At 52.1% G+C, this 60,664-nt stretch overlaps 4 protein-coding genes across 16 annotated transcripts; 2 read left to right on the forward strand and 2 right to left on the reverse strand.

Annotated features, from left to right (window-relative positions):
• Window positions 1–9,532: 9,532 nt before the first annotated feature.
• MFSD11 (major facilitator superfamily domain containing 11) lies at window positions 9,533–34,107 on the reverse strand. Of its 9 annotated transcripts, none has more exons than XR_012765967.1 (15): window positions 31,731–33,389; window positions 31,340–31,510; window positions 29,768–29,823; window positions 28,647–28,754; window positions 28,200–28,279; window positions 28,012–28,108; window positions 25,805–25,863; window positions 23,347–23,488; window positions 22,461–22,501; window positions 21,224–21,289; window positions 19,097–19,222; window positions 17,923–18,097; window positions 16,903–17,038; window positions 15,342–15,606; window positions 9,533–12,558 (listed from the first exon to the last, which is right to left on the reverse strand). XR_012765967.1 is itself a non-coding variant. In XM_075440586.1 (15 exons), exons 3-15 carry the CDS (start codon window positions 31,433–31,435, stop codon window positions 15,439–15,441), a joined length of 1,350 nt encoding a protein of 449 aa, XP_075296701.1. In that variant the 5' UTR covers window positions 31,436–31,510; window positions 31,731–31,890; window positions 33,926–34,107; the 3' UTR covers window positions 9,533–15,438. The 9 variants fall into 9 exon arrangements, 8 of the variants coding, with proteins under 8 accessions (XP_075296701.1, XP_075296703.1, XP_075296706.1 ...); XM_075440586.1 differs by adding an exon at window positions 33,926–34,107 and having other exon boundaries at window positions 9,533–15,606; window positions 31,731–31,890; XM_075440588.1 differs by lacking the exon at window positions 31,731–33,389 and adding an exon at window positions 33,926–34,107 and having other exon boundaries at window positions 9,533–15,606.
• Window positions 34,108–34,227: 120 nt separating this feature from the next.
• On the forward strand, window positions 34,228–37,903 carry LOC104338953 (serine/arginine-rich splicing factor 2). 5 transcript variants are annotated; one of them, XM_075440935.1, is made up of 4 exons: window positions 34,228–34,339; window positions 34,456–34,864; window positions 35,451–35,761; window positions 36,110–37,903. In XM_075440935.1, exons 2-3 carry the CDS (start codon window positions 34,503–34,505, stop codon window positions 35,752–35,754), a joined length of 666 nt encoding a protein of 221 aa, XP_075297050.1. In that variant the 5' UTR covers window positions 34,228–34,339; window positions 34,456–34,502; the 3' UTR covers window positions 35,755–35,761; window positions 36,110–37,903. The 5 variants fall into 5 exon arrangements, 3 of the variants coding, with proteins under 3 accessions (XP_075297050.1, XP_075297049.1, XP_075297051.1); XR_012766005.1 differs by having other exon boundaries at window positions 34,229–34,339; window positions 35,451–36,964; window positions 37,469–37,903; XR_012766004.1 differs by having other exon boundaries at window positions 34,229–34,339; window positions 35,451–36,213; window positions 36,853–37,903.
• A 789-nt stretch (window positions 37,904–38,692) lies between these two features.
• METTL23 (methyltransferase 23, arginine) lies at window positions 38,693–40,613 on the reverse strand. Its single transcript, XM_075440933.1, has 5 exons — window positions 40,461–40,613; window positions 40,282–40,386; window positions 39,584–39,821; window positions 39,307–39,391; window positions 38,693–39,033 (listed from the first exon to the last, which is right to left on the reverse strand). Exons 1-5 carry the CDS (start codon window positions 40,536–40,538, stop codon window positions 38,865–38,867), a joined length of 675 nt encoding a protein of 224 aa, XP_075297048.1. The 5' UTR covers window positions 40,539–40,613; the 3' UTR covers window positions 38,693–38,864.
• Window positions 40,614–41,023: 410 nt separating this feature from the next.
• Window positions 41,024–53,315, forward strand: JMJD6 (jumonji domain containing 6, arginine demethylase and lysine hydroxylase). The gene is made up of 7 exons (XM_075440903.1): window positions 41,024–41,243; window positions 41,873–42,261; window positions 45,181–45,467; window positions 46,789–46,924; window positions 47,047–47,185; window positions 47,822–47,949; window positions 49,618–53,315. The coding sequence occupies exons 1-7, from the start codon at window positions 41,115–41,117 to the stop codon at window positions 49,652–49,654; spliced, it is 1,245 nt and encodes a 414-aa protein (XP_075297018.1). The 5' UTR covers window positions 41,024–41,114; the 3' UTR covers window positions 49,655–53,315.
• Window positions 53,316–60,664: the final 7,349 nt, after the last annotated feature.

Raw genomic sequence — 60,664 nt, forward strand, 5'->3', positions numbered from 1 at the left:
ACAGGACAGGCGACGCCGCACACCACAGCCCTGCCTGCAAAGCTCAGCTCCCGTCTAGAGACTGGGCTGAGTCTGGAGCAAGGAGCGACGGCGGCGGGGAGCGAGCATCTGCGCGGGCGGGCGGCCGGTGGCTGGCTCCCCGTTGCAGGGACCTTTGGTAGCAGATGGAGAGTCCAACTGCATCTGCTGGGAACGGATCAGGAGGCTTATCTCTGATCTCGGCCTTCTCCCGGTTAGCCTCTTTCTCCAGCAGCTCTGCGGGGAGGTGTTGCGAGAGATTTATTAACAAGATGAAGTGCAGTGCCAGGAAAAGCTGCTTCTGCAGCAGGCACGCTCCCTCTCACGCGTGCACAGGTCCAAACCCACTCAGCGTCTTTCCTCCTCGGGGGGCTCGGGCAGCTCCGCTCCCTCCCTCGCGGGGGCTGGCGGGGGCTCATCCACGCGATGGGAAGCTGCTGTGATTCTTGCCCAGCCGTCCAACAGCCTCCAAAACGTCCTCCTCTGCCCACGACAGCACCTTAGAGGTCAGGCACCCAGGGCAGGAGAAGCTGTGGGTAGAGGACACCCCCAGCGCCGTCACCGCCTTTCCCCGAGGCCAAACCCCTCTCGCCCGCTCTTGCCGCGGGGCGCAGGACCCCAGCTCTTCCCGGGAGGCTGGGGAGCAGGCAGCACCTCCAAAGACATCCCGGTGAGGTGAAGGGCTGGTTTTGGCACCCAGGGGTTTCCAGCAGCTGGGCCTGGCGGGCAGGGCAGCCCCTCGGCTCAGCCCTGCAGAGAAGGGGGATGCTCCCTGCTTCCCTCCCGCAGCCTCCAAACACGACCGAGTGCTGCCAGCCGCATCGCCGGCCCCGGCTGCCCCGCGAGCTGCGGGGAAGCTGCGGCCAGCCAGTCCCCTCCCGGGTGCAGGGCAGCTCACCCGGGCTGCCCGAAGACGGGCATCGCGCCTGCGAGCCCTGCCTGCCCTGGCGTCTCCGGCCGCAGCCCTGACGCCCGGCTGCTCCCGCGGAGACCGCTCGCAGCCAGGGAAGAGCTCGAAGCTACATGTTCCCAGCCAGCAAGTCGGAATAATTCATTTTCAAGTGTTTTTCCTTGAACCTGATCCGCCGAGCACGCCTCACGCTACCCCAGCAGCGGGCTACTTCAGCAAGGGTCCCACGCTGCAGGCGAGGAAGCCGAGACCTGCTCCAAGGCACCAGTCCAAGGCCAGCAAAGGAGCCAGGGTCAGAAATTCAGAGCTCAAAGCTCAGCTCACCAGACTGCCTCGTCTGTGCCACACATGGACAAGGCACAAGGTGACACTGCTCAGCCTTGAAATAGATGTGACCGCAGCCACCTGCCAAGCAGCAGCTGCAGGGGAAGGAAGGCGCAAGGAAAAAAAGAGATAAAGCGATGGGGAGGCGGGCGAGAAGCAGGGAGCGTAAAGGAAAGAGAAGAAAGCCGGGAGGTAACCCGCACACTCATCACCCTGCGTCCACCGGGGCAGTTTTTGCTTGCTTTCTCTACGGGCACAAGTCTTCACTGCCGCTTTCTGCTGCCGGGGAACGGGGCTGTCCTGCTGGTGCCGGCCTCGAGCAGAGCGGTGCAGCCCCGCACGACCCACGCTGCCGGCACTGACCAGAGTCCGGTCTCTGGCTGGACTATGCATGGCATTTTGCAGAGTATTTGGCTTTGGGCAGAACAAAACCCAGTCCATACGCAGGCCTACCCTTCCTCCCAGACTCCAGGGTCTCCGCAGCCCCTCCAGTGCTGGCCACGTCCCTGCTCTGCCCAAGAGCCACATCCCCGGCTGCCCGATGCTGCCCTGCACGTCCCCGGCCAGCACCGCTTACCCTGCTCCCTTCCAAGCAAACACAACGGGTGAGAACCAAGCAGACCCCGCACCCGGATGGCTCCTGGTTTTCCTTTGCCAGCAGTTCTCACCAGCTGCGGCTTCTCTGTGCTTCTGGACTCCAGACCCTCAGCCAGCGAGAGAGCAGAAACCCCCCGTCCGCGCAGCCCACCGACACCTGCGAGCGATGCAAAGCTAAAGCGCACATCCGTCTCCCCCGACAAAGCGGCGCTGGCCCACGGCACGGCTCTGCCGCTTCACGTCAGCGCGATCGTGTCCCTCGCGCCAGCAGGCCGTACGGGCAGCACGCCCAGGAGCCGGCAGCTCGGCTCAGCAGGGCCGCGTGGAGCTCTCCGGTCCTCCTGCACCGTGGCCGTGCTGAGCAGCAGCGGCCAGCCCGGGAGAAGGGTTTTGCAGCTGACCCCAATGGCCGCGGCGAGGATCCAGCCGCAACCCGGATGCCTACGAAGGGATGCAGCAAGCGAGCACAGGGGTAGGAGAACAAGAGCCTGCCCTGAACCACCAGCAGCCTGCTGCACGTTCAATCTTACGCTTCGCTCCCAGCTCAATGAATTGGCTTTCTCGGAACGCTGGCCACGGCACACACCGTTGCTATGCCTGGGAGTGTGACAGCATCTCCAAACCAACGTCCAGGGAGAGCAGCTGAGATTAACCAAACCCCAGGTCAGACCAGAGCCATTGTGTTGCCTTTGAGCAGCCTGCTTGCTCTCCAAGAATTAACCCCTTATCTCGTAACCTTCTCTCCCTGAGGAGCGGCATCGGGCTGTCTGGTCCCCGAATGCCGTTGCAAAACCCAAGCACAAATAACCCACAGGGACAGAGACCAACAACCCTTGGTCTTCCTCCATCAGCACATGGGATACTCTCAGGGCGGAGCTGCTGGAGAGCAGCTCTGCGGAGAGGGACTGGGAGTGCTGGGGGACAACAGGGTGACCATGAGCCAGCAGCATGCCCTGGCTGCCAAGAAGGCCAAGGGGATCCTGGGGTGCATGAGGAGGAGTGTGGGCAGCAGGGCGAGGGAGGTTCTCCTGCCCCTCTGCTCTGCCCTGGGCAGGCCCTATCTGCAGTGCTGGGTCCAGTGCTGGGCTCCCCAGTTCAAGAAAGATGAGGAGCTACTGGAGAGAGTCCAGCGGAGGGCTACGAGGATGAGGAGGGGACTGGAGCATCTCTCCTGTGAGGAGAGGCTGAGGGAGCTGGGCTTGTTCAGCCTGGAGAAGAGAAGGCTGAGAGGGGACCTTAGAAATGCTGCTAAATATCTGCAGGGTGGGTGTCAGGAGGACGGGGCCAGACTCTTTGCAGTGGTGCCCAGCGACAGGACAAGGGGCAACGGGCACAAACTGACGCAGAGGAAGCTCCAGCTGAAGATGAGGAAGAACTTCTTCCCTCTGAGGGTGATGGAGCCCTGGCCCAGGCTGCCCAGGGAGGCTGTGGAGTCTCCTTCTCTGGAGATATTCCAGCCCCGCCTGGCCGCGGTGCTGTGCAGCCTGCTCTGGGTGACCCTGCTTGGGCAGGGGGTTGGGCTGGGTGACCCACAGAGGGCCCTGCCAACCCCCAACATTCTGTGATTCTGTGATTGGTGGCAAACGGGGCCCCGAGCAGCAGAGGAGCGTGGTACGTGTGCGGCTCAGACTGCACAGGAGCTGTTCCTGCATCTGCCTTCAGACCCAAGGATGAAAAATGAATTCAGCAACCCAGCCGCCGTTCGTCTCCGCTGGGTAAGGTCCCGCCTCTGCCGCCGGGATCCGAGCAGAGACACCACTTAGCCTGGCCGATTTCCTGCGGCGATGCTTCACCCGAGCGCCTGCCAGGAGAGACTCATTAATTACAGAGGCTGGAATTGTCTCTCCGCTAGATAAGGGGGAAGCGCAGCGCAGGTCAGCAGCTGGGTGTGCCCAACAGAGCAGTAAGTTCTGCCAGCGAGCGCTGCTCCAGACCAGCCCGGGCAGGGACGATACCAGTGCTGCGCGCTCAGCGGACCCCGGCCACGGGCTGCCCCGGCTCCCGGTCCAGCTTGGTGTGTGGAAAACGGTGCCTTGGGGAGCAGAGATGCTGCCACGCTCAGGACTTCATTGCCAGCTAGAGAAAGGCTTCCTCGGCTCCCCTTGGGCTCTTGGCACCCGCTGACTCCCACCCCTCATCTGCCGGCGCTTCGCAGAGGGGGTGGGGAGCTCTGCGGAGGCCCCGTGCCCCACGGTCAGCCGGTGGCCGCGGGGACAGGGCCGATGGCCACAGCACAGCCGCCACACACCCGCACCCCGCAGCGGGGCAGGGAGGGGGCACCGGCCCGGACCCTGCACGGCGCTCAGCCGGTGCCGTCGCGCTGGGAGGGTGAGGGCGTTATCGAGGCCACACAGCATGCCCCCCAGCCCGGCGTCTGATGAACCACATTAAATGCAAAAACACCGGGAAGTGCCTCCCGTGCCACACGCTGTCCTCCGAGGATCACACTCAGCGGCTCTCCATCACCTTCCTCACCAACAGGACGCAGCTGCCCCCCCACACAGAGCAGGGGGGGGTCCAGCATGAGCCTCGTCCTAGCTGGACCCCCAGACCAGCGTCCCGTCCACCAGCCCCTTACCAGCCGGCCATGGGTTTCCCACCAACACCCCAATATCTCCCCATCCCCTCCTGCGTCCCTCTCACACTCCCCCCTCTCCAAACCTCCCTCCTCCACACCCAGGAGGATTTGCCCCAAAATTCCGCCCTTCCCAGAGGGGAGGAGGGCAGCCCCACACCTCTCCCAGTTCCTCCCGGGGCTTCCCACCCGAGCTGAGCCCCAGCCCAGGACCTGCAGCCTCCGCAGCCGTGCGAGCAGGGACAGCAGCTCCTGCCGGCTCCTGCCTGGAGCGCGGAGTTACCTTTGTGTCTGGGTGCCAATGCAACTAAAGGTGCCAGTTTGCTCGTCCCAGGGGCCCAGCTCTGCTCCCAGCCCAGCAGCGACTCCCGGCCGAAGCCCCGTGACAGCAGAACAGGGCTGCTCACACGCAGAGCCTCAAAGCAAAGAGCATCACTTCCTTCCTTTCCTTTTGCTCCGTGTAAGATACGCTACAGAGCCCTCAACTGTAAAAATAAAACCACATTCTCCACCTGTGCTGTAGAGCACCGAGCACCTTCTCAATAACGGAGGACAATTACAGTTATTGACCCAGAGGTGGGTGTAGAAGAACCACCAGAAGGGCTCGTATGTGGCAGCAGCTGAATCTCCCCCGCTGACCCCCAGAGCACCATGTTCCAGCTGCTTCGGGAGGGCGCGAGAAACCCTCAGACAACACCGGGGACAACCTGCCTTCACTCCAGCCTCTCCCTCCTTTCTAGTCCTTCGAAATCGGCTTCACCCCCCTTGCACAAGGTCCAAGAGCCCTCCTGCTATTTCTGGGGTCATTAATTATGACATCGGGGTCTATCAGGGTTTACACGCCAGAAGTGCTGTGGGTACAACAGCACCACGCACGCCCTCCCACCTCTCGGTCCCCACAGCTGCCCACCCGAGCCACAGCTCTGCAGAAAGAGTCGCTGCAGAGAAGGAAGGGGGAGAAAGAAAGGGAAACAAGAAAAGAAATAAAATTCTCTTGGCTCCCAGCCCAAGCCTTTCTCTTTTTAAGATGCATTTCCAGAATCTGCTGGCTGGTGACCTCCTCGAGTTACAAGGGAGGCTGCTCGCCAGCAGCTGACCTGAGCTGGGTTTGATGGAGAGCTGGCGGTGGGAGCGAGATGGGACAGGGCGCCTTGGGGAGGCTCCGCGGCGAGGGGACGGGAGCCGGCGAGCAGAGAGCACCCCACCCTCTGCAGCTACGCCAGGGAGAGCCGGACCCCGGCTGGGCAGAGCTCGGGTTCTTCTGGTCCAGGCTGGCGAGCCCCGGGCTGCTCCCCGCCGCACGCAGCGAGCCCCTCAAGCACCCTCCTCGCCCCGTGGCCACCCCTCCCTCCCCGCCCAGGAAGGCTGCGCTCGGTTCTGGGGCAGCGTTCGACATCCCGGGGGGGGCAGGGCTGTTCCCAGCTCGGGCAGCTCCCAGGACAGCAGAGCCGTCTGGGGCTCCGCAGACGGGGTTAGCTGGGAGCGACCAACGGCTGACCCCAGCTCCGCCGCCGAGGTTGCCTGTCGCCTTGGGCCTACCACGTCACCTGCCGCTCCAAAATTCTCCTGTTTTGCAATATTTATCTCCCGCATGAAGTTTTTGGGGGGAGGAATTTATTAGTGGAGGAAAAACAGGCAGAGCATTTCACAGCAGTGCTTCGCAGTAGAAAACACCGAGCAGCCTCCGCATCCAAGCATTATCGATATCCTAAGCCTCTAATTCCACCAGAGACAAAACAAGTTCATTGGAGAGTTTCAGCCAGTGACCCGGGAACATGACCATCCTCGCTAAATACAGCCTCTTACGAACATATCGACCACCAGCCTGCGCTTCCAGCTGCTTAGAGCTCAGCAGGGTGTTCCCGCTCCTCCTCCCTCCAGCCTCAGCTCCCGCCACCGTCAGGCTTTGCCACCATCTGAAGAGACGTTGAACTTGTCACGGTGCAACGTGACGCTCTGCTCCCCTTAAAACCGAGCGACGCGTGTACAGAGGCGCGTGGAGTAAAGCCAGACCCCGCCGCGGCGTGCTGCGAGGCGGAAAGCCAGGGAAGAGGGACGCGGAGGGCGTTCTCCGTGCTCTGCAGAAGCCCGGCTCATGGTCTAGGAGCAGAACCTGAGCTGTGGTGTCCCCTGCTATCGCTACTAATCAACGCATCATCATTTCATAACTCCCACCTGCCTACATGTCAGAAATGAGCCCCTTGTTTCCCATCTCTGTATTTAAGCGCTCACCTCCGCGCCTCACCCGGCCGCGGGCAGACACGGCCTCGGGCTGCTCACAAACCGGGATCTTTCCCTTTGATGCGGCAGCGAATCCCGGCCCGCCGGGGGGTGAGCTGGTGGTGGAAAGCAGAATGAGACGCCTTTTTTTTTTCCTTTTCTTCTTTTCTTCCAGAGTTGGAACTGGCGTGTGTCAAACGGCCCCGGCAGGACCCGTTCTTGCCTGGGAACCCTTTCCCCGGCCCCATCGTGAACCCCAAGCAGTGCTTGACTTGCCTGGTGACAAAACGAGGGCTCACAGTGGGTAAAAACCCAAGGTCTGATCATCCACAGCCTTGCGACAGCCCCAGGAACGCATGGCTCAGCCCAAGCTCCGTGGGCAGCAGCCACGGCAGGTTACCCAGCAGTGGCAGCCCCGAGGCCGGGCGAGCGGCTCCGCGCCGGCAGCAGGGACGGCTCTGCCAGGCACGGCGGGAGGGCTGTCACCAGCACGGGCCCGCGGTCCCCGGGCACAGTGCGGCCATGGCGGCAGGCGAGCCATAGCCTGCAGTCCCCAGTCCGGGGGCGAGCGAGCAAGTCCCGTCAGCGAGAGCCAGGCAGGACGGACGCGGCGGAAGCCAGGTGCAGGCGACCTGAGCTCAGACACAGCTCCAGAGGAGAGCGGGGCTCCAAGCCAGGCGGCCAGGCAGGCCGTGGAGCTGGGGAAACGGCCACCAGCAGACGCGCTCGTCGCTAGCCCGCAGCCCCCGGGAACATCTCAGAGCTGCCGACAGCCACCGGCCCTTCTCCTCGGAGTCTGACAGGCGCCTGCCCTAACCGACAGCGTTACGCGGCACGCACGCACCTCCCTCGGTACAAAGGGGTCTGAACGGGGACGCACGTCCTGAACACGAAGCTTCCCGTGCTGCAGCACTTCACACCGCCCCGCGACCGAGGGTTCCTGTGTTTGCTGCAGAACATCACCAATATTTTTACTGGCTAGCAAACTTCTAAATCCCTGGGTGCCAAGAAGGCCAATGGGATCCTGGGGTGCATGAGGAGGAGTGTGGGCAGCAGGGCGAGGGAGGTTCTCCTGCCCCTCTGCTCTGCCCTGGGAAGGCCCCATCTGCAGTGCTGTGTCCAGTGCTGGGCTCCCCACTTCAAGAAAGATGAGGAGCTACTGGAGAGAGTCCAGCGCAGGGCTACGAGGATGAGGAGGGAACTGGAGCATCTCTGCTACGAGGAGAGGCTGAGGGAGCTGGGCTTGTTCAGCCTGGAGAAGAGAAGGCTGAGAGGGGACCTTAGAAATGCCTACAAATATCTGCAGGGTGGGGGACAGGAGGACGGGGCCAGGCTCTTTCCAGTGGTGCCCAGTGACAGGACAAGGGGCAACGGGCACAAACTGAAGCAGAGGAAGCTCCAGCTGAACCCGAGGAAGAACTTCTTCCCTCTGAGGGTTCCGGAGCCCTGGCCCAGGCTGCCCAGGGAGGCTGTGGAGTCTCCTTCTCTGGAGATATTCCAGCCCCGCCTGGCCGCGGTGCTGTGCAGCCTGCTCTGGGTGACCCTGCTTGGGCAGGGGGTTGGGCTGGGGGACCCACAGAGGGCCCTGCCGACCCCATAATTCTGTGATTCTGTGAAATCCAATTGCTTTCCGCACAAAGTGAAGCCCAGTGTGCACAATGCCCATTCCTTCCCCTACGGCCTTGGTTAACGTGTCTATCAAATCACAGCGGTGCTCGCGCGAAGCGTGGGCGAGCGCCGCTGCACGCCGATCCCGACGAACACCCGCAGGGACGCCGAGCACTGTCCTCTGACGCCGGCTGCGAAAGGGCAGCGCTCGGCGTGTCACCGACACGTCTGAGCATTTGCAGAATTAAGCTCTTCTGAAGTATGATTATTATAATTATTCATAAATGTCATTGAGGTCTGCCTGTGAGTATGGCTCTGCTTCACTCTGCAACGAGCCGAGGACGGCGCACGACTGTGAATGCCGGAACACTCCTTTTCAGACTCACCCACGCCGTATTTTCTCCAGCACTTCCACCCGCAGCACAAGCGCTCGTCGTACGGGCGAGGTCAGCGCTGCCCGCTGTGCCCCCGCCGCGTGCCCTGCCGCGCCCAGGGAGCGGCCGCCCAGCCCTGCGTCACCCACGCGCGGAGAGCACGGTGAGCGGAGGGACGCCCCGCTCTCACCCCGCGCCCAGCTGAGCACGGGAACGCACGGCAGCGGTCATTCCTGTTCTGCACAGGTATTTCACGGGAACAGGCATCACGGGAAGAAAGTTGGTTTAGAAATGCACTCTGCAAATTATAAACGAGTGCTGTGGAGAAATTTCGGCGAGGGAAAAGGCTGAGCACCCACCACTGTCCTCCACCCACGTTTTCCTCCACCAGGCAATGCTGCCGGCACGGGGCAGGGGGGCTCCGGCAGCTCGCGATTCTCCCCGCTGCCCCCCGCTTCCAGCCCGACGGCACAGGAGCGCAGCCCGCGGCCCCGCGCATCCCCCGCCGCTGCCGAGCAAACCCTCTCCTCCCCCAGCACCAGCCCCCTCTCCTCCCCCAGCACCAGCCCCCTCTCCTCCCCCAGCACCAGCCCCCTCTCCTCCCCCAGCACCAGCCCCCTCTCCTCCCCCAGCACCAGCCCCCTCTCCTCCCCCAGCACCACCCCCCTCTCCTCCCCCAGCACCACCCCCCTCTCCTCCCCCAGCACCACCCCCCTCTCCTCCCCCAGCACCACCCCCCTCTCCTCCCCCAGCACCACCCCCCTCTCCTCCCCCAGCACCACCCCCCTCTCCTCCCCCAGCACCAGCACCCTCTCCTCCCCCAGCACCAGCACCCCGCGCCCGAGCTGCGGAGCAGAGGCTCGGTACCACAGCTACACTTCTGCGAGCATGGAACAAACAATGATGTACGGCGGTGAGGCCCGTTTAAACAGGTCATTATCTGTGTAATTGCTTTGTTACAAGGATTAATAATCATAACAAACCCTGCAGGTCAGGCGTTACCACGAGACAAGTGGCTCTGACAATAAGCAGCCACCACTGCATTTAGTAAGGATGCTTAATTGAAGCTAATTTTACAAAATGACCTTAACAGATAGCAATTTCCCTTTAATATGACAGAAAGGATTAGTTTTGTTCCATTTAAGGCACAAACCTTCTATTTTTTTCCCCCTTCACAATCTAACTTTGAAGCGCAGACTCCTAAACGCCCTTTTCTCCAGAGATTCAGGAGGCTGCGCGCAGCGAACGCTGACCTGCGAGGTTCTTTTCTCTTTGTTCACACAAAGGATTTCAGGCAGCTGCTGACCACAGCTCCTTTCTTTCCGAAAGCAGAACACCAAGGCCCTCCAAAGCTCACACCAGCGGAACCACGGTGGGTGTGACGAGTCCACCAGTTGCTGAATCTCGAGGGAAAAACGCAGCAGGCAGCATGTGTCTGTGCTGGCCTCCGTGCTCCAGCCCCTTGCTCCCTTCCCTCGGCAGCTCCCTCGCTGCCCTCACACCCTTCCACGGCAGCCAGCGCTGCTCCCCCCGCGCCCCTTCTACACAGTGGGAGGCTGGGAGAAAATTGTAGAGACTTTTAACTGTAGAGAAATAGGACCCAAATACTCCACAAATCTGATTAGTTTTGTGGAGTCTTTCAGAAATACAACACTTAAGAGAAAAATACCATGGGAAAGGATACGGGCAGATGAACGCACAGAAACCCACCGCCCCCGAGCGCCAACACGAGACGCAGGCGCCTCCGCCAGCAGCGCCAGCGCTCTCGGCGGGCTCTCAGCCAGCACAGGGACAGCAGCCACCCCCACGTCCCCAACACTTCACTCGCCCACCGCACACCTAGAACTCGGTGGCTCAGGAGGGGCCGTTCAGCACTAACCCAAACACTTTCATTTCCCTCAGCAGGCCCCACAGGTGCCACGACGCAGCTCTGAGACCACCAGCTGAGGCTGCGTCTCCCTTCACAGAGCCCCTGCCACGACACGAGCAACCCTGACGCTTCACAAGCGCATGAACAAAAACACCGCCCGCGACTCACTTGTATTCGCACGGCTGTGACCATGAAAAGAAACGTAGTGCAGGTGGGCACGCTCACTTGAAATCAGCATTTTCATTCGGATAATCATTGCGTGAGCCTGTTCTCAGTTGTCACCAATTCTATCGCAAAGACAGCTTTTATTAATGTAAAATAAGTTTCAATCATTAATTTGACTTCTGCACAGGGTCAGAATGTAAACAAGAGAAAGGACAGCTCGGAGGAGGACAGCTGAAACCACCAAGAGAGCAGAGAAAGCAGGAAACACATCGAAAGGGAATCACTGCCAGTAGCAGCTCAATGCCGAACTCGACTGACCACAGCAGCCCCTTCACACGGCGCTGAGAAATGGTTTGATCTCTATTGCACTTGAAGGATGTTTTTTCCACTCTCTCATTAGTACTTCTCCACTTCTCCATTAGTTGGTGCCACACCAACACAACCTCTGAAGTTAAACTTTGCAAAGCATCATTCTGAATTTATCTGTGAAAACAACAGAGCCGCAGCCTTGCTTCTGAACCAGCGTGGCCGTACCAGAACGGCAAGCATCTTGTTAAGCAGCTAACAGCTCAACTTCACCTCCACCTTTAAATTCTCCTGTTTAGCATCTCTGCCAGCATGTCAGAAGACCTACCAGGGACAACAAGGTGTACCTACTGCTGCCATTCAATTGCCATAAGAGGGGCTACAAGTCTTCCAAGGAAAACAGTGGTGCGGACGAAGTCTTTGAAAACATCTCATTAGAAAAATTAGTGGCCATGATGGTAAGGTCCTGTGTCACCTAATGTACTTGTATAATTCCAGTCAAAGCTGAGTCTCATCTACTGGCATGACGTTGAACACAGCGGTTCCCACTTTTACTGGCAGCAAACTATTAATTGTTGCCTTGGAAAACAATCGGTGAGGGTCTCTTCACACAGGCCTACTCCTCAAACAGAGGCGAGCCGCGAGGCCAGCTCTGGCGCGTGAGTTACCAGCACTGGGACAGGTGGTGTCCAGGGAGCCACAGCCCCTGCTGAAGGGAACTCGGAGTTCAAAGAACGTCGCGTGGAGCTCCCTGTCTGGTTAACTGATGCCCAGACCTGCATTTATGGCTTTCTCCACTTCCAATTATTTTCCCATAAAGTGATACCAGCAAACTCCACCAGGAAGCTTTCCTTCCAGTATAGTTTAAAATGGTCACAAAAATTGAAAGAGCTATACCAGCAGCAGAATTCTTGGTTTTAATAACTGTACCTGAGGAGGCACTTCAATAACGGGTTCTTTGGTTTGGTTACACCCCCCACCCCTGTTTTTATACTCCTTATGAGTTGAGCTGCACTGCAGGAATTTATAGATTAGACTTATTTATAAAGAACATTTTATAAATGGTTCTCTTCCCTATCTCAACCTGCTAACATAGATTGTACCTAATGAAACAAACACAAGTCAAAGCACATCACTTAACCATGAACAAGGCCTACGGTTGCAGAAATTTTCTTCCCATACATTCATATATCAAAATGAAAACCAGTGGCAAGAGAAAAATATAGCTATGCTTATATGATAGGCATTAAAGACTAATTTGTAGCAGCTTCTTTGACACTCGAATGTCAAGAATATCAGTTTTCATTTAAAGACTTGGGGATGTGATATGGCAAGATATTAAGCCTTTGTAACAACCTACAAGGATGAGGGGAAAAAACCCCACAAGTGAAAGACTTCAACAAACCCAAGCAACTCAATGTGTAACTTCACTTATAAAGACAAAACGCCGTATATAAAACAAACCCAAATACCACAAGTACAGCAAAAGCCTTTCTTCAAATCTCACCGAATTTAACAGACCAGCATGACGTTGTCCAAAGGCGAAGGAAGTGAAATGAATGGGGTGCGGTCTCCGGGCTGGTAAATCCTGCTACAAAGATGAAGAGATGGTATGGTGAATGGATGGCACCATTACTGTTCCTTATATTGCTATACCCAAAATTTTGACTGAACTAACAATGGTGTAGAGCTGGGTGGATTTTTCACCTCCGGGCAAATCAAAGAAATATGAGTAAGTGAAAAGCAGTCGTGTGTCGTCATCAGCTTGACTAACTGAGCACTGTCTCTTCACATCAAATGTCAACAGCGATACTTGTACAGTTAATAGTGGAAACTAAACTGGCTATCCATGACGCAGTTTTGAAAATGTCATGATTTCTTGTAAAACTGCTCACAGAGCAAGAATACTTCACTTTAATGACCCAATAAATAGTTCTGAACAGCCTGGTAACATTATCTGATACCGAGTCAGACCAAACAGAACAGAGGGGAAACAAGAAGAAAAAAAAAAAGCAAAGCATCAGATTCACAGAGTACTGAAAATCCACAAGTCCTAGTTCATTAGTATCCCTGAAAGTCGGTCTCAAAATGCTTTTTGAAACTACATAAACTTAGCAATTCTCTTTAATTTCTCATAAAATAGTTCATATAATTCTTATATGGCAGATGAACATCACAGAAGTTCATCATTAAAAGGGATCAGTTTAAAAAGCAACCTCACGAGAGCTGTAACCTAGCTACAATTAAATGGCGTTGTTTTAAAAGCATTTATAAGTTACTCGTCACCACAAGACATGAAAATCTTTGCTCCCCCTCCCCCCCCCCCATACTGTAGACAAAATTGTTCCTTGTGAACCTTCAACGCTTTCTTCGCTCCTTGCAGGAGAAAACAGGTCCCAGGCAGAGCTTGGAGACAAAAGGCTGTAATTCCCTAACTTAAAAAAGCTCTTTATCCCTTTTGGTACTTGGGAGACAATACAAAGGCGTAGCAACAAGAAAGTTCTCATCACTGGCAGCATCCTATCATCTACAGCTTTTATGGTGCTCGGTATATAAAAATAGTATGCTTCAAATTAGAGGACAACAGGAGTGGGTAAGAGAGGCATTAGGGTGCTGCTAGTCACATTAATCACATGTATTGATGGAATGCTGAAAGCTTTTCAGTGTGTCTGACAAAGCGGAACGGCTTCGGTAACGCCTCGCTCCAGTGTGTGTTCTGCCTCATTCTCCTTCACATCGTTCATTACGTCTCCTGGGAACACACAGCGGCCTCTTCTCCTGGCTGTCCTCGCAGCTCTCTGCTTGCCAGATGTTCAGGTGCCCTCTCCTCCTCCCATTAACACCCGACTGATCTCTCAGCAAAAACCTGCAGCGAATTTACAAATCCCTTTCTATACACCTGTAAAACAATCCCCCTCTGCTGTTTGACTGTGCCCGACGAGGGCTGTGCTTCACTGGAGTTGTGCCTTACGTGCCCTTGGAGAGCACAAGTGACAGCAAATGTCACAGGACGTACCAGATGCCCTCACCAAGTTTAATCTTGCGTACACCTACATGGTCACGACACGCAGGAGCTGCTGACACAGACTGAGTCGACTTTTGTTTACTTGCCTTTAAAGGTAGGACTTTAACATTCTGACTGTGCATAAAAAAAGGTTGGCAAATGGTACTTTTCTAAAAATATCGACATGGAGCGTCTAAAAACACCTTCTCAGCGTTCTATACCTGCTCTCGGCTGCATTTTGTTTGCTGCTAGATAGAAACATAACTGCAAGTACGACAGAGTCACGTAGACAGGTCTAAGATCAAGGCAAGCGGCATTCACTGCCTGTATTATTTCACCTATAAAAGTCTTGGATTAGACCTTCGTTACTACGCTAGTAACCTTGTTCTGGCGTTTGGTGGAGTAAGATTACAGTACAGTCTTCCCAAAATACACTGAGTGAAACAACTTAGGTCAAGTGTTTGAGGTACTCTGCAGTAGAACAGACACTGCCAGATTATTCTTACAGTTCTGCACTTTGAAAAGTTCCCTTATCTTAGGCAACACTCCCAACACAGACTATGATGAAAATTTCACTGAACTCAGAAGGACCAGTTGGGAGTCTGGGAGGGAAGCCACGTCTTGTGGTCCTTCATACAGCACTACCCTGAGAAAGTTTCGACAGCTACCCCAGCACAGTTCAAACCCGAGATGCTGACCAAGAGACTCTTTTCAGTTATGCATACTTCACAGATCTCAGGATCACATCCTCAAGGAGGCTAAGGGTAACTTCTTCACATTCTTGTAAACTCTTTCATGTCCCACTACAACCCAATTCACTTTCTTCAAGAAATCCCCATGCACCTGGCAGAATTTAAGCACATGAAATAGATCGATAAACTAATGGTTGGGAAACAAGGAACCTGTGATAGAGAACAAGGTGGCAACACTGCCCACAGAAATACTTCTACATATCTAGTTGCTGAAAAAGTCAATGACATCAATTGATCTCTCAGCTGTGTAGACACCCTCTGTGACACAGTGTACCTTATGAAAATATCACTCATTCAATACAAGAATTCAAGTGTCTGCATAACTAGAATACAGGAAAAATACTTTAAGGGGAAAAAAATGAAACTGTAATTCTGTAGTGCACAGTAGAGTGAAATTGTGCAATTACATTCCAAAAGGCGTGTCTCGGAACTGACTTGTTCAATACATAGAACTCTACATTTTCTTCCATTTCTAATACCAGATTTTTAAGAACACGCATACCATGCTCAGTTGATTAAAACAAGAAAAAAGCCTCTCAAATTTGGCATTTTTTTTCTCCCATGTTTCACATTCAGTTAGACTGATGGTGATTTAATAGTAGCTTCCTCCATCTTCACCTTTGCAGCAGCTTCATCTTTTCACCTTCCCTCGTCGCTTCACAACAAACGTGTCTGTGTTCTCCCTGAAGCTGGAGCAGGCATCATGGTATCCAGATCAAATGCTGCCGTAGTCCGAGCCACGGGCACCAAGAGCTGCCGCTGCTTCCCACTCCACTGTAAAGAAGGTCATTGTTCCAAAGAAGCCCACAACCACCATGATCAGCAGCTGCCACTGCAGAAGGAAGTAGTTGCTGTAGAAATACGCAACGGCAGCACAGATGGACTGAGAGAAAAACACAATATCAAAGATGATCAGCTGAGATATCCAGGCTAGTATTACTATACGAGAATTACCAAACTGACACACACACAGTTAATATGCAACTCTCAGTAGTGTGCTTCTGTAGAAGACATATAAACTTAAAACTTCGTTACACCTCAACATATGTCTTAATACGATACACTACAGATGTAGTTTTTACTTGTTATTTAAATAGTGTTCACTGCAGGAAGTGTTTGCGGCATTGCAAGTACAGTCCTCTGGTATTTGAAAACAGTTTGTCTAGAAACGACTCTGCCAAGGCTTTAAGACAAAATCCAGGAAACTATTTTGAGTTTTACAGCGTCACAAACTATCCTACGTCAAAATAGCTAGAGGCTTTGACAAGCAGTGGTGCTTACTTGCAATTTCTCATTTTTAAAGGTAAAATATTCACTACAGCTCGTATAAAGAATCTTTATACCTCATGCCTATCTCAAATTCTTACATATCACTGAGAATGATATACAAATGGAGCCGTGCACAAAGAAAAACAAGCATCTTTTTCAATCAAGCAGCTGTCATCTTTTAAACCTCGGCTCCCAGCAGCAGGTCGCTATTGGTGTGACCACACAGGAACAGTTTCAGTGCTTTGCACCACACTTTTCTGCTGACACCTCTGATCAACAGAGATCTTGGCCTGGCAAGTTCAGTACCACGTAAGACGAACGCCTGTGAGTGAAGTGCTCTATCCAAGACACAGCAGCTGTACTCATATCACATGAAGACTTTGCAGCGAGTCTCCACACAGCATAGATGCATTTATTTTGGCATTCTGACAACTTATGGACAGATAACCATTACTTAATTTTTCTTATGTCTGCGTACTCACCTGATAACTCCCAGTGATACAGTACAACATCCATAAACTCTTCAACTACTATTTAGACAACCTGTTTCCTTTTAACCCAACCCCTCTGTCAAAGACTTCATTGAGTCGATACATTCAGTAAATGATTATTTAAATAAAATCCAAGTCTGACTAACTGTACCAGCCCTTTGACTTTAAACTACAATTCCCAACACTTCTAACTTCCCTCAAAACTTGTCAGTAATAGCCCTCTGCTTATACAATCACACGGAGCTATACAATCAAGCTACTCCTACCTAAAAAACTTTTCTCTTCTGTGATAGATCAAAAAAAATAGCCTGAAATCCTTGGCAGAAACAACAATTGTTCTCAGCTCATTCAAAAACCGAGCCCAGTATTTCAGTAACACTCCAACCATCATACTTTCAAAAGGCTGTCTCATGTAATACCTGAACAAACTTAAAGATGGCAAAGGCAGGAGCACTGTCTTCTGAGTACAGGAATCCCAAAATGCTGAGGAGCTGGGTGTTGAAGCAGCTGTCCCCCAGGCCCAACAGAAAGCTGCAGAATATGGCCACCTCTTTGCTGAAGGAGAAAGTGAATCAAATTTAACAGCCATTCGTTCAAACAGCTTACATGGCTACAAATCAGTTTGGGCAGACTTATTTGGAAAGTGAGAATGGAAGAAAGTTATCAGACCTTATTGGAAAATAACTAGGAATGCCTGGCAAGAAGAATAGCTTTAGCAGATTTTAATTTCTTGAATGCTACGACTTCTGTTACTGTTACCTGCAGTCAATTCTACACTGAATTAGAACCGCTTGAAGAACTCGTCGTGGTGCTTGGAGCCACAAAACCCACCAGACAGTGATTAAAAGATGAGACACACATGGCAAGTTCATAAAAAAAATGCAGGAATACTAGGGAAATACCAATTCCTTTTGCAGAAAAATACTCCAGTTAAATATCGGATAGTCACCAGCATAGGCACAAACGCTTATAATTGCAAGTTAGCAGCTGTGCCTGCACAAACTGACAACCCTGTATTTTCACACAAATTGGCAAAAATACACCCCAAAAGAAAGTTGCAATGATGAGATAAAAGAGCTCCCCATATTCTTCCGCTAACGGCGGTGTAAGAGACAGGCACAGTTTAACATGAACCAAATTCCTGACATCCAGTACCATGGTCGCTGCTCTCACTGTTGTGCCAGACGCCAGGAATGTCAATTCTCAATGACAAGATTGGTACCAAATAGCCTCATGCTTTTTATTCTTATGCCATTTAAGCTCCTAAATTGCGTGCACTCTGGCAGAGTACCTACCTTTAATAAAAACAGAATTCCCAAAAGCTTTGCTATGGAGTCAGCGACAATACGGAAAAGCAGCTGCAAGGAGTTTTCTATTACAGGAACAAGCTCTTTACACACGCCTCGAGTTACATCAGCCAAAGGAAAAAGTTTACATACCTTGGAATCATATAAGCAACAGCATCCGTTCCTTCCATAGGAGCAATAGGTGCATCGTTTGGCATGTTGAAAAAAATTAAGTAAAAGGCTACGAAATGGACAACGATGCCTAGCATCACAACAGGGTTCCTGCCAAAGCGACTCTTCTTACTCAGCAAACCGAAGATTCCTCCACCTGTATGAGCGGAAAAGATTGGATCATTAAATCAGAACTGAACACGTAAAGAACAGAACCAAATGTAAAATACTGGGGGGGCGGGAGGGGGAACAAACCAAAACTGAAAACTTCAGATTATAAACTTCCCCATCTTGGACAACTGGAAGATTGGCAGACATGAAAACAGTTCCCCAGAGCCCGCCATAACCTCTGGGTTGCTAGAGATGCCTGGAAAGGCAGGCAGCAGATTTCTCAGGTGGTGGCCGATGAAGGCGCTTAACCTTTCTGCAGGTATTTCCCCAGCAGCCGCTGCTCCCTCCAGTACGGCAGCAGCACCAAGGGAAGCTGGACGGCCTTGTGCTCAGCTCTTTTAATGACTAAAACATGCACCTCTCCACGGATCCAAGTCACCAGTGAACGAAGACAGTGGTGGGGTTTTGTGGGTTTTTTTGAGGGGTTGTTTGTGGTTTTTTGTTTCTTTTTTTTTTTAAAAAACACTGCAGTACTTGAGTTTACTTAAAATTTACTTAATGAGCATTACCTGTATTCAATTTTATTCACATATCAGAACTCATTTAACACCAGCTAACTTTTTTAAAGAAAGAAATCTTCAGTGTAATATTTTTTAAATAAATTTAAAATAGTTACAACATCACTTAAGAAATAATAAACATGTAAACAGAGTAACAAAGTGCTGAAAATTCCCTAATAACGTCATAGCCTGGTGTTTCTCTCATTCCAAGCCTCAGGTATTTCTTTGCACTAACCCAAAAAGAATGCAAAATCTTAGGTTTCAAAGTGATCAGTATTTCACATCCTAGTCCACATTTACAGGATGTAATGTATAATTCATAGTGCAATAAGGAACCATGTTGACAATTTCACTTCTAATATTTCATTTTTTGTTTACATAATCATTGCTGGAGGCTTGAAAGACACTATTCAGTTAATACAAAAAGCCATTTTGAGTACCTACATCTTCATCCTGTTTTGTCTGTAAGGTAAATTTAGACTCACCTAAAATTTCTCCAACACCAATAAAAATACCAGAGAGACCAATGAGGCTTTTCTCTTCGCCGCCAAACCTATTCACAGCACCAATACATGTTCCATATACTCCAGAAAAGAACGTTAATTCCAAACCTTTGAAAGAAACCAAACAAAACCGATAGATGAACTATTATAAAAGTTATTAAAAAATCTTTTATATCTAAAGGCTGTTTTTCCCTAAAGTACCTTTCAGATACATATATTTAAATGAGGTATGTGTAATAGAAGCAATTACAGAATTTTAGACTATGTAATTATGACTCTCCTATGCCAGTTTACACAAACTGTTAGAAAAAACTCACTAATGAGTGTCGCTGGCACTTAGGTTCAGTACCACTTCTGTTGACACAGTCTCTACATACAGTTTACACTTCTGCTTTTCCAGCATTTTGGAATTTCCCATGTAAGGGCCTTTCCCCCCTCCACAAGTCATGGCTTTCCTAAGAAAGATTCCCTGCACCCCCAAATACCAGAAGAGCTTCTTAACACAGACTGCTACTTTTCTATACACACTGAACTAAAACAGACAGAACAACTGCTACATGTTTAAAATTCTTTTTTCTTTCTACTGGCACTACTGCGAGGAAAGGTAACACAGCCAAGTCCAACCAGCATGACTATCAGCAACCACCAGTGTAAAAATACTAGTTCCTTAATAGAAAGGATATTTAAAACAATGCAAAGTGTTACGCCTAAACAAGAGAAACAGTTTGAACCCAGAGCTGTTTCTAATTTGCCTCCTTTGCCTTTTGCTACTGCAAAAATACGGCACCCCATATCCTGGTCTCCACACAGCAGGCGACCTCACATGGTATGGGAGCTGCACAGCCTCGACAAGGGGGGAACTTCCAGCAGTCCTCACGATCCGACCATCGATTGTAGAAACACAAGCTGGCTCTGGGTGGCCTCAGGGGACCCTGTGCCGCCCCACCTGCAGTGCCACCATGGACAGGAGCCACCCGATGGCAGCAGCTCTTCTCTCCCACGCTGGACTGATTTTTTTCCTGCTACCAGCGAGATCAAATTTCAGATTCATCATGAAAACCTGATGAACTCCCTTCCCTTGTTATCTTGCTGCACGTTCCCCTTGCTCTAAACATTTCATAGGAATTCAAGTTAGTTAATTGGGGTTAACACAACACGGGAGATGCTGTGAAGTAACTTGAAACTCAGACTAGTGGCTGGTGCAAGCTGACTTTGTAGCTGCTATGCTATTTCGCTACCAGAAGCTGACTGCAAACTCCAGCAGATGTTAGGGCACTGTTTATATTTTGTTCATGTCTAAGTCTTTCTTTTCACCTACAACAGTTAGAAACAATTTTTCATAACGGTGACTCAGAGCTGAGGTTCTCAGAAGGCATCTATTCTTCCTAAAACTGAATTTGATCACGAACAGAACTACACCTGAAGTCAAATAAGGAGTAAAAAACACCCCCAAAATCCATTAAAGGATTCCAGTAACATTTTATAGTATTTTTGTGGAAGAATCATTTTAGCATATGGCAAAAATAAACGTATCTTAATGTTACAACTCATACCCTGGTCTAGCAATGGCAGACCAGGTTTAACTACAGTGGCTAAAAAGAAAGAGAGCTCTTGCCACAGCAAATACTAGTGACAAAAATAGCTGAAAACGGCTAGACTTTTTCCTAGTAGAACCAAAACTAAAATGCAGACTGTTAGTAAGCTCCCACGCCTCAGTGGAGGGGACACTGAAAGTGTACTCTACAAAAATAATTTTTATTCATATGCAATGCAGTTGCGTTAAACAGCCTACAGCCGATTGGTAGTATAATGCCAAATCACACAAAAACCTGCTCTGTAAACTTTGCTTAATCCTCCCTTTGGGTGACCCAGAACTGTACTTTACCAAGCATGACTACATCTATCAGCATTTGCACATTTATGCGCAGCCCTCCTCCCATACAGAAACATTTCCCAGAACAAAAAAACATCTCAAGTAACTCATTCAAAGTCAACTGAACTATTCAAGTAATGTCTGGAGAGAGATGGAATCGCACTCCTGCCCCAGGGCTGACATTCCAAACAGTGCCCGACACTGCCACATGATTACACACTCCGCGTGCTCCATACCTGTGTAGGCTGTTGTAACACTGAGCAGCAGAATCTCCTTGGTGAAGCTCAGCTTTATAGATTTCTCTGTAAAGACACAATAACGGAAATTAATATAACCGATTACGCTATTAAGACAATCTACACCTTCTTTTGCTCTTTGCAAAAATAGGTCAAAATGATGCAGACTGTGACTTTATCACAGTAAACAGAGCACTAAACAAACCAACTGTGACTTGCCCTTTGAAAGAAACGCTGTTACCTAAAATCCTTTTTTGTAGGAAGTGCGAGGGGAGAAATATTAAAAAGGGGATACACAGTTTTCAATCAGCAGAGAGTTTTCTGCTCACTGTACTTTTGTACTCCCTCTCAGTTCATGGTGATTGTCTCCTAAAAGTAGAAATAAATTCTCAGTGAAGATCCCCACATTCTCAAAACAAACTTAACAGTCACAGGCAGACCACAGCAAACTTCAGCGGCAACTGCAGATGCTCCAGTTGAAAGCTGTTGGTTTTAACCGGTATAATTTGGTGACAAAATAAAACATCATCTAACTTCTTGTTTATCTTGTTATGTTAGTGAATTTAAAAAAAAAAAACAGAACAAAACCAAATCATCCCGGCTTTCATGCACTAGCTTTCCCAAGCGGTCCCCTGTTCTTTTTGGGCTCATCTGTATAAGGAAGCTGTTGTAAAGTAGGTTGGATCTGAAACTACATCAAGGCAGCACCCCTCCAAATTTCTCCTGGGCTATACTAGTATGTAACTGAAGTCTACTTCACTTTCGTTGCTTGCAGTCAAGCTTTGCATGGTATTGTCACCTGAAAGGAGCACTTCTGAAGTGTCGACAGCCAGCTCACGCCACTCTCACATCAACAGTAGTTTGCCCACATGTTAGTTCCGTGGTCCCCACGCTTCTCCGGACGCGAGCCCCATTCTGGCTAGGCTCAAAATCGCACACACTGATGTAGACAACCGAAATCCTAGCAGGCTCAAAACTCATCAGCCCTGTGTCCCTGTATGAACTGTCATCTCTGGTCTGAAAACCACTGCCATCTGGCTGTCATTTTTCCAAGCAGGCCATCCCTGAAGTCTATGTTTGAAGTGCAGTAACTGAAATGCATTCTTAAAACCTTATTTGCTCACAAAATTTTGTTCCAAGTGATCTGTACGTGATCACATTACCAGCAGAATTATGGAGAGCTGGGAAGGGTTCATCAGTATGTTTTGAAACAACTCTTACATTAAACAGTACTTACTGAAGGCAGCCACTGCTCTCGTCATTTTGGTTTGTGCAGACCTGCATAAAAAAATGACTTAATCAAAACGGAAAAAGAATAACCACACTGTATAGCTCTGGTCGAAGGCAGCTTAATTTTTCTTATTTTTGGTACATTTTCTATCCCAGCACTATATACTGGAATATACTAGTATATTATTAAAAGTTTCTGAGAATCTAAACCACCAAACACAAAATTTCTTTGCTTTCCGTGCCAGTGAATGCCATTCAAAAAATAACCTGCTTAACAGAATCTTTCTTCCAAGCATTTTTAGCTTTGATTATTTTTTCACTCGCATACTTGCTGACGTTTTTCTAATATTTTTATTGTTCTTTGGATGTAGCAAAAATATTTAAACTGATGCCTCAGGCAAAACTGTACTGAACGTATGTGTTTGTGTACCTATGCATTTCTAACATATTTATCAGGGTTGGCATATATTTAGAGGAGATACGAAAAACATGTTTCAGTATGTAAAAGGTAACCTATAAAAGGGAGTAATTTCTGCTATTCCAGCCTTGAAACTGGGCTGATGAGGGCAAGACAGACTATGAAAGGCAGATCAGTGTTCAATAACGATCGGTGGAGAAAAGAGGTAACAGGTGTCTTTCCAAAGGCACTTGCTTATTAATGGGAAAACTTAATGTGCAGTACCACACTCCACCCTTCAAAACATGTCATATAAAGAACATTAATTCTCACTTGTTAAAGTACAGACACTTTCCTTTCAAGTCTGTAAATTCTACAGGTTGTTTGTAACATTTATGTTTCCCGTGCAGAGGGGAAGCGAATGCACCATGTTCCACTGAGGAGCAGGAGCACAAACGAGTCTATGTGACAACACGTCACTGCCGTAAGCACTTACGAGCTGTCCCGCAGGATTTCATTAGCAGAATCTTCCTCCCCTGGAGCTTTTGTGTCCTCTTGTTTCCTAATCAGAAAGAACAGAACTGTGCCCACAAGACTGATAACAGTCAGAGCAATGAAGACAGTTCTGCGATCACTCTCTGTGGAAAAACAAAGAAGAGTCATAACTAGATGTGCAAAAGCAACTCAAACAGTTCAACTACCTTCAAAGAACTAATATAGACATACTACATAACAGTGTTTAAAATGCATACTAATTTTCTAACTTACCTTCCACTTGGAGTAAGAGGTACCCAGCTGCTGGCAAATTCCTGTCTCAGTTTTATGACGCCAATAAAATATTGGCATATTAAAGAGTGTCACTCACATTTTCTGCCATGCAAAGGCTATGACCAAGGAGGAGCCAATTAACAAAGGAAGTGCATAAATTATTAGCAGAAGAAAGAACATCTTTCAAGACTTACATAATTCAGAGTGGACATAGCAAAGTACCCCAAAACCCTTCAGATTTCTAACAAACCTCTTCACCAGCATCAGAAATATTAGCACTGTATCATCAGCTGGTACGCTTGTAAACTACAGAGGCCTCAAACCCACTGAAACCTCACTGTCGCAGCACACACTGAGCAGCTGGAGGGAGGTGACTGCTGCCCTACAGACGAGTTGTGCTGCACTAACCAACCTGTCCGGCACAGGAAAGTCTGTAACACAGAAGTCATTCCCATTTATAAATATTAATGAGAAAATAAAAAGGCCAAGAAAGAGCTAATAGTTGCTTTCAACATGTGTGTGATTCTGAAGGTATCGCCTATGTTTGTGTTTTCTTCCCCTTTAGCTTAAGGGTAAATATAAAATTGTTCTACATCAATTAAAAATAACAGGTATGATTACAGCTCAACAGGAGAATATGTGCTTCACTTTGAAATGCCTGTAAACTTTTCATTTAGGTAGTAAACAGAAAGAAGATCTGACAGTGTTTAAAAATCACTTCCTCTGATACCAACATTTTTTAATAAAGACGAGTCTCGAGACATTTGAAGACGGGGGAACGTAACAGTACAACTCCCTCATAGTTAATTGCTCTATTTTGTGGTTAGAAAGAGCAATGAAATTTAGAATGCACAGAATTTCAGGCCCACCAGATCCAAAGTGCCTCCAACACTCCCAATAACATTTAAGCCTTTGTGTTAAAGATGAGGCAACGTGGGAGCCGACCTTTAAAAATTAACCTGTGCTGTGCTACCTAGCTCACGTCTGGGGAAACATGGAAAGACAGATCTAAGAGAGATGTGAAGCGGACTGTTCATCTCAACAGGGCAGTATTTCTGAAGCCTGATAATTATCATTTAAAAGTCAACATCTTATTCCTGACTGACTGCAGCAGATGTACCCTCATCTTCTAAACGTTAAAATAATTGACCATTCTAGTACGTATTTTACTTTAACACTACAATAAAGAAAACTCTCACAATCATTATAAAACAGAACAATCGACCCTATGTACTTACAAAATGTTGGGTTTCCAGCAATACTCGGGTTTTGTAAAGTCTTGCATTTTGCTTTATTTTCACCACTGTCGTTTTCTTAGCCGACACCCCCCCACCTTGCCTTACTTGCTTAAGCAGAAATCTCTACTTTAAAACCAATGAGTATCAACCACTATCCAGCTTCTTAAGAATATTAAGTTTGCTGTTCTCTCTCCTGATCTTTACCAGTCTAGCACAATATCAAACAAACAAAAAAAAAACTATAATATTAATTACAATCCCATTAGGAAGTTAGTCTTCATAAACTATGCCAAGAGAGGAATATCGAGCTCTTGACACGCTCTTCCAGCGATGCTGCCAGCCGAAGCAGCAGCAGCCCACTCTCAGGCCAGCCACACATCTCAACCTCTGTCCTGCTACTGCTTTGTGCCAGCACAACGATCAGTGCAGCCATGAAGGGAACTAGGACGGGTTTCCTTTTGTTTCCATTATTTTGGAGGTTAATCAGTCTCCAAGCTGACTTAGAAGGATGCTCTACACCAGGAACTTACTTTGGAACAGGACAGCGTGTATATTAAACACGTAGCCATTTCAGAATATCTTTCCCCCAAAATATGTGTATTTTGGCATTCGCCTGTCTGCGCCAGGAAAATCCCAGAGTAGCTATTGTGGAAAACCTTATTCTAAACTAGCATTCTGAAAAATTTCATAGATAATATCCTAAAAGACGGTACTCAAAGCGCATTGCATACAGGAAAACAACATAATGCATAATACAAGGGCCACAAGTTCCACGGAACACTGAACCAAAAGCACACTCCAAAAGCAGAGTCTACCTAACAATGAACTGGAAAAAAAAAGTCTGCTATTGTGTAAGTTTCTTGACGCTTTCCAGTTCATTATGTGACCTGTTTATTCATGCTACCATATTTGAAGGGATGGCCTCCCATATAAACAAGCATTACGCACCTGATATGCGCGTCTTTCCTTGCCAAGCGAAGTATATATAGAGGTTTCCAAAAAACAAGCTGTAAGCAAAAAGGACAACAAAGGTGAACAGCACTTTTGTGGCGGGATTAAGACTGTGGCATCACAGTAATGTTATTCTACGCAAAAAGCAGCACAGGACAATTGTGAGAGAAATAAACACACGAGTCACTCTCCATGCAAACTCTACATAAAACTTCAACACAGAGAGGATTCTCCCCCATAATGCTGGCTATTCATTTACAGCAATCCAGACACAAGTTGGTAGCAAAAATGAGGAAATCTGCATCTAAATTGCCTCTCTAATTTTAGAGGGGTATAAGTTAGAGAGCCAACATATTTATGCAGATGATTTTGTAGTACTTCCTTAGAACAGTCATACATCCTGTCCAAAGTATTTCCCAGCGATGCTACACTGATTGTTAACAGCTCAAGGGAAATTCTGTGCTCCTACCTACAGTTTCCTGCAATACTGTAATGCTGAATGAACAGTGATTCAAAACAGCCTCAAAGTCAAGTCTCTTCATACAAAACCACACATTTTACTCACTGTAAAACACACAACTAGTTGAGTTTGCAGAAATTGCTACTCTGATGACATACTGATGTGTTAATTGTGGAACCTGAAACTCCAGGAACACCAGAAGTACGCTGCTGGTTCAGACTGACGTTCTGCTGTCCCCACAGCAGCGTTAGCAATGCCACCTAGTGCAGGCTCACCAGCCTCAGCGCTTCCTGCGATTCATTCCCCTCGTTATCTCCCAGCATCCAGAACCGCTGTATTAGGGGGGGTAAAAGGTGTCTCTCTCCAGGAAACATCTGTGGACCTGTTGCCAAAGAATTCATCTGATCTTGCTGACACCACCCAATTCTACACCCTCCTGCAGCAGCAAGCTCCAAAGTTTAATCACCCATTGTGTAAAGAAGCACTTTATCTGTTTCAAACCAACCCTCATCTAGTTTCACCAAATGACCCGAGTTCTAGTACAGCAGCACTGGGGGAGCAACAGTTCTACATTCAGCTCACCTGCTGCCTTTGTGTTTTAGTAACCCATCAGTATAATCCTCCTCAGATGCTTTTTCTCCAAAGAAAAGAGCCCCAGCCTTTTTAGTCTCTCTCCAAGTCAGCAGCTCTATCTTCTTGCACATTTTTGTTCTTTTTCCCTAAACCCTAACTACATTACACTCTCACAAGGGGCACAAACCATATCGGCACAAAATACTCCACAGCAGCAATGCAGTGTCCGCTGCCTTGCTCTCACCACCTTTCTTGATGCTGAGCCTTCCGTTGGCTTTTTTGGTTGATGCAGCACTCAAAGCTTAACAGCAGAAAACTACCACCACCAAGATCTCTTTTCTGACTGTCAGGTCCAACTTTAGCATTTTCACTTCAGCTTGCCAGTGAGCAGCAAAGCCCAGCTGCTCCCTCAGGGAAGGAGGGCTAAGAGCCAAGTGGGATAACGCATCCAGCAGAAAAGGGGCCTCACCAGCTACAGCTCAGCTCTGCACTACTCGAGCAAAGCAAGCAGGGCAGACCCGAAGACTGCAGGCAGGGTCAACCAAGAGTCCAGACCATCACACGAGTCAGTGCTGATGAGGCAGGTCTCAGGTCAAGACGAGAAGTCAGTCCACAGGCCAGAGTCCGGTCCAGGGATCGCCACACAGGTCCACAACGACAAGTCAGAACAAAGCCAAGGTAGGAAGTCAGTCCAGACCAACAAAAGCCAAAGCCAGGCACAGCTGTGACTGAGCTCCACATCCAGAGGAGCTGAAGGCCCAGGGCTGAATTTAAATAGGGCTTCTGGGCCCATGGGCAGAGGGGAAGGGTATGGTGGAGGTGCCAGGTGAGGTTGTTCAGGATCATTAGGGTTTATTGGTGCATGCAGGATCCTGACACAAATTAGCACAGGGCTCCACAATCAACAAGATATCTGTTGCACAGGTCGAATGCTCCCTTAACAGAAATGTGTCTTTTTAGCATGTCGAGAGCAGAGCCTTGCAATATGTAACTTCAATTCGTTGTTCTATAACGCACAATAGCAATAGAAATGTTGCTTCCAGCCTTCTCTCCCATTTCACTGCCTGCAGGGTACCAGTGGAGCATTTTTAGATGCAGTCTCCCGCTTACCAAAAAATGTAAGAAGTAGAATGCGTATGCAACCAACAAAAGATTAACAAGTAAAGCTTACCTGGACTGTAACAGTGCCCAAAATACTCCACTGTTCCTTCCAATGGTGTTTTCATCAGAATTTACAGTCAAGCAATTTCCCTGTGCCGTCCACAGTACTGAAATATACAGAATATATTGCTCACGAAATAAAAATATTTTAGAGGTCATGTAGCAAAGAGTAACAAGCAGGGTAAGAACAATGCTTACCAGCAGCTGCAATGCCAATAAAAACAGAAGCAGTGTAGAAAGCCCATGTAGCAGGCTGGATAAAAACTGCAATGTATAGGCTGGAATAGAACAGATCAGTTTATTGCAAATAGACTTAAAGTGGACAACACTCTTTAACAATCAGGTATCTCAGCTTCTTCTAAATCAGCTACCCTCTCTCAAGTGACGTTGGAAAATAGTTCAGATTGTATATGAAAAAAGGTAATCTTTTTACTCCACTAAGGATGCAGAATTTTTTTTTATGTAATCATTAATCTGAGACCACAACCTGTTTCCAGCAGGCTGAAGCACCCTGCAGTTACACATCTACTGATACAGCCAGTTGCCTTCCTCAGCCAGTGCAATTTCACGTACAGAATGGTAGACTCAGAAAAAACGAAAGAAGGTTTCAAAGGAAGCAGACAGAAATTCAAAATTATTACTTACCTATAAAATATGCCGCTAACAACCATCGAGAGTTGAGGTCCTACTATCGCAACCACTGAAGGTGATACAAGGTTCGATGCAGAGAATACCCCATAAATAATAGACATGCTACATAAATAAACACCAAAAGATGATTAGGTGCCTAAAATACAGGGTGTAACTAATTTAAGAATGCTCAGTCCATTCCAAAGTACCACGTTAAGCACATACAGAAGTAACTGTGTAACTTTCATGGTCAAACATTTCCTCCCTTCCCTCTGCTACCTTCACTCACTGCACTCTACGTGGGCATACAGGAGGGTATGGCGTTTCCTGGACTGCTGAACAGAGCTCCAAACTACGGCAGCAAGCACGTCCTGTAACTTACAACACGCGCTTGTCAAACTGCGCCCTAACAACAGTTACTGTATTTTGCGCCCAGTACTTCTAGAGGAGAATGACCCAGAGCCTCATTCATCTGTCAGTGAGGTTTTCATTCTCTGCCAAACACATCACAGAAATTTTATAGATATATTTTGTGCCAGTTCTATATTCAGTTTAAATTAAGACAGTAAACCCTTCAAAGCAGCAACCAGGTTTTCCTATACGACAGCTTAATTCGGCGTACAGACAGTCCCGATCGTGCTCTGCGAGTTTGGCTCTGCCAGTGCCACAAACAAACAGAACGGCTGTTTGTGGCTTTGCTTCTCGTCCTTCCAACTGCTCCTTTCACATTTCTGTTGCAGTATTTCCTGAAAGTTGATCCACACTGCCTATCCTACACAAACACACAGAGGTGTACGAGGGCAAACAACCAAGGCCTCAGTCAGCAGTTTTATTTATTTTAAAAATTCCACATTCTTTATCTCCTAAGATAAAATGCAGAGAATGTGATGACCGTATGGTGTTTTTTCTCCCTACAAAGAAAACATGCAAAACAGATATGTAGTTCAACTAGAAATAATTCAGAGTAGCACTAGAGTGAACGTGAGAAGCCAATGTTTTAAACTGCTTTAAGTATCTATGAAATCGTGAAGTCAGCAGAACACTACAATTTGTTGAGAGTATATCTCTGCCAGACGACATCATATCTCGCTTTGCCCTGCAAGGAGCACAGGAATAAGGAGATCTGTGTAAATTACCTTGTGTAGCCGCTGCCATGAAAATCTGTGTTGTTCAAATTTGTGATAACAGTTTGCTGTAAGAAGAAAATCATTAGTTTGAGAACACTTGCATTTGTCTGAGGTCAGTACTAAACGTTACAATTAATCATTAATAGACTCTACAAAGCACTTAAAATAATTTAAAGCATTAATTACAACTCACAAAACCTCCACAATGAAGGTGAAGGAGATACTTGGCAGGGAAACATCTGTTTGAAGCAGTAACTAGTACTTTAGGATTATACCATGACTTCATCAGGGACTTTAAAATATTTCACAAAACTTTTGTTTCATAAAACACCTCTCTTAGGTAAGTATATGTGACTCTCTTAATTTAAAAAGTGGAAAAGAAAGGAGAAGTTTCAAAATACTCTTAATTTGACCTAACTATGAGCTTCTGATAAGAGTTTCTGTTCTTTTCCGTTTCCCATTATTTCCCTGTTCCTGTTTTTCCCCTTGAATCAGCTTTCTGATCACGAGACCATGTCATTAGTTGGACTGGTGGGCAGTTCCGACTGAAAGTCAGTTGTAATGACTTTAATGACAACCAGTTACATGATTGCACCATTGCTAGGTCCAGCTGGGTGAGGTGCTGTGAATTCACTGCCGAACTTCTAAGCTCACTGACCTGCACTTGCACACACATGTACAGCATCACGCTGCACTGACTTTTACAGGAACTACCCTAAGTAGTTACTTCTGTAATGCAGTGAAGAACATTTATATGTCTGAACCCAGAAAGGATTCTTCTTGCATGCAAGAAGAGAGAAGCTGTAAGACCTGTAGGCTCCAGAGGTGTGCTGAAATCTAACTGTCCTTCAGGCATGTAACTAACACTGAGAGCAATGCCAACAACTCGGCAAGTTAAGAGGATCTGGGCTACATATGTCAGTAGCAGGATTCCAAAAATTTAAGTAGTACAGTCTGCTTTTAATAGTAAATTTGGATTATGTTATGCCCAATCTCGCTTCAGCATGCAGAGACACATAATAGTAAAGCAGTTAATTGTTTACTGAGACAGAAGGTGACTTGGCAGTTCTAGAATTGTGGAAGTCTGACTACTTATCAGATGTTATCATCATACTCCCCCTCAATGTCTAGCTTGTTACCACAGAAAAATATGTTAGATTAGGAAAAACACTCTAGGAAAAACTAGGGGCATGGTTAATAGTAACAACTTAGGCAAATATTCTGAAAGAAACTATACAGAATCATCAGAAATACAGAAGGTCTGAGCTAATACAATTGTTAAATACTGCAAGTGTGAAAACAGACACTATTTTAAGGTTGAAACAATTGATAGGATTCATTAATTTTCTACTTCCTAAGCAATCAGGCACAATTACATATGCTGCTATGCTATCTTAAAGAAATAAAATGCTTAATTATCCAGTTAACAACTTAATCTCATTAACTCTAAACCAGAAGAAAGGAGACAAATGTCCCAAAAAAAACCCCAAGTAAAGCAACTCTTACATTAGAGTACACAAAAGACAAGAAATTATGAATAACTGTGACAGAAATGTGGCACGTTTTGAAATTCACACCTACCGCAATATTACCACATGTCTGGAAAGCAGTGAATATAAACATAAACGAGACTCCCAAAATAATTATATTGAAAAGTTTTTTTGATTCAGGAGACATTTTGTGTTTTCTTGACAAGTCTTCAGCTTCACTCTGGAAAAGCTCTATTTTCTTTTAAAAGTTGCCTCTTCACCTCTGTTAAACACAAACAAGCAAAAAGAATGAAACAAAATAAGCAAGCTTCAAAAAATATGATTACTTAGGGCTACTTATTTGCTGCAAGGACACAGCCATCAACTAATCAAGACATCCGTTAACCCTCTTAAATCACGTACAGCAAAATCAGTAACACAAAACAAAAAAAACCCATGAAGCAAGGTCTGGTACAAGAGGTAAAGCCCAAGCTTCTCTCTACCGTCTCCCATGCAGTCAACAGAGCAGACTGCAGCATGTCGCTTCTTCATGACATCTCTTTCCCCAGAGCGAAGCAGGTTTCCAGATACCAAGCTAGTTTTCAGCTCAGTTTCTTGCCAGTGTTCTAAAATCAGAATTCTGGTCCACAGCCGTTAAATCACCTGACGAGGGGAAGATGAGACATTCAGAGACACGAGTCATTTCCACGCATGTGGGACAGGAAACCAGGAACATTGCACAATCGAGACCAGCTGGCCCAGCCCTGCGAGCCCTTGTGCACGATGGGAAATGCAGTTTTATGAAAGCACCCTTTTGCTACTTGAAAGGGTGGAAATCTCCTAATCCTTGAAATAAAAAGTTTTGTAGTGGTTTTGAATAATTATCATCTTCATCCACTAAATAATACCCAGAAAGATAAAAAAAAGTCTCAGAAAGCTGTCTAAGAAAACTTTCTAATGAGCTGAATCCAAACACCCAGAGGGTCATTCCAAAGGGAAAAGGCTTCCCACGTGGGAGAAACGCAGCGTCTCAGTGCCACCGACACACACGGGCTGCACAGCGCTCCTGCCCTCCGCTCTCTCGGTGACTCGGGAAAGCGTTCGCAACCTTTCACTGCTTTGTCTCAAGGAATAACATTGTATTTTAGTAATTACATACCCTTAATATTTTACTTGAAAGTATTTCTAAATAATAAATTTAAGATTAATTGATCTTTAAGTTTTGGAGATCTCTGTTCACGCGTCAGCAGAACTGAAAGAGGATCACACGTCTGGTCTGGACTGAACGGCTGCTTTTCACCGTTACAGCCCCGTGGCTACGCTGTGGGGCTCCAAGTCAGGACTGGAGCGTTCAGCTGCACCAGCTCCACTTCACTGATGGCCAGAGAGGAAGGGAAGCAAATAGAGGATTGACTGAAGTAAATCACCAGGTTTTACCCCTCGCATGTACAGTAAAGGACTTAAGCAAAATCCATATCCCAGCTATTGTTACACATTTACCTCTTTTTTAACTCCTGAGCTGTACTTTGTAAAAATATAGATTATCAATTTTTTACTTGTGGAAGAAAGTCAGTACAACTCTTCAGAGGCTGCTCTACAAAGATCCAATTACAATATCAAGGTGTTTGGTTTTTTTACACAAGCAAAGTTCTTGCCTTCCTGTTCCAGATGATGAATGTACAGTAACAGATGTTTAAGGTCCCCTAGGCGCTGTCCCCCACTCACACCTCTGTCCCCTTGGGCCAGCAGAAGCATCCACCTCCCCGCACTGCGAACTGGGCTGGGTGCTGGGCCAGTTCCCCCGGCAGCAGCTGGCACTGGTCTGCAGGGACTGCGGGACACGGGACACAGGAAAGCCCTGCTGCCACGTGAGGAAAATCCCTGCAAATTTCTCCTTAAGAGAAAGGGCTTCAGGAGATGAACTGGAAAATTTTTAATCAAAATTCTCTGGGCAGGAAAATAACATAGCATGAAGCAATGCTAAAGGTTAAAACCAGTACTCGTTTATTGCCTTTCTGAAGTCTTTCGTAGCAAGAAATAAACTGTTGTTTCTCGGTTTGTATCGATGCCATTGCTTTTTTTTATACTTCTTCAGTGCAAAAGCTTTTATACATAATCACAGTAAGAAGAATGATTTGAACTCTAATACCGAATGTGCTTTCTCGAGGCCGTCCTTGAATCAAACCAACCTGGTTTCTATTGCTTTTTCAGCACGCCATTACAACGCGGCCGGGCAGAAGCGCTGATCGCTGCTGTCAGATGAGCACTGGGCAGCACGGTTCGTACCTGCGAGCTCGGCCGTTTTACTCAGCGCCTGCAGCAACGCAGCAGCTGCTTGCGGGGCGGGGCAGCGGCCTTCACCGCACCCCCGGCCAGAACTGCGGCCGCCCGCCCGCCACCCTGACGGGGAAGGGCACGGCGACCCCGCCCGGCCGGGCCCTCCCCACCCGCGGCAGAGCGGGAAGCCACCGAGCTCCCTCAGCGCGGGGGGAGCGCCGGGCCGAGCCCGCCCGCCCGCCTCCCCTCGCAGCGCCCGCCCCGCCGCGTCCGCCATTTTGAGCCGTCCCCTCCCGCCCGCGCGAGGGACGCTCCCCTTCGCTAACTCTTTTTTTTTCATTTTTTTACCGCGCGGCAGGGTTTCCCGCCCCTCCTCCCCGCAGCCAGCGCACGCCTCGCCCCGTTTCCCTTTTTTTTTTACCGTTTTCGGCACACATTGTTCAAAATTTCCCCGCCTCCGCCGAGTCCTTCCGGGTCCCGGCGGCGCCGCCTCACCGGGCACTTCCAGCGGCGGGTGGGTCGGTAATTTAGAGGCCGATTTTCCGCGCGCCCTGCGGAGCCGCCTCCGCGATCCGCGGCCGGCGAGGAGAGGGGTGGGAAAAAAAAAAAAAAAAAGTAAAAAAAATAAGGAAAAGGCGGCGCTGGGGGAGGGCGGGCGGCGCGCGCCGGGAGGCGCTTTCGCTTCCGGGTCGCCGCCGGCCATTTTGTGGCGTTAAGTCGGCGCGCGCGGGCGGCGCCCGCTCATTTCCTCGCGGCGGCGGGCGCGGGCGGCCGGAACCAGCGCCCGGTACCAGCGCCCGGCTCCGCTCCGGCCTCGGGCCGCCGCACCCCGGAGGTGGGTGCCCGTCCCGCCGTGCTCCCCGCCTTTCGGCGCTCCTCCTCCGGCGTGAGGCGCTTCCCCCTCGGGGCCGCGCCGCCGCCTGACCGCCCCCCGTTTTCCTCTTCCCTCAGGTCTCTTCTCCTCGGCCGCCGCCGCCCCTCGGGGGCCGTTGGCCGCCATGAGCTACGGGCGCCCGCCGCCGGACGTGGAGGGCATGACGTCCCTGAAGGTGGACAACCTGACGTACCGCACCTCCCCGGACACGCTCCGCAGGGTCTTCGAGAAGTACGGCCGCGTGGGCGACGTCTACATCCCGCGGGACCGGTACACCAAGGAGAGCCGCGGCTTCGCCTTCGTCCGCTTCCACGACAAGCGCGACGCGGAGGACGCGATGGACGCCATGGACGGGGCCGTGCTGGACGGCCGCGAGCTGCGGGTGCAGATGGCGCGCTACGGCCGCCCGCCCGACTCGCACCACAGCCGCCGCGGCCCGCCGCCCCGCCGCTACGGGAGCAGCGGCTACGGCCGCCGCAGCCGCAGGTCAGCGGCCGGGGGGCGCGGGGGCCGCTCGGGGGGGAGGGGGCTAGGGGCTTAGTGGCGGGGCTGGGGGGGGTAGGGGCTTAGTGGTGGGACTGGGGGGTAGGGGGTTAGTGGTGGGACTGGGGGGGGTAGGGGCTTAGTGGCGGGACTGGGGCGGGTAGGGGCTTAGTGGCGGGACTGGGGCGGGTAGGGGCTTAGTGGTGGGACTGGGGGGTAGGGGGTTAGTGGCGGGACTGGGGGGTAGGGGCTTAGTGGTGGGACTGGGGGGTAGGGGCTTAGTGGCGGGACTGGGGGGGGTAGGGGCTTAGTGGCGGGACTGGGGGGTAGGGGCTTAGTGGCGGGACTGGGGCGGGTAGGGGCTTAGTGGTGGGACTGGGGGGTAGGGGGTTAGTGGCGGGGTCCCCTCGGAACGGGAGGGTCTCGCCCCCGGCCGCTCGCTCTGAACAATGGCGGCCTCTCTGCGCTCCGTTCCTCGCCCACGTGGGTCCCGTTCCGCCCGCCCTGTCCCGGAGCAGCGGCTGAAGGCTGCTGTGCCGCCCGCCTTCAACTTCTAACCGCCGTGTTTTCCCTCTGCTCCTGGTTTTAGCCCTAGAAGACGCCGTCGCAGCCGATCTAGAAGCAGGAGCCGCTCTAGGTCCCGCAGTCGGTCCCGCTACAGTCGATCCAAATCCCGGTCTCGCACACGCTCTCGGTCTCGCTCCACCTCCAAGTCCAGGTCTGCCAGGAGATCCAAGTCAAAGTCCTCGTCTGTCTCCAGATCCCGGTCCAGGTCCAGATCCCGGTCTAGGTCTAGAAGCCCTCCCCCTGCCTCAAAGAGGGAATCCAACTCTAGATCCAGGTCTAAGAGCCCTCCCAAGTCTCCAGAAGAAGAAGGAGCTGTGTCCTCCTAGGAGCATGGTAATGTACCTCGGGATCAGCACATGTTGCATGGTACTTTATTATAGCACTTAGGTGGGGCGTTGGGTAGTTCTTAGATTATTAATAGCCTGAACCAAGGGAATCCTAACGGGGCACGTTGATAGCTGCTTTTTTATTATTATTTTTCCTCAAGTGGTGCTTTTTGGTTATTGGTTTAGGGAAATTAATACCGAAGGGCTTTCTGCGGAGAAATTTTTTTACAGAGAAAATGTTTTATTGAGAGATTAATGGCTTGGTTTTAATAAAATATTGTATGAGAGACAACCTATGATGAAAATGATTATTTCTTACTGTATTTATCCAACATCTGCATTTTCCCCTTTAAAGCTGCGGTCTCCTGTTTGCTAAAAGAATATTGGCCAGTATTGCAGATTTTAACTGATTTGGCTGATCCTCCAGGGACCAGTTTCTGTGGGCGTGTATTGGAGCAGGTTTGTCTTTAAATGTTAAAGATGCACTATCCTTTTTTAACGGAAGATCGGTTCAGTGGCCGTTATACTGACTGGAGGTAACCGTTCTAGAAAAGTGGCAAATTCCTTGCAACGAGACAACCATGGAAACTAGTTTTTCCTCAAGTCGACATCTTGAAGAGGCGTCTAAGGATACACCGGGTGGGGAAAGGATAGTGTGTCTTTAACCCTTCAAACTGTTTGGTCCTGTTTTTAAAAGGAAAGGGCCTAAGCTAGCTCTGAAGTTAGATAATTGTAGCAAAATTAGTCACACTTTGTTTTGAATGCTAATTAGAGTTTAGTTAAGTCATTATGAAGAAGTATTAGTTTTATAACTCTTACAAACTTTTAATAATTCACTGTTGAACAGGCTGATTGGAAGTTAACGGTGGCTCGGTCTACAGCCTGATGCTTACTCTTCTTTGTAACTAAATACTTTGACAGAACCTTACGTTTGGCCATGCAACACATGGGGGGGAGGTGGGACACTATGGAAATTCCTAAAACTTAATTAAATTAGGCAAAGCCAGTTGAAACACAACTAGCAGTATACCTGAAGTCATCCACACAACCGAGAGACAAGGTAGGAACCCGGCTGAACTTTTCTTTCTTCAAATCTAGATGCATCAGATAAATGAGAATCTACATAAAGGATGCCTTTGGGGGGAAAAGATCGCTTGAGTCTGCAGTCCCTTGGAGAGACCCCTGGCACGAGCAACCAGCTGTTGAAAAGGTTATTTTGTAACATTTTTGTCTAACTTTTTACTTGTTTAAGTTGCGCCTCAAGTGGCAGATTTTACATTTTATGTGCCATTTTGTTGCTGTTATTCAAATTTCTTGTAATTTAGTGAAGTGAACGACTACCGATTTCATTATTGGCTTGGATATTTGAGGTAAAACTTCATTTTTGTTTATATAGTGCTGACTTTTATCTGAAATTAAAACTGATGGTAACTTGCTGCCTCCAGTTTCATACTGAAGAGACATGCAGCCGTTATATGCTGAGTAGCTAACTCTGTCAAAAAAGTATTCTCAATTTTGTCTTCATTCCTTAAATAAAATTCTGCAAAACTTCAAATTGAAACTTACTGTAAATGCTTTTTTTTTTACTTTGAATTGAAATAGTATATTCAAATTTAAATTGTTAGAAATCTTTGCAGGTGACAGTTGATATTTGAAAGGATTGTTTTATCAGACTCAATTCTAATCTCTTCTCTTATGTATTTTTGTGCACTAGGCGCAGTTGTGTAGCAGTTGAGTAATGCTGGTTAGCTGTTAAGGTGGCGTGTTGCAGTGCAGAGTGCTTGGCTGTTTCCTGTTTTCTCCTGATTGCTCCTGTGTAACGATGCCTTGTCGTGCAGAAACAAATGGCTGTCCAGTTAATTAAAATGCCTGACAACTGCACTTCCAGTCACCCGGGCCTTGCGTAAAAATAACGGAGCATACAGTGAGCACATCTAGCCGATGATATACACACCTTATTTTTTCCAGAATGGTAAAACCTACCAACCTACGTATATGAACTTGCATATGAGAAATGTAATGCTGAGAAAGGAAATGGTTCATTCCTTTGTAAGTACTGATCAGTGTATCTTTTGCTTAAGACATTCTGTACTATACCCACTGTCTCTGTAGTTAATATTAAACATTTTTCTGTGTTAACTTTTCTCAACTTAATGTCTGAGTCAGCTTATTTTAGCTTGAAAAGATTTCTGCAGTTATACTGTCAATGTTTTAACTTCTATATAGTAACTGAATGCATTCTACTGCTTATAAATTTTATCCACTGGGGTTGCTTTTAAATTACTGTGGGCAAACTTCACTGGTGCTGTGACTAACCCAGATGTGGTACGGCAAGCATTGCGCGCCAGGCTGCGAAGGCAAATCGCAGAGGTCCGTTGCACACTGTTACGGAAGATAAGCGTGCGCGGTACTAACGGTGTTTGCTGTGTGCTTGCCCTGACTCAACAGGCTGCTGCTTGATGGTAGCTAATCTTACAGTGATGATTTCTCTTGATTTGGATACCGAATGAATTGTAATGTCAGCTGTCACGTGTCAAGGGTTACTGTAATGCCTTGTTAACTTTATGCATGTATTTTAAACGGGAGTGGAAACATCTGAATACTTGCAGTCTGGCTTGATGGAGGATTAAAAGTACTTTTCTACAAACCTGAGGAGTTTGTATGTTCCAAGACTGCACGGCTAGTGGCAGAGTCGTTTAAAAACAATGGGGCTGGCTTTTGTGTATGAATCTTGGGGCAACAGACCTTACGGAGAGATTTTCGCTCTCAAAAGAGTGTGGTTAACTCTTCTTCATAGCTGAAGCTGTGAATTTAAGTTGAATCTTGTGGATTGTCAGGTTGTTGAGCTATGTTGTGTCGTGGCTTACATAACGGAATTGAGTCTTTGAACTGTGACATGGTCTGGGGGGAGGAGCACAAATTTCTCAAAAGCCATAGCTAAACAATTGAACAGGTTTATTTTTACAATGCATGTTTTAAGAATTACTGCTGAGGGGTCAGCTTCCCCCAAACTGTGCATGAGGTTTGCTGTAAGCAGGACCGTTTTCTGCAGATCCGTGCTCCAGTGAACAGTTAATCATCTTGTACTGGAACCAACAAGTGGAATAAACTTACGTACCATCTGATTTTGCTAGTGAGATGATCATCATTTCAATTGTGTGTCTTCCTGGCAGAGAAGAGCCGGCCAAGTGCTCTTTGTCTGCACCGAACGAGTGTAAGGGAACGCGGACGCTCTCCAGTTTCCATTTGCAGAGCAAAGCTTCGATAGACCAGTCGGCGCTGAGGGGGGAACACCGGTGTGAGAAACGCAGTCCGAGTTTGGAACTTTGGCGGCGATCGCAGGGGGCTGTCACTAACTTGGAGACAACGGCTGGCAACACTGAGCTTGCAGCGGTAAAATCGTGGCTCTGGGGTTATTTTCTGGCTTGGCTCCCTGTGGCTGACAGCCCCAGGATTTACTGGGCCAGTGCCAGCCTGGGAAGCCGACAGGCTCTGGTGGGAGAGCCCAGACAGCAATTAAGATCTGAGTCGTAATCAGACAAGAGAGCTTACCTTCGCACTTGGTAAGTGGTCCAGAACTGCGCCTGTGGATTCTTCTCCAGCAAGAAGTAAATCGTAGCCAGGATATCTTCAAAGTCTGTAGCGGGGGCAGATTAAGCGGTCTGGCTTAGTCTCGGGCAGATACGCCTGGTTCCACAAAGCGCCCGTTAAAAACCCGTGCGGGACTACCCGCATCTGTGCCAAACCCGGGGAGCACGGCCCCGGAACTGCCCGGTATCCCCTGCTCCTGGCCGAGCCCGAGCCCCCCCCCCCCGCGCCCCGCCCGTACCTTTCGGGTCGTAAAAGACGTCCGCCCCCAGGACGACGTCGACGGGAGGCAGAGCGAGCAGCGCCGGCGCCAGCCGCCCCCAGGTGAGCCCCAGCACGGGGACGCGGGGCAGCCCGTTGGCCCGGCAGCTCCGCCGGCAGCTCCGCAGGCACCGCGGCAGCTCCTCCGCGTCCGACAGCGTCACCTTTGCCCCGCACTTGGCGGCCACCACGCCGGGGAGACTGGCGCCGGCCCCGACCTGGAAGGGCAGCGCCCGGTGGAGCGGGGCCGGGCCGGGGGGCACGCACCGGGCCGTACCTCCAGCACCGGGGTGGGGGGGGGTCACACCGGGCCGTACCTCCAGCACCGGGGTGGGGGTGGGGGGGCACACCGGGCCGTACCTCCAGCACCGGGGTGCGGGGGGGGCACACCGGGCCGCACCTCCAGCACCGGGAGGGGGGGGCACACACTGGGCCGTACCTCCAGCACCGGGTGGGGGGGGGGGTCACACGGGGCCGTACCTCCAGCACGGGGGACGGGGGGGCACACACCGGGCCGTACCTCCAGCACCGGGTGGGGGGGGGTCACACGGGGCCGTACCTCCAGCACGGGGGACGGGGGGGCACACACCGGGCCGTACCTCCAGCACCGGGTGGGGGGGGGTCACACGGGGCCGTACCTCCAGCACGGGGGACGGGGGGGCACACACCGGGCCGTACCTCCAGCACCCGCCGGCCGGGCAGGCTCCTCCTGCGCGCCCACACGAACTGGGCCAGGACCACGGCGCAGGGCCACACGTGGGTACCGTACTGCGCGTCCGGCGCCTGCGACACAGCGGGGGGCGGGAGCTGGAGGGCGGCCCCGCGCCCCGCCGCCCCCCGCCCCGCCCCACCGGTACCTCGGGGATGCGCAGCGCCAGCGCTTCCGGGCCCTCCGCGAACCGGTACCGCCGCACGCGCCGCCGCGGCTCCCCCATGGCGGCCCAATGGCGGGCGGCCACGTGTGGCACCGGGCCGCGCGGGCCAATCGGCGCCTCCTCCGGGGGTGGCGTCACGCGGAGCGCCGCGCGGGGGGCTGCGCGTGCGGCCGGCCCCGAGCGCCGCCGTTAAACCGGGCCGGGCGGGCTCCCCTCCCCCCCCCCCGCCGCGGGTCGGTGCCGCCAGGAGCGCCGCGCAGCCCCGCACGGAGCGCGGGCCCGCCGGGGGAAGGGCGGCGGGGAGGAGGGGGTCCCGGGGCCGCCCTCCGGCGAGCGGGCGCGGCGCCGCGCGGCCAAGGGCGACCGGTGCCCTCCTTCCCAACATGGCGGCCCGGCCGCGCCGCTTCGCCGCCTCGGCCAATCAGCGCCGCAGGGCGGGCGAGGCGCTGAGGAAGACGGCGGGGCAGCCAACCAATGGGAGGGCGGCGGGGGCGGGGCCGCGGCGACAGCGGCGGCAAGGAGGTGAAAATTCTGGAAGGTGCGGTCGGGCCGCGGCCGGGCCGGAGCCGGAGCCGGAGCCTGGGGCTCGGCGGGGGGCGGCGGCGGCCACGGCCACCAGCACCCAGCGCCGCCGCCATGAACCACAAGAGCAAGAAGCGGATCCGTGAGGCGAAGCGCAGCGCCCGGCCCGAGCTGAAGGACTCGCTGGACTGGACCCGCCACAACTACTGCGAGACCTTCCCCCTCAGCCCGGCCGCCTGCAAGGTGCGGCCCGGGGCCTCGCCCGAGGGGAGCCGGGGGAGCGGGGCGGGGAGGGGAGGGATCGGGGAAGCCCGAGGGGAGCCGGGGGAGGCTGAGGGGAGCGGGGAAGGGCCGCGTCTTGAGGCCGGGGCTGCGGGGGGGCTCCCCGGGGGGGGCCGGGGCGGGGAGGAGGAGGCCGGGCAGCCCCCGCGGGGCTGTCTGGGCCCCCTCGGTGCGGGAGCGGCCGCGGAACTGCCCGGGGGAGGGGAGGGAATGGCGCGGGAGGTGCATGAGGCAAAGGGGTTGGGCGGTCTCTCTGCCCCGGGGTGACCCCGGTGGGGGGGGGGGTGATCTCGGTGGGAGGCGGTGGTTGACCTCGGGGAGGGGGGGGGTGTCCTCGGGGGGGGGTGCGGGGGTTGACCTCGTGGGCAGGGGGCCGGTCGGCTCCCGGTGTTACCGGTGGGTGCAAGGAGAGGGGTGCGGGGGATGGGGCTGCGGCCCCGGGGAGCCTGCCATCACCCACACGTGGCTGGGTACCCGCGTGGTGCGTAGAGCAGGGCGTGGGCGTGAAGCTCCACCGTGCCGGCTTCGAAAGCGCAGTCCTAGGACGCTGGCCTGCCCTGACACCTGCTCTGTCGCTCTCGGCTTCGCAGGATAACGTGGAGAGGGCAGACGCGCTCCAGTTAACGGTGGAGGAATTTGTGGAGCGTTACGAGAAGCCTTACAAGCCCGTGGTCCTGCTGAACGCCCAGGTGGGCTGGTCTGCCCAGGAGAAGTGGACTCTGGAGCGGCTGAAGCGCAAGTATAGGAACCAGAAGTTCAAATGTGGGGAGGACAATGACGGTTACTCTGTGAAGATGAAGATGAAATACTACATCGAGTATATGGAGACCACACGCGACGACAGCCCGCTCTACATCTTTGACAGCAGCTACGGAGAGCATCCTAAGCGCAGGAAACTGCTGGAGGACTACAAAGTACCCAAATTCTTCACTGACGATCTGTTTCAGTATGCAGGGGAGAAACGAAGGCCCCCTTACAGGTATAGTGCAGAGACAGTGAGATAAACCTACACATTTTCCACCTCGTTAGCTGCTCCTAAATAGCTGTGGTTGTCTTGTGTCAAAGAAAGTGATAGCTTGACGTCCGCTGTTCTGAAATGAGCGTGCATACGTCACCCAGAGGGAGGGAAGGCCAGATCTGTGCATCACAATTTCTGGTTCTGTCGCCAGCATTGCTACAAGTTTATGGGGTTTTTATCTTTTTTTTTTTTCCCCCTAAGTCAATTTACTCCACTTCTTAGATTCTGAAAACAATAGCGTTGTTACAGACAGTTAGGAAGATTGATGCCTTGCTATGTGTGCCTTCTAGCTGTCAAATTTTAAGTACCTCAGGACTAGTGCCTGGGTTCTACACTGGTGGCTTATGTATAACGTGGGATTTTATTATGAGTCAGTCCTTTTGAAGTAAAGATCTTAAGGCAGATTAATATGAAGTGTAGAGACTAGTTCTTAGCTCCCCTTCACACGATTTTGAGAGGACGATATTTCGTATCTGTGTAGGCTTTTCGACTCTTTCTTTGCATGTGATTGAAGAAGGGTTGAAATGGCGCTTCATTCCTGGAATCAAATGCAGCACCCTTGTATTTGGGCTGTTAGATACAAGAGGGATGTCTGTCTGTGTTCATGCAGCGCCGCACGGCAGTATGAGCGTCAGCTGAACGCTCCCGCGTAATTAAAGTTTTTGCAGCCACATTATAATTGTCAGAGAGTGCCTTGCACTCTGAGTGACGTGAGGCTGTGATGTGGGTTTTTTATTGTTCCTTTCTTTTCTTAACACAGTAGAACAAGCAGTGAATAGTGGTACTCTTCTCTGCGCTCTTTCACGTGTCCGTAGTCCAGTTGTGCTTTTGCAGGAGTGAAGCATGAAGCTAATTCTGTTGAAGACCACTGCAGTAGGTGTTTTTGCTGTGTCGTAACAGACCCTTTTTAATGCTGTGATCAAACACAAAGGCACACCAGGTGTAGTCTCTAGTAGAAATGGAGTACGCTGACAGAACTGGGAATCATTTATTCAAGTCATAGGTAAACTAGGTAACCAGGTTGTGGCTCGCTTGTATCGGCATCTCCTTCTGCCACGCCCTCCCCACCCACAGGTACTGCTGAGCTCCTCGCTCGTGACCTTGGTCTTCACAGTTCTTGTCCTTTGTTCTGGAAAACGTGGGTTGGTTTGAGGCTGTTACCTTTTCTGAGAGATGAGTGATGCAAGAGAGCGCACTGGTGCCTCCTGGGGTTAGGGATTTCGTCTGGGGGCAGAAACAGATGAAAGTATCCAGCAGTTTCTGAGCGGAACTGAAAATCCCGCGGGACGTGGCGCGGTCTGGTGACGCGAGCAGGATGTGAACTGTGCAGGTCGACCTCTGGACTGGGAGGTGAGTGACAGCGTATAGGGCTGAAAGTAAGAACTGGTGCTGTTCAGAGCATCTCTATGGGAGTTGTTCCGTTCTGAATTAAGGGCAGTAACTTTTGGAAGCCATTTACTGAAGCAGCTATATTAGTTTGAGGCGGTGTGGGGTTTTTGCGTTTAAATTGGAGTTGTAGGATGTGAAGTTTTTAGCAATAAATTTGTTGTCTTGTGGCAAACTGGGTTATGTTCATTGTAAATTAAAAGCCTGGAGGAAAATGCTGGTAAATTACAGTATTGCTAAATGAGGATTTTAAAATCTTCTGCACGTGTAGGTTCAGGTTATAGTCAGAAAAACGGTATTGGAACGCATGTATTTCTACCAGGCAGATGTTTATGTGTGTAATTTCTTCTGGCTTCTCAGTAAAAGCATGGACTGTTCTGCTTGTGGTTTAATTAGCTTTCCAAGACTAATAGCATTCTGAAGAGTGAATTGATTGCAGAAGTGACAAACACCTGCTTTTTTACGTCTTTACGGCTCCTTCTTGAAGTAGGAAGAGCACAGCTTGATAACCAGACTGGCAGTCCTACAGCTGGTGCTAGTGGATGATACTTGGAAACCAGCTTCATTTACACCTGCGTTAGAAAGGGGAGGTGGAGAGCTTGGTGACCTCCGATATTTTCTGAACCTTTGAGCTCCTCTTGCTGGGTATCGCCGGCCTGTCAGCCATACGATGGCAGAGTCTGGTTGGTGCTTTAGCTTCTGCCCTCTCTGCTGCCCATTAAACAACTGTTGCCATTTCTTCCTCTTGACACCCGGTATTAAGTCACCTGGCTTGCACTGCTTTGTCTGGTGTGGTAGGTCTTACTGCTCTGTTGCAGGGTAATGAGCGACTGAAGGCGCTGTTAAACGTGTGTAGCAGACAAGTTCTCCATAGGGAGAAATCACCCTTGCAAATGGGGAATGAGAATGTACACACCAAATCCGGAAGGGTCACTGCAGAGTAAGCTCCAGCTGGTTCAACGTGAGAATGAGAAGCCTGTTGCCAATAAGCAGAAGGCATTGAGCGAGGCCAGGGCTGTGTAACTTTGCTCTGCTCCTTACTTGTGTCGCTTTTTGTTTGTTCCTCATTGTTCTGCATCCGAGTAGCAGGTTCTAGAAAAACACAGGATTAGGAGAATCCCCCTGCATGGTAAGAATCCTAATGCAGGCTGTTGTGATTTAATGACATTCACAAACCTTAAACTAAGTATGTATTTCATTGAAGAACTGTTTATATTCCATAGCTATATTTTGTTTTAAAAAGCTATCTTCACTTTCTTTTGCCAGAGTCGTTCTTGTCCCAGTTCGTGTTGGTTTTTAGGTTAAACCCACGTCGTATCTTTTTCTGTAGTGTGAGCCTGACAGTCTGAAGAAAATAAATTACGGAACTGTACTTACCTTGATTTCTAACTGTATGTGAAATTAACAGCTGTAATCATCTGTCCAATATGAAGAAAAGAGAAGGTAACTACTTGCTTGCTCTACGACTAAAGGATTTTTTTTGCTCTCCTGCAGATGGTTTGTGATGGGCCCACCTCGTTCTGGAACAGGAATTCACATTGACCCCCTGGGAACCAGTGCGTGGAACGCCCTAGTCCAGGGGCATAAGCGTTGGTGCCTGTTCCCTACCAGCACTCCCAGGGAGCTGATCAAGGTGACGCGAGAAGAGGGCGGGAACCAGCAGGACGAGGCCATCACTTGGTTCAATGTCATCTACCCAAGGACGCAGCTCCCCACCTGGCCCCCGGAATTCAAACCCCTGGAAATCTTACAGAAGCCAGGCGAGACGGTCTTTGTGCCAGGTACGTATGGATCTCGGCAGCAAGGAATTCTGGGAGAGAAAAGCGTATTTTTAGTGTTCGTGTGTAGTAGAGATGTAAAGAATATTTTAGCTGTCTTATACGGGCCTTCTCTTACAGAAGAAACGGTTCTGAGCTGTTACAAAAGGGCTGTATGTTGCAAGGTGCCCTTTAAGGCTGTTCAGTCTGAATTTTCTGAATATCCTGAAACGTACGTGGCCTGCAGCGTAGGATCGCCTGTGGTGCAGATGACAAAAGAAATGGGACCTCAGCTGCAGCATCGCAGGAGTGTGATCCTGAAGTAAATTGCAGTAACAGGAAGCTGTCGAGGCATAAAATGATAGAGGTGTTTGAGTAGTAGTAACTCTTAGACGAAAATGTTTGTGGTTATGTGCACTGTAGCAAATTCATGACTGAATTTTGCAGCCTGGGTAGTCTGACTGCACATGAATTTTTCTTTGCTGTGGGAAAAGAACTGCTTAAAGGCACTGACACTCTCCACCCACCTCTCGGTGGTTATGCTCTGTCTTGCATTTGAAATCAAAAGCTAAAGAAAGACCTGATAAAGATGCCGTTCTCTTTGAGCGGCTGCACATTGTGCGCCCATTATAACTGGGAGGTGAGGTGGCTAGTGGATGGAGCGGGTGAGCTCGGTGCCAAATTCTAACCTATAAATCTTGCATTTTGTGCAGCACGGCCCGTCGCTTCTACCCCCATTGCTTGTCTCAACGTACAGCTGGCTTCATGTTTGAAGAGTGCTTTGCGATTGTCTTGGCACTTCTTGGTGAATCCTCGGTGTGCCTTCTGTTAAGAGTTTGTAGCTGTCAGGTTCCATTAAATGTTTCCTTAGTCTTCTTAGGAGGTTATAAGCAGGTTGTAAGAACACCACTGTCTATTTTTATCCTGTGTGGGGAAACAATTTTGTGTCTATTTTTAAATGAAAGGTTAGTCTGTAGTCACAAGAACCTTACTAAATCAGCACAGGAAGGGCTCTCCAGCTTAACAGGAAGGGTCTCTGTGCGGTCTGGGTTGCAGTGGCGCTTGCTGTCAAATAAGCTGTCAGCAGGCTGTGTGTTGCTGTCAGGCCAGATCCTCAGTACTGCTCATGAGCTGGATGATGCGGTCAGAACGTTAACCAGCCTTCTGTAACAAACAGGAGTCTGCAAAAGATGGGAGCAAACGCTGAATTAAGGCTGAGGAAAGACGACTGTGGTGGCAAACTCCCCTGGGTTTCCACCTGTGCTATGGAATAAGTGTTTGTGGCTGTTCTTGAACTTGCTTTCTGCTGCGTAGCCAGAAGCGGTCATTGGTTTTGCATTTGTAGGTGGCTGGTGGCACGTAGTTCTCAATCTTGACACAACTATTGCCATCACGCAAAACTTTGCCAGCTGTACCAACTTCCCTGTGGTGTGGCACAAGACAGTAAGAGGGAGACCCAAACTGTCACGGAAATGGTACAGGTAAGAGACTTAGTAGCTTTGTTTTTGTATTCTCTATTGAAAACAAACCCCCAAAATACCCTGCTCATTTACATGCAGTGTCACTATCCAGAGGCTAACTCTGAGATTTCAACTGTCTGTAGGATCCTAAAGCAGGAGCATCCTGACTTGGCAGCCTTGGCCGATTCGGTTGACCTGCAGGAATCTACTGGTATTGCTTCCGATAGTTCTAGCGATTCTTCCAGTTCCTCCAGTTCCAGCTCCTCAGACTCCGATTCAGAGGTAATGCTTTTTACTGCAGTGGGTGGTCCGCGCCCTGCCATTATATTGTTCTTTCCACACCTGATCGTGTGTCCTCTTCCTGATATTCATGTCTTATGGAGGAAATATAGAAAGCAGCTAAACAAATCTACGTGGTGGAGGAGCCTGTGGCCTTAGCAGGTTCTGTTTGCTGAAGCCTCGCTTGGTATTGCTAAATCAGTGTGGTTTGTTTGATCTAGGTTTATATCGTATATAAATCTGTCACTGTTACAGCTAAGCCATGCTTGTGTAAAAGGGCTGGAAGATGAGTGTTGTAAAAAGGGGGAGAGGGAACAAGATCCAAACCAGAGACTGTCAGTTATGAGGGGGGACTTTCCTGGGCACCGAAGTGCTGCAGAAGGCACCGGGTCGGCTCTCGGAAAATTAGGTCCTTCTGGGAGCCGAAAGGAATGCATGGATTGTCTTGTGCTCAGCCAGCTGAGTCAGCGATGAAATCTGAGAACATGTGTGTTCTTAATTGAAAATTGATCTCGTGTGTCTAATCTAAAATGGCACATTCTTTGAATATTCATTATTCAGGCTGCTGAGGTCACTCGTACAGTGAATCCCACAGCACAAAACTTCTCTGAGTCCTCTTTTCGTCTCTCCATACTTTAGTGTGACTCTGGCTCCGAGACAGAGGGGATGATGCACCGGAGGAAAAAGCGGAGGACGTGCAGCATGATGGGTAACGGCGACACAACTTCCCAGGACGACTGCGTGAGCAAAGAGCGCAGCTCCTCCAGGTGACCCGAGGGCAGCTGTTGGGCTTTAAACAGGCAAAAGACAATACCAGGCAGAGCTGGCAGAGTTACGACAGGGTGCCTCGTCAGGACAGAGGGGTGGAGAGCCAGGGGTCCCTTATGGAGTGGAGAGCAGCTGGGCAGCGGTGGTATCTTCCCTCCATGAATTATTTTAATTGTTCCAAATTGAAAACTAAGATTCTTAATACTTTTTTAAAAAATCAGGGTTTTTTACTTCTATTTAATAAAGTTTTATTACTTTTCCTAGTTGTCTCTTTTCATAGAGAAAGTTTTTGTTTTTTTTAATGGGAGAGGTGGGATATTTCACTTGTGCTCTTCAGAGAGCACAAATGAATAGCAAACAGGTAAAGATGAGGAATGATCAGGCAGGACTCGGGTTTTGATGCAGTGTTGTCCAAGCAGAAAACCTTCAAGTAGTTGTACAGTTTCTTTTATTGCTGCCTGAATTACTTCAGTTTGGCGCATTACCTATTAAAGGCAAAATTCATTCCAAATCCCAAATGTCTGTGTTTACCTATTCCAGAAAAAGAAAAAAAAACAAGGCAGGTTTCTAATCAGTCTGGAGGGAGGGAACATTAATCATTAATATTGCAGAACTAAGAACAGATATTGCTTAGGGTAGAGTTGCCAAGAAAGGAATTTCTCTGGACTTGCCAGGTTGAAAACACTGGGTATCTGGATGCGTACCGCAAGGAGGAAGGTAGAAATTCCTTGCTAAATGAAGCATTTTTCTCATACAGCAAAGGCTTGCCAAAGTTCCTAAGCAAACTCCTTGCAGTGTGGTTAGAGGATGCGGCTGCGTGAGTGGGCTGCCTGCGCCAGGGTGCTGCCTGGGTCCCGAGCTGGCGGGTGCTCCAGGCTGGCCGTGGACGCAGGCGCTGCGGTGACTTGCTGTGCGGGCTGCTAAAGGTGTGCAGCGGTGATTTACCCGAGGGAGTCTGGACACCCGGTATCGTGCCTGACTTCCCAGCGCAGGGCTCTGCCCAGAGACCCGTCTGCTCCTGTCTGGGCTGCGTTCATCTCGCTGCGATGTGCTGCTGCTCGCTTGTCTTCAGGAGTTGCTCGTAACTGCACGCAACTGAACTACAAGCACAGAGCATCACGAAACAGCTGGGCGGGACGGACTGCTCATTTTGCCCTGGAGGTTTTAACGATGAGTTTGTTATGACATGTCAGCAGCCAGTTGTGACCTCGGGCAGGGAATGAGCAGCAGGAGGTAGCAAACCGTAATGCAGACCCTGGTTTTTGTTTTGGTGGTTTTTGTTTTTTAAAAACCTATAAAAACGCAGAGTACAGATGCAGGTCTGTTCTGACAATCCCACGCATTTTTAAGTCGCTTGCACTTTAAATTTTGAAGTGAATACCTTCACGATTAAAAATGAACACATTGCCCAGAACCCTGGCTTTCCAGCTCTCGCTGTTTTTCCTCCTGGCTGTTGGTTGTGTCACTCTGTGAGGATGGGTGGGCTTTCCGCTCCAGCTGTGGGACAGATGAGTTGTCAGAAACAGTTCCAAACATCAAATCTTGTCTAGCTTGTACAGTTCTGTCGGAAGAACAAGCATCCTGTTAACGTGCATGCTGCGATCTTGTGTCCTGACGGGAGGGGAAATGCCATCGTTGTTGACAGGCAGTTGTACTTTTTTTGACAGGATTAGGGAATCTTGTGGAGGCCGCAGCTACCCCTGAGGGATCCCAACACCCGCCTAGAGGCAGCTGCCGATCGAAGCTCCGTTAGCAGCCAGCCCGCCCGCCCTTGCCTACCCCCTTCTGCTTCTGTTTCTCACAGTCCTTACGTTCGTGTCACTCTCCCTCGGTCCGGACGTCCGTCTTCATTCAGTGCTGTCAAAGGTTGGCTCCTTGATACCTTCCGGGGAACGCCCCGCCTCGACGTTGTGCAATGCTTTGTCCCCTCTGCGCCCCGAGCGAGTGCACTAATGGCCCAGCGTTGGGTAAGGACATGCCAAGTATTTAACGGTTCACCTAACTGGCAAGGAAGGCGACGGTCAGTTTTTAAAGAACTGTTTTTAAAACCAGCAGGTAGATGTACAAACCTGCCTTGCTTTGACACTGTCATATGTTTACATGTTGTCCTGTACACTTGAGGAAAGGAACACCAGCCCTGCTGGCTTACCGCAGCGTCCGGCGGATCTCGCACCAGAATTTCAGGAAGGGAAGGTGGGATGAATGCTCCGAACACTGAAGCAGCTTCCACGGAGGTGACCACCGACCTGAAGCATCTTTCGTGGTCTTAGTCTGCACGCGTACATCGAAGGTGGGACACCTGAACCAGCAACAGTCCGTTCGCTTTTGCTCTGCGTCCGTGATGATGGCCGGTAACAAAGATGCACTAGCACCTTGCGAGAGGAAGCTCGACGGAGCGGGAGAAGCCTGGAGCTTCTTGCACAGCAAAAATTGTGGGGAGAAAGTCAGCATTTGCCAGTAAATACAGCCCTGCAGGTGCAGGCATGATGCTCAGCACTGGGAACAACTGGCAAAGTCTGACTCTTAGAGAGCAACCGTCGCTGGGCTTCAGACATCAAGCGGTTCTGGAGCCGTGCGCTCCTTCGGGCCGGCGCAGTTCACGTGCCTCGGCGGCTTTTCTTTGAGGTTGTGGGTTCAGGTGTTTCTAGAGCTTGCAGTGCCAATTTTAAAGGACTGGGAGGGGGACGTGTTGTCGTTTTATGCTTTTTAAAAATGCAATGTGTTGCTTAAGTCTGCGTAGATGCGTTTGTGTTATGCCAGGTGAGCTCTCATCCCCAAGGGATCTGTTGGAGCTGCTGGCGTTTTTTTAGCAGGGGCTTGTGCTGGTAGCGTCAGCGAAGAGGTCCATCGGGCTGAAGGTGTGCCGTGAGGAAACGCTCCTGCTCCTCTGTCTGAACAGCACAGCCAGAGGCCAGCTGGGTTGGGGTGCTGCCCTGGGCGCTCTCCTGAGCCCTAGGAGTGGGTGTTGGAGCTCACCGTGGCCGTTCTTGTTTGGGAGAGGAAACTTGAGCATGGAAGCGGTGTGCACATAGTAAACACGCAGCAATGCCCAGGCACCGGCAGCAGAATTGAAAAGCAGATTGGCAGCCTTACCTGTGACTCTTGTACGTGTTGGGTTTGATGGAACCCAGAATGCTGCTTGTCTGGGTTTTCTGATCTTCATTATGACCTTGTCTCTTCGTGTTTAAACGCTCTCTCCCTTCTTAGAGACCAGGCCATGTCCTGTTGGGTAAGGAAACCCTGAATATGTCTGTCGGGATCTCTGTTTCTGAACCTTCTGTGCCAGTCACTTTGTGTAGGAGCAGCGTGGCGGTGGGCAAACGGAAGGAGGAAAGGGTTTTTTGGTACGCTCTGCAGCTGTCCAGACTCCTGGATTTCCTGTGATAGCCAGGCATGGGTGAGCACGCTTGCTGTGCAGACTGCTGCAGGTTCTTCCACGAGATTACTGCATTTTAAATAAAAACAAGCCCTTCTCAAACCCCTGGCATTTCTGGCCAAGGTTGCCTTTTTCCCTGCCCAGTTGAACGGCCTGGCAGCCTGCGCGACCTGCGTGGCTTCTCGGCGGGAGCGGGCTGCAGCGGTGCCTTGGGAAGCGCGAGGCTGGGCGCGGCCAAAGCCCGGGTCTCGGCCGTGTCGCGGCGCGGGGGGCCGCAGAGGCCTGGCCGCCGCCCCCCGGGGTGGCCTGGCAGTCGGCGTGTCGCCGGGACGGCTCCTGCGGGAGCTTGCCGTTGCGTTGGGCGTGCGCGGTTCAGTTTTGCAGGCATAAAGTCCTACGTGTGCGTGAGAGCCTGGTCGCTGGGCCGGGCCGGCCGCAGCTCCACCACCAGAAGCCCAGAGGGAAGGTCCGGCGTGCACAGCATTCTTCTGCGCCCACGAACTCTTCCACGGTGTGGAATAAAACAAGTCCCGATTGAAGCCGGTGGGTTTTTGGCATCCCTCACAGAAAAGCAAGCATTGTGGTTGGACTGCAGGCGGCGTGATAGCAGCCACGCTGCGCTGACTGCTCCGCAAGGCGCTCTCCCATGCAGAACAACGTTGTGTCTGTTGAGGCTGCCTGGGTGCGGCACTCCGGGGATCTCTGCTGCTGCCGCCTGCAGGCTCCTGCCTCGGCCGGGTCGGTGAGCTGCTGCCTGCTTGTAGTCGCTGAGGAAAATACCTACCTCGCAGGGGAGGCGTGAGGCTGGACCGGCACTGTGGAAGGTGCTTTGAAGTCCTCCTCCCACAAGAAGTGTTCCGGGCACCCGAAGCAACCGGAGACTTCCCAAGCTGGCGTCCGCCGCGCGGAGCAGAAGACGCCGGGGGTGTTGTGCGGCGCGCTTGGCCGCGTGCTGTTCTGTGGGGCCCTGCCAGCTCTGCTGCGGGGGACGCAGGCTGCAGCAGGACACGGCTTTTTGTTCTCTCTGGGTTTAACTGCTGGCATTTCATGGCCTGCTCTAAGCAGGAGGTCCTGCTGCATCGCGGGGTTTTTGAAATAGGGCTAGACTGACTTCTCTCTCATCAGGAGGTCGGCTTCACCGGCCGTACCGGAAGGGGGGAGCTGGCGCTTCCCAGGCCCTCGTTCAGGCCGGGTGAGTGAAGAGTCAAGTTGAGAACTGTGCTCCCCTTGTGCCCGGCGCCGTGTCTGTGGCAGGCTGACTGGGGAGAGCGGGCTCTGCGCTCTCGCTTCCACAGGCTGCAAAGAATGCAGGGCACCCGTCTCTCTCGCTCCCACCCCACCGCTTTGCGTGCCGCGGGGCCCCTGCGCAGCGCGCGCTGCTGTGGGCTTCCCGGTGGTGCCGCGCGTAGCCGTGTCGTCGTCCTGCCCGCTCTGGCGCGAGGCGAAGGGGTGGGCGAGCTGTGGCCGTGCTTCTGGGTCCGGTGACAGTACAGGCCTGCCCGCTGCGGCAGCTCGGGAGCAGGGGAATGAGCACGCTGCCCGCCCTGCCGGTGTGAGCAAGGCGCGCGCCCATCTCGGCAGCGGTTCTCCGCACAGGGAGCGGTGACGCCGAGGAAGCACCGCCATGCCTTCCTCCCCCGTCCCGCTCGGCACGCTGGCCCCCATGAAGCCTCTCCAGACGCTTGGAAGAAAGGCAGCACCCTCCTCCGTAAGGCACCGAGAGCGTTTCCCTCCCCGAGCCCCCCCAGCCATCGCGGGGCAGGAATCACCAAATTCCCCAGTGGGGGGAGGCTCTCGGCAGCCCCTCGCAGAGGGGGAAGGGAGGGCTTGTGGATTCGTTCGACAGTCACGCTGCCAGCTCCAGGCCCTGCCACTGCCCTTCGCTGCTTTTATCTCCCCGTCCAGCAGAGCTGGGATCCTCTTAATTGTCTTGTTTGGATGATTGTGGGTTTGCTTTTTATTTTAAATAAAATCAATTATTTTGCATTATCCTGGTGGCTAGTTGCTTTTTTGCAGCTTATCCTGGAGGTCATCATCAAGCAAGTGGAGGAAAAGAAGGTTATCAGGAGTAGTCAGCGTGGATTCACCAAGGGGAAATCATGCCTGACCAGTGTGATAGCTTTCCATGATGGCGTGACCGGGTAGATGAGGGCAGAGGCGTGGATGTCGTCTACCTCGGCCTCAGCAAGGCTTTCGGCACTGTCTCCCAGAACATCCTCCTAGGGAAGCTCAGGAAGTGTGGGCTGGAGGAGTGGTCGGTGAGGTGGCTTGAGAACTGGCTGAACGGCAGAGCTCCGAGGGTTGGCATCAGCAGCGCTGAGTCTGGTTGGATGCCGGTAAGTGGTGGTGTCCCCCAGGGGCCAGTACTGGGCCCAGCCTTGTTCAACTTCTTCATCAATGACCTGGATGAAGAGTTAGAGTGCACCCTCAGCCAGTTTGCTGATGACACCAAACTGGGAGGTGTGGTGGATGCACTGACAGGCTGTGCTGCCATTCAGCGTGACGTGGCCAGGCTGGAGAGTTGGGCAGAGAGGAACCTGATGAGGTTCAACAAGGGCAAGGGCAGGGTCCTGCCCCTGGGGAGGAACAACCCCAGGCACCAGGACAGGCTGGGGCGGACCTGCTGCAGAGCAGCTTTGCGGAGAGGGACTGGGAGTGCTGGGGGACGACAGGGTGACCATGAGCCAGCAGCGTGCCCTGTGTGCAAAGAAGGCCAAGGGGATCCTGGGGTGCATGAGGAGGAGTGTGGGCAGCAGGGCGAGGGAGGTTCTCCTGCCCCTCTGCTCTGCCCTGGGAAGGCCCCATCTGCAGTGCTGTGTCCAGTGCTGGGCTCCCCAGTTCAAGAGAGATGAGGAGCTACTGGAGAGAGTCCAGCGGAGGGCTACGAGGATGAGGAGGGGACTGGAGCATCTCTGCTACGAGGAGAGGCTGAGGGAGCTGGACTTGTTCAGCCTGGAGAAGAGAAGGCTGAGAGGGGACCTTAGAAATGCCTCTAAATATCTGCAGGGTGGGGGTCAGGAGGACGGGGCCAGACTCTTTCCAGCGGTGCCCAGCGACAGGACAAGGGGCAATGGGCACAAAGTGAAGCAGAGGAAGCTCCAGCTGAACCCGAGGAAGAACTTCTTCCCTCTGAGGGTGACGGAGCCCTGGCCCAGGCTGCCCAGGGAGGCTGTGGAGTCTCCTTCTCTGGAGATATTCCAGCCCCGCCTGGCCGCGGTGCTGTGCCCCCTGCTCTGGGTGACCCTGCTTGGGCAGGGGGCTGGGCTGGGGGACCCACAGAGGGCCCTGCCAACCCCCAACATTCTGTCATTCTGTGACCTGAAGAAAACCTGCTGGTGTACACCGCTGTTTCCCAAAGTGCTGTAAATGGCGTTCAGGTACCAGCTCTGGGCTGCTCTGGGGACTTTCTCGAGCTCTTCCTCGCTGCCATGGGTACAGCTGTGTGGCGGGGTGTGCTTTGGGAGCAGGTTTGTGTCGCTGGACGCGTTACCAGACCGCCACGTGTGCTTTTTGCCCCTGCCCTGTCCCCGGGCTGTGCGACAAGCAGCCTGGTGCTGCGGCTCTTGCCGCCGAGCGCTGGCGAGAGGGGCTTCGCCTTCCTGGCGCCGCGCGCTGCTGTCGGCTTGGCTTTGGGCGACGCGTGCCGGGCCGAGCGGCTGCCGGAGCGCTGGGCTCTGCTCCGGGCGCGCTGCCCGGCCCTCCCCGTGCCCGGCTGTGCCTGTGGGGTGGGAGCAGGGCTGGGAAGCGGGAGAAGGTGGGTGACATCGAGGAGCTGTGCTGAGTGCGGCGGCCGCAGGTAAGCGCGCTGCGGCCGCGTGGGACAGCAGCCCGGAGGCTGTTGCGCTGCTTCTGTCGATGCGGAACGAAGCACCTCGGCGGGTCAGGGGCTCTGTGGCAGCGGCCGCAGCGTTGCTCCTTTCAGCGCACACCTCCGGCCTTCCCTTCCCAAACGCTGGTGTAAGCACTTGTTTACCATCACCTATAAACCCAATTTTTTTTCTCTCCGTCCCAACTGCTCGCCGGAAGCTCTCTCCCAGGGCCCCGTCCACGTCCTCCCTGGGTGCTGGCCGGGGGCACAGCCCGCAGCGAGCCCCTGCTCTCCGCGTGGGCACGCCGGCGCCTGGCGTTCCGCACTGCTCCGTCCCAGAAAGCGGCACGCGCTGCGGTGGCCGAAAGCTGCGCAGAGCCGTTGTCGAAATGCTTCCGTAGCAGCTCGCCTCTGCTCTTCATTCCCGAGAGACGCAATTTTGCGTGCTCCCAGGTTCCGGATAACCCCGCTGTTCCTCCTGATTGCGGGTACTACCGGTACCTCCTCCCGTGCCACTGTGGCCTTGCAGTATGGACTTGATTTTTATTCCTCTGATTTATCTTTCTATCTTCCTTTTCATGACAGTTGCAACCTAATGTTGCATTTCAACAAGAAGAACAGCATGCTGATTTTTTAATTGCTACCGGGGAGCCAGGAGGACAAGGTGAGCTGGGTGGGAGTGCGGAGGCTGGGGTGCCTGCGCTGCACCCGGGCCGATGTTCCTGCTCCGTCCCCCCAGCTCGATGCAAAAGCCAGTTCCTGCGGCTGCTCCTTTCGTGGCAGTTCAAAAGCGAGTCGCAAAGCGCAGGGCTGCGTCCCTCCGTGAGCGCTGGGCACGGCCCCGAGGAGCTGCGGGCTTCAGGGCTGCCTCGGGGCGGAACTAACACGCTGCAGCATCTCATCTCTTCTCCAGGGCGTGTGAAGACTCCGCTGCTGCCCCTGCTCTGTCCCCGCAGAAGCGCAGAGGGAGGCAGAGCTGGTCGGGAATGTGCTGAGGAGGAAATCCTCACCCTCCCACGGCCCTCCTGGCTGGAGAGCTGGCAGCTCCCACCCGAGTGCCCTGCCTGGAGCCGCTGCGTGGCCTTCGACAGAAGGACCTGGAGCGGGGGGCAGTGAGCGTCCGTGCAGCGAGGAGGAGGAGGAGGGCAGCTGGAGGAGCCGTGTGCCGGCAGGGCAGGCCTGCAGGGCTCTAGGAGAGCTTCAGCGTCGCTTTTCTGCCGCTGCAACGCTGCCTGGCGCAGACCCGAGGCTGCCTGTGCTCAGCCGCTCCGCGGCAGCCGGGCCTGGGCGGAAGGCAGACTCCATGAGCTGTCAGACTGGGAAGTGGGGGTGTTTATTCGGCGCCAGGCGGCACGGGGGTGGCCCCACCAAAGTCGTGCGCGCCGGACAGTACCTTGCCTCTTCGATTTATACGGTCAAGTATTACATATTCGTCAGATGTCCCAATCCACGACCCAACCGCGCCTGCGCAGTGCCTGCTGGTGGTGGTCGTCGGGGGTCCCCAGATGAAGGCTCATCCTCTTCATCACGGTGCTCGCTGATGGACCTTTGTTTCTGTGCAAACTCAGTTCTCTCCTGGCTCCCATCCAAACTGCAAGGTCAGTCTTGGCCGCTTCCAGGCGACTCCCCAGCCCCTGTCGGGAGCTGCCCCCTTTGTAAGGAGATGCAGGACTCTCTGCCTCAGTTAATTTACACAATAGATAGGCACTATCAGTTCTCTGCACAGCAACTATCAGGCAGTGCTGCTTTTACTAAATTCCTGAACTATTAGGCAAGGCTTCTTCGACTAAAATCCCTTTAACCCCTTCCTTCAGCTGCCAGTGTCCGTGAGCTTTGGGTTCGCGGTCAGGACTGTGGCCGAGCTGGTTCAGAACTTTGACACCAGCAGCAGCGGCTCGGAGCTGCCCTGGCTCCGGGACTGGGCTGGAAAATGGGTTTGGAGACGGCGGGAGGAGAGCTGTGCGGGGGGAGCCCAGCGGCCGCGCGAGCAGAGGGGCCAGCGACAGGAGCTGAGGGAGCGGTGTCCAAACGCGCTCTCACGGGAGAGCTCGGGGGGATCGTCCCTTCCCGTGGGAGCAAGGTGCAGCCTCGTGCTGACCCCGACCGCCCGGTGAGCCGCGCTCCTCACGCTGAACCAGCGCCAAGCATCGCTGTGGCACGACGGGCGGGCGCGGGACAGGGCAGGCACAGTGGGGATTCCTGCCGTGGCTCCTCGTTTCTGGCTCCAAAGCGGAGAGGACGTTGCTGTTCTTGGCAAGGAAAACATGGTGCTGGCGGCTGGGAGCGCGGTTGGGAGCGCGACTGGGTCTTGCAGAAATACCCGGAGGCTGGGCTGTGGGAGCAGCCTGCGCTGGAGCGTTGTGTGCGGGGCAGGGGTTCCTGGAGGCCCCGGAGCACGGGGTCGCGGCGTGGAGCCGGCGCTGGCTGCGGCACCGAGGTCTCTGCAAAGCGGCGGCTCTGCTCTCCCCAGTAAAACCAGCATGGACCTGCTCCCCTCCGTCACGCGGCCCCGCAGACCCCCCGCGTGGGTCCTGGCTGTGGAGGAGAGGGGGGCCGAGACCCCCCAGGGTGGGAGGGCGCGGCTGGGGGGCAGCGGGCGGCCGCGCTCGGCCCCTCTCACAGCGCAGCCTGGCAGCGCCTGCGGTGGGGGACGCTCCCCGGGGTCCCCCCCGACCCCCCTGCCGCTCCCCAGAGTCCCCCCTCAGCCGTTACTGGGCCCTCGGACAAAGGGGGGTCACTCGGGGCCATGCTCGTCCCCATCGGAGCTGAGCTGCAGAGCTGAGCCCCGCCACGGGCCCTGCCACACCGCTGCCATCGAACCGGCTCGGGCAGAGCCCGGCCCTGCGGCTCCGGCCGCTGCGCTCCGGGCTGGCGGGCTCGGTCTCCGCATGCCACACGCCGCTGCCCTCCTGCGCGGGCAAACACCCCCCGGCAGACCCCAGCCCTGAGCCACGGCACCAGGGGACAGAGCAGGAGACGTCCCGGGCATCGGCCGCAGCCGAGGGCACAGTGGCAGCCACAGACGTGCGCGTCGGGCGTAAGGGTGAAATGCCCCAATCCAGAGTCCCAGCGCGGTGGGGTGGGCAGGGACCTCTGGGGTCCCCCAGCCCAGCCCCCTGCCCAAGCAGGGTCACCCAGAGCAGGCTGCACAGCACCGCGGCCAGGCGGGGCTGGAATATCTCCAGAGAAGGAGACTCCACAGCCTCCCTGGGCAGCCTGGGCCAGGGCTCCGGCACCCTCAGAGGGAGGAAGTTCTTCCTCGTCCTCATCGGGAACCCCAAGTCACCCCGCTGGCAGGTCACAGCAGTCAGCTCCTGGCAGCCCCACCCCAAAGTCCCCTTTGTCCCCAGACCAGGCCGTGCGCGTGAGCGCAGCAGCGAAGCCCCAGCCCCGCGCATTCCCCTGCCCTGGTCCCGTCTCGAGCTGCCACGTCCAGGGCTTGGGGGAAGCCTCCAAGCGCGAGCGACGCGTCGGGTTCGGGACGGCGCCTTCGTGGCTGCTGCAGGCAGTCAGCTCAGCCCCGAGGTTACTCAAAAACCAGAAGAGAGACAACGCAGCGAGACGACCCGCTGACTCCAGCCCTGCCTCTCCCCACGCGGCGACGTGCCACGCACCTCAGGCTCCGGCCAGCAACGGCCCCGTCCTGCCCGACGGCTCTGCCACAAACGCTTCGGCTGAGGTTCTCGGCTCCTCCTGCCCCTGGAAGGGTCTTCCAGCAGCTCCTTAGAGAGAATCCCAGCCCTGCCGTGCTCCAGACCCCTCGGTGCCGCGCTGGGGAGCAGTCCTGGCTGCCACAGCCCTCATGCTTTTCCACTACTTCAGTCTAGCGAGCCCAGCTTCTGGAAGCCAGCAGCTTTGCTGAGCTACAGAGCGGATCGGGCCAGGAGGGGAGAAGACCCGACCAAATCTACGTCAAAAAAAGGTGCTGACCCAACAGCGCTGCGATGCTGCCGGTCTCTGGGCGTTTTGGCTGAGCTTCAGGGCAGCTCTGATGCCCAGGGCCCAGGAAATGCAACGCTGTGCGGAGCAGGGATGATAGGTACCGTGGCTGGTTGTTACTAAGAATACAATTAGCCATACGCTAACGATTGCCTGCCTGATAGGATTACCCACGAAGACGAACCGCAGCGAGGATCATGGCTTCACTCTCTTCCTCCCGCCCCGGGGATTTCATCTCGTCCTTGTTCGTGGTTTGGTCTTAGCCAGTCAATAAATTCTCTGCTCCCAGAGATGTCTCTGAAGCCTTTTCCCTCGAGGGAACTTTGGTGGCGGATTCCCACGTCTGCTCCCCTCGCGCGGGGCTGGGAGACAGCTCCGTGCTGGTTCTACCCCGGCAGGAATAGCTTCAGCTGCCTGATTCCAGCCCGCTCTGGGAGAGGTTGGCTGATCCTCCCGGCAGCCTCCGGAGGGGGGAAAGCGGCGGCGGCAGGGCCTGGAGGGACCGGGCAGCCCCTCGGCCGCTCTCCCGGCCATTGCAGTTTTTGCAGAATCCCAGAATGTTCGGGCTGGGCAGGGCCCTCTGTGGGTCCCCCAGCCCAACCCCCTGCCCAAGCAGGGTCACCCAGAGCAGGCTGCACAGGACCTTGTCCAGGCGGGGCTGGAATATCTCCAGAGAAGGAGACTCCCCAGCCCCTCTGGGCAGCCTGGGCCAGGGCTCCGGCACCCTCAGAGGGAAGAAGTTCTTCCTCGGGTTCAGCTGGAGCTTCTTCTGCTTCAGTTTGTGCCCGTTGCCCCTTGTCCTGTCGCTGGGCACCACTGGAAAGAGTCTGGCCCCGTCTTCCTGACCCCCACCCTGCAGATATTTAGAGGCATTCCTAAGGCCCCCTCTCAGCCTTCTCTTCTCCAGGCTGAACAAGCCCAGCTCCCTCAGCCTCTCCTCGTAGCAGAGATGCTCCAGTCCCCTCCTCATCCTCGTAGCCCTCCGCTGGACTCTCTCCAGCAGCTCCTCATCTTTCTTGACCTGGGGAGCCCAGCACTGGACCCAGCACTGCAGATGGGGCCTCCCCAGGGCAGAGCAGAGGGGCAGGAGAACCTCCCTCGCCCTGCTGCCCACACTGCTCCTCATGCACCCCAGGATCCCATTGGCCTTCTTGGCACCCAGGGCACGCTGCTGGCTCATGGTCACCCTGTCGTCCCCCAGCACTCCCAGTCCCTCTCCGCAGAGCTGCTCTGCAGCAGGTCCGCCCCAGCCTGTACTGGTGCCTGGGGTTGTTCCTCCCCAGGCGCAGGACCCTGCCCTTGCCCTGGTTGAACCTCATCAGGTTCCTCTCTGCCCAACTCTCCAGCCTGGCCAGGTCACGCTGAATGGCAGCACAGCCTGCCGGGGTATCCACCACTCCTCCCAGTTTGGTGTCAGCAGCAAACTGGCTGAGGGTGCACTCGAACTCTTCATCCACCTCATGGATGCAGAAGTTGAACAAGCGAGGTGCCTGGCGGGAGGCTCTCACAGCCCGGTGATGCACAGCACCCGCGTGCCCGGCGGCCATGACGGCAGTTTGTGGCCGCTCCGCAGCCGGGCGCAGACGCGCGG

The sequence above is a fragment of the Opisthocomus hoazin genome, chromosome 21 (assembly GCF_030867145.1).
Source record: "Opisthocomus hoazin isolate bOpiHoa1 chromosome 21, bOpiHoa1.hap1, whole genome shotgun sequence".
Lineage (NCBI taxonomy): Eukaryota > Metazoa > Chordata > Aves > Opisthocomiformes > Opisthocomidae > Opisthocomus > Opisthocomus hoazin.

Excerpts from the sequence above, each read along its gene's own strand:
- MFSD11 (XM_075440588.1), bottom strand. The coding sequence starts at position 31,435 with ATGTCTCCTGAATCAAAAAAACTTTTCAATATAATTATTTTGGGAGTC. Across the intron at positions 28,755-29,767 it reads CATGGCAGCGGCTACACAAG|CATGTCTATTATTTATGGGG; the intron begins GTAATTTACACA and ends TTATTTATGTAG. Across the intron at positions 28,280-28,646 it reads GTTAGCGGCATATTTTATAG|CCTATACATTGCAGTTTTTA; the intron begins GTAAGTAATAAT and ends GTTCTATTCCAG.
- LOC104338953 (XM_075440935.1), top strand. The coding sequence starts at position 34,503 with ATGAGCTACGGGCGCCCGCCGCCGGACGTGGAGGGCATGACGTCCCTG. Across the intron at positions 34,865-35,450 it reads TACGGCCGCCGCAGCCGCAG|CCCTAGAAGACGCCGTCGCA; the intron begins GTCAGCGGCCGG and ends TCCTGGTTTTAG.
- METTL23 (XM_075440933.1), bottom strand. The coding sequence starts at position 40,538 with ATGGGGGAGCCGCGGCGGCGCGTGCGGCGGTACCGGTTCGCGGAGGGC. Across the intron at positions 40,387-40,460 it reads TGGCGCTGCGCATCCCCGAG|GCGCCGGACGCGCAGTACGG; the intron begins GTACCGGTGGGG and ends GCTGTGTCGCAG. Across the intron at positions 39,392-39,583 it reads CGTCTTTTACGACCCGAAAG|ACTTTGAAGATATCCTGGCT; the intron begins GTACGGGCGGGG and ends CCCCCGCTACAG.
- JMJD6 (XM_075440903.1), top strand. The coding sequence starts at position 41,115 with ATGAACCACAAGAGCAAGAAGCGGATCCGTGAGGCGAAGCGCAGCGCC. Across the intron at positions 46,925-47,046 it reads CTGTCACGGAAATGGTACAG|GATCCTAAAGCAGGAGCATC; the intron begins GTAAGAGACTTA and ends AACTGTCTGTAG. Across the intron at positions 47,950-49,617 it reads AAAGAGCGCAGCTCCTCCAG|GATTAGGGAATCTTGTGGAG; the intron begins GTGACCCGAGGG and ends TTTTTTTGACAG.